The sequence below is a fragment of the Dipteris shenzhenensis genome, chromosome 10 (assembly GCF_047967505.1).
Source record: "Dipteris shenzhenensis isolate YYH24624 ecotype China chromosome 10, Dip_SZ_1.0, whole genome shotgun sequence".
Lineage (NCBI taxonomy): Eukaryota > Viridiplantae > Streptophyta > Polypodiopsida > Gleicheniales > Dipteridaceae > Dipteris > Dipteris shenzhenensis.
Window position 1 is genome coordinate 32,337,740 of NC_141605.1, and position 72,089 is coordinate 32,409,828.

The window sequence follows — 72,089 nt, forward strand, 5'->3', positions numbered from 1 at the left end:
TTCTTTGCAAAAAAGAAGAAGAAGAAAGAACCCCTTTTTATAAATTTTTTGCCTAAATTACTTCTCCCAATGAGAATCGAATGAACCATTCAAAAAGTGGGGGGCATATGTGATTGCTGTATGTGAATGCATCATTTCTTTTATAAGCTTCATTTGAATTACTTCTTCCCACAAGGGAGGGTTGTATGTGAATGCACTATTCAAAGACCTTATGTTGGAGGGGATTGTCAAAGAAATGGATGACTCAATCGACAACTAGTACAACATTAAAAAACTCGATTACCTTAGTTTGAAAAGAATAATTGCTTTTGCTAAAAGATTTACCAGATGGTACAAAATGTACAAATCCAAGAGATATATGAGGAATCATGACTTTGTAAGAATGAAAAGAACGTACCTGACTATGACTCAAAAGCATTCAAGGCTTGTACTTGTGTAAAGCATTGATAAGGAAATCTAGTAGATCTGAGATAGATGCAAATACAATGATAAGAAAAAAGGAGATGGCCATGACATTGCTAACACTCAATTTAGTTCAAGAAGAAAGCTACTAATTAGATGCAGCTTTTAATCCCCTTTTAATGCAAAAGAATAAACCCGGTGCTTGATTCATACCATTAGCTGAACAAATCACATATTGGCTAAATGAGGGTGATTGCCTCCTTCTAGCTCCTGATGAATCGCTAATTTCCATTGCCTTTGCATGGTCTGATTGACCAACCTCTTTCTATTTCATGAATGAGCTAACAAAAGCATTATTGAGAGACTCTCCATTGTGCATTGACTGGTGACACCATATAACCGAAAATAAAATGGCCAAGATGTAAGAAGATGACAAAAATGGGACCAAAAGTGACACAAGCATTAGGGGAATACAATTTCAATTACAGCAACAAAGGCATGGTGTATATATCATACTACCTTGTGTATGGGCATGCAATTACACTTACGACAAAGGAACATGGTATACACTATACTTCCTTGTGTATGGCATGAAAATAGAGATTGTACACTTTAAATGGAATTGGAACATAACTTAGGAGAATTGGAAGCTATTGAATAGTGGCTTTTTCAACATCTCTATTTTTTATGAGCATAGATAAAGAGATTATCTAAACTCTCAATCCAAGAAAAAGCCACAAAAGCAATACCATGATAAGAAGGAAATGGACTCAATTCAAGTTAAATGACATAGATCTTTTCTTTGATTTGGGGCAGAACTATTTCCCAGAAATTTCCAATGCTTATGGAAAGGACCTATCAAAATCATCAAAATGGGACATAAATAATATAGGTTAGCTAGATGAAATATCAAGGAAATGGTTCCCAACATAGGCAAACTGTGGCAAATTAAAGCCTTACTCTGCTAGACCAAGATAGGATATCTAAGCATAGTAGTATTTGAATGGTATCACTTCCTTGCTTTACTTGTGTCATCCACTATTGTCACCTAGTGTAAAGAGAACTACACGTGTGTCATCCACTACTGTCACCTAGTGTAAAGAGAACTACATGTTTTGAGTGTGGAATCCTTGTGTATGCATAGGATATGAAAGTAATAGAATTATTCAAGTATTTGCTAGTTCTGTGCCAACCATTGGTATTTGGAGGGTATTTGCCATAGTATGAGGCAATATTATCATATTGTGTCAAGACTCAACCATCATGGTTAACAGTTGTGCAAAGTTCCCATTTCTAGCATCATGGCATGGAGCTCTCCAAATGGTTTAAGGTTTTCATGATATTTTGCGAGATAGAGTGGAGAAGAAGGAAAGGATGAGAGGAAGGCAATTGAATTCCGCCTTGGAGCCGTATGGGCCCAAGTGCTTGTAAGAATGAGAGAGAGAGAGAGAGAGAGAGAGAGAGAGGAAATAAATAATAGGGTTGGCCCTCCCTTCAAAAGGTGGAATGTATAAAAGGCAAAAGTGGAGAGAGAGAGTGGAGAAGAGAGAGAGAGAGAGAGAGAGAGAGAGAGAGAGAGAGAGAGGAGATGATAGCGCAAGTGAGTGCTCCTAGTAGTGACGTGTATTCATCATGTCCCACATATTATATAGGTGAGACCTTTGCTAAGTTTAGGGTTGTGTATAGATAGCTCTAGGCTATGTATAGCTCCAACACCCCCACTCATACCAATGTCCCTAACTCCGATGGAAAAAAACTTGGTTAGTACAAGGGAAAAACTGGAGCTCCTATATATGTCTACGAAAAACGTTATACAAAAAAGGATTCTTACATAGGTGGCCATTGGCCAATTCTTGACTGCTACAAAGACATAAACAAAATCAGCCTTGGAAGATATACTTACTACAGAGCTGCAAGCATGATTGTGCAAGTGACATGTTTTTCTTTCTGTGCTAAAGCACTTATGCAATCCTGTATAAAATCCCAACTCATATCATCATTCACAGTCTGTATAGATATTTTGATCCTTGGTCCAAGTTGCAGAAGCTTTTGCTAAATTTGCAATTGTCTCAGTAATGTTTGGGATTCCAAGTCATACATTGTTACTTTAACTTGCTCCCTCAGGGACTCTTCATATAGGCAACCTTGCCTCTGGTCTCATGTGAGTGAGTGACCTCTATTATCTTTACTGAATCTACTTTAGGTTTCCTGGATGAAGGTATAAGCAGTATATTTGTCATTTTAAGATCATCCCAATCCTCTACATTAAGGATCTTGTCATATCTCCACCTGACCCTTACAAGTGTTTGGATATCTTTTCTCATTATAGTCACCTTGTGCTACTACTAGCATTGTGTCTTGGAAAAACTCTATAAGCCAACCTTCATCAGCTTCTTGGAGATCATGCACTGCAGTCCTTTGCCACCTAAAGTCCAAGTTCCATTTGTTGCATATTGCCCTCACAAGCCTCTGGAATGGTGCCATGGGTACTACATACCCAATGGCTTTCTGGGCCTTCCTGAGCTCCATCAAGATAGATATACCTTGGATGACTCTTTTCTTCCTGTTCCTTGCTGTTGATAATATGCATAGGGTTGCCCTTCTTTGAGGATTTTGATCTTGATGTAGCTGTGGTAGCCCTTGCAATGTCAGGTCCCTTATCTTTCTTCTTGGTTGTTGCTTTTATTCTTGCCATACTCTATTGTTGTCTTTTCCTAAACATAAATCCAAACATACTAAAGAAATAAGCCAAGAAAACATATGTGAATCAAACAAATTTGCTTGAAAACGCAATTTGGAGTAACAGATTTGAAGAAACTGATGAAATTGCATTTTAGATCAAATTTGTGTGCAACGTACTCTAACAAATAGGTTTGATGTAGCATCCTCTGAATTTTGATGTAGAGTATACTCTTGAGTTGTGCTAAAAAGAAACGAATGATATAATGTCTTTGAGAAAAAGCTAGATTAAAGATTGCAATAAGGGAATCTGCACTGTACACAAGGGCAATTGCAGGATACTAGAAGAGTCACTTGCATTGGCGATGTACTTACACTATGCTGATGGTTCAGTTGAGGAGGCAAAGGATAGTGATGAGGAAGAGGAAATAGTAAAAAAGTCTAAAATACAAGATGCGGAAGAGAGTATCAACCCAAAAGAGGAGGAGCTTGCAGTTGCAGCATTGGATCTAGTGGCTCTAAAAAATGAGACACTAAGAGATGCCGTTCTAGTGGATAACTTTGAGGCTGAAAGCTCCGACCTCATTATGCCCATTCTTCCCTCTTTCAACATTGAAGGCAAACGGTATGTCCTGTTGTATGACATACAGTGCCTCTTCAATTTGAGAGAGGATAATTGCCCTTATTGCTCAGTCTTACAGGGTCGACAAGGAAGTTAAGATTGATGACGATCCTTTGTCAGAGCTAGAGGACAAGTTCAATCCTTCAGAAGAATTGTCCATATGTTTTGAGCAAGCCAAAATGTATGAAGATATGGATGAGACAATCTTCTAGGAAATGCAGCCTCACAATAAGCTTAGATATAAGTTAGAGCTCGGAGGAGAAGGAGGAGATGTGTATCTCCAAGAGCTGGTTACTTTTTGACATATAATGCCTGGGCACTAGATTGTGGTGTTAAGAATCCCCTCACCTTGGAGGGTTATGGAAAGCATAAGCTCATATGGAATTGAGGGCCTCCTTTGGTGGCCCTTCTCGACAAAGCAGATGAAGAACAAACTGTGACGAAACAACTCTTGCACAAGTTGAGAAAAGTTCCATTGCTTCTCAGCTGAAGAAAAAAAAGGTCTCCAATCAAAGTTACAAGAAGGATTCCAAGCAAAGTTGGCAAACTGTTGGAGAAATAGCCTGTACCATTGTATATTTTACAAGATGGAAGTAGAGTTGAATTGTGAGAATAGATCATTTAAGAATGTCTTAGTTATGTTTATGTGTATTTGTGACAAAAACACTGTACATTTTGAAATAGAAATATATGTATTACATTTCAAATATTTCAATGGTTGCATACAATGACACACAATAAGGGCTATCTTCTTATGCATGAAAGAGCCAAGTCATTGTTCATTCCAAATATTTTTCTGTTACATTAAATGACAACTATTAAGGAAAAAGATTTAGCACTTAGCTTCTATCTACCCACTTATGGTTTACAAATATCTTTGAGTGCCTCCATTGAGCATGTCTCTCTACTGCATTTGAGTTCTTCAAAATCTGCCTCCTTCTTTCCTTTTGAGCCAATATGAAAGCTAGCTTAACCTGTGATATATTGACTTTCTTCTTGGCTTGAAGCCTTTGTAGTATGCGTCGATGGAACCACTAAAAGACTTCTTTCAAATAATATCTTTCTGTTTTCCTGCAAAATGTTGTGTATGTCTAAAGAATGCATTCCATGCCATGTAGTGTGATTTCTCCATTCCTTGTGTGGACCAAATTGCAGGGCATCCATATTTTTTTACAAAGAAAGGAAGTTGATTGCAGATTATATGTTGTTTTGATACATAGGCAAGTGGGCAATAGAAAGACATAAAAATAAAATTGTTTTCTTTAAAAAAATTCATGCACAAAACAAGATATTGTTCTTACCATGTAGTGAGTTATGTTACATGTTGTCCAAGCCTCTTTCATTGCCTTTCCAAAACTCTTTACCGCTTCTTCAAATGCTTGTTGATCATTCTTGCTCCAGGTAACTTGGTAACAAAAAAGAAAAAGCTTGTCTAAGCATTTCCACACTTCTGCCTTGACATCTCTTGCCAATCCATCTGCTTGATGATCTTTGACAACATTGTGTACTTTTCTCCACAAGTTATACTTTATCCTTGATACATATGTTGTTTTACTGCCATTTATTTTTCTTTTCTCTAGATGAAACAAAAATCTTCTAGACTTTACTCCACCAATAGATGGCTTGATAGGGACATCTTTTCCATTTGTAGATTTTTTTAAATCCTTTGTACTATGTACATCTCCTCCGTGGAGACCAATTTCTGATAGCATTGATTCTAGTGATTGTAGTGTCCCTTTTCTTCTACTCTCGCGGTGTAGTTTCCATGCAAACCCAATATATAGGAAAAGTAGTTTCTCAATGGTCCTACAGAATGTATGCAGTGTACAAATGTGAACATTGCATAGTGGGATCTCAATAACTGCTTTAAATTTTTTATCTACTTTATCTCTGTTGGGTCCTCTTTTCCACCATTTAGAATCTAAGACATGTGCTGGCTCATTGTCGTACAAGCAAGGAGACTTTGAGTTATTACCCCCTTTGCTTATATTAAACATAAACTTTAGTGTCTTTAGGTCACCTACCATATGCTATTCAATTTGAAAATCACCCTTCCCTGGAACATGAAGATGATGTCCTTGAACTTCACTCTTTAAATCTTCACCTATCATTTGAAACCACAGGTTTGCAAGACATGTTATATAAAATTTATAACATCTTGAGCAAAGAGCAATTTGAAAGCCGATAGTTTACATACCTCAAATGAGCCCAACCACCATACGTGCTTTTTCGATTGGACACTAAAGTACTTCAAGCTAGATTTTGTGATCGATTAATCAAGTGCTTGATTCATCAAAGTGATAGAAAATCTCTCTATCTTTTTTTCCTTGACATTTTCACACTCATCTAGCTTCACAAAAAACTTCAAAACTCCTTTACATTCTTCAAATGTGATACTGTAGAACTCAACCATTAGTCTCTGCAGTTGTTCAAGATCTACAAAAATATTATTCCAAGCATTATATGTAGTGCTTCCCTTTTCAATTTCATATATACTTTCGATATGAAAGTACTTTCCAATGAACTTATCAATTTCTCGGTTGAGAAGACCTTGTTCCTTCCACACTTGTGTTGGTATTGGTAACAACACACGTTTTATCCGTTGATCTTTTAATGTAGATGACACTTCTTTAAAAATTGAAGCATATCCTTTTTTGCTCACTCCGCTCACATCAAGAGGCTCTTGAATTTTAGTGACATCAGCTCTACTTTCCGATACAAAGGCTTCAAGGACTTCATGTTTTACCTTCTTAAAATTTTTTCCCTCGATCATGCTCTTTGCAACAACAGTGGAGACTAAACCCTTTATTTGTTTGATAGGAATTAAATTAGGATCAACGTTCTCTTTCTGAGGTCTCAAAATTTCCTTGCAACAAGTACACTTTGCAATATCACAGATTTACTTGCAAGAAAGACACACATATACAAATACAATGGCTAAACAAGATGTGCTCTTACCTTGCTTTCTATATTCAGCACTTGCATCCTCCAGTGCAGCTTTCAACTCTGCAATGTTTCGAATTCTCTTGCTTTGTTGTCTGTCTCCAAGAACCGTTCTCTTCATTCTTGGTCTTCATAGCTCATTCTTTATCTTTGAATGCTCTTCGATTTCCCTTTGCAGCTGCTCTTTTAAGTGTGAACCTATCAACATTTCTTGCACCTTCTCCATTATTTCTTGGACATACAATGTCGTTCATTTCTGCAGTTGAATGTTGAGTCGAAATGTATCCATATAATCCATTGTTCCCATCACCCACAAACCTCAATAGTGTTGTCGGATTGGAAAATGGAGGGTTCATATTTCTCAATGTTCCTTTCGCTCTTCTCAGTTATTTAAAAGGACTTTTTTATTCCTCCCTAGATTGACACACTTGTAGTCCTGAACTGACATATCTCCGTATTTTATTGCTGTCTCCACATTTTATAGGAGAGATAAAAGAGAAAATAGAGATTTTCTTACAGGGCCCCAAAATGAGCTTCCTTTTTTCCTAATGCATCCTGCACAACCATCTTGAACTTATCAGAGTCTAGATATTTCTTGTTCAACTTGAAGGGAATGCCCAAGGATCTACCAAATGGAAAGGGGAGTGAAATTTTCCAAACCACGGGAAAATGATTTGAGATAGCAGAATGCACTAAATATTCTCCCTTCCATAGGGCTCGCATCCACCACCCTTCCCTAGTAACAAAGACTATCTGACTGAGCTGATCTAAAATCCTCACCTTTGTGACAGTTGGTCCATGAGAAACCTTCCAGCCCCTAAGATCTAGCTCTATACAGTCGATTAAACCATGATTAATGGAAAGTTCATTCCAATTCTCAGAGCTTAAGGCTGAGGAACACTTAGACATATGCGATCTATCAGCTTCCAATTCTGTGAAGTTCCAGTCACCAGCAATCAATCATCTATTACCCGAAATTAGAGCATTAAGCTGACTCTTGCACGAATTCCCATCCATCTTGGAATTTGGGGCATACACACTTGCAACACAAAACTCAAAGTTCAACCACTAACTTTGCAACATTATACCAACCCATCTGATCCCAAAAAATTTCATGATGACTAAAGTGACTTCTAGCCACAATGGGCGACACCCCCTTTCCCTCGAAAGGGAGCATTTACTAGATAGTCAACCCCAAATTTTACAGCATAAACCAAAGAGCATCTGATTTGCCACACTTAACCTCTTGTAAGAGGATAACTTCCATATTGGCTTTTTTGAAGATCGACAAATAGGCTCTTTGCTTTAAAAAACTGTAGCATCCCTAGAAATTCCATGACATCACTGATACAGAAGTTAGATTCTGTAAGCGTCCAAAGTTCATTGTCTTAGATATTGGAAAGGGCATTGTAAGCATCATAGAGTAGATTGAACTAGTTTTCCTTCTCGAGAACTGAGCCTCTGGTCACCTCCTTGAATTGTTTAGCCATCGATCTATTCCCTTGAATATGCCTATTCTAGTTTACAACAACAAGCGGCATTTTACCTTGTCTCCTCTCATACTAGAGCCTTTTTCACGCACTGGCATCAGGCTTATCCTCATCCCCTTCAATTGGCTCCTTTTGAACCCTGCATAGTGACACCATCTGAAGAGGTCTTCTGTACCATGTTTTTGTTAACAACCATATGATCATGAGAAATATTCGAAATGTCCACCTTTGAAGATGAGGGCTGATTGCTTGACATACCTTTGGGTTCTTACAAGGAAGTGCCCTCAACCTGACAAGGCTCAGGAGAAAACTTTGTGAGAAACCTCGTTAACCCTGCCCTTCTTGAAAACCACTTGCTTTCATCCTTCCTCTCGTGTAGAGACTCTTGCACCAGGTCTTTGTCCATGTCTTTATCACTACGCACAATTGACAACCTTGAAGATGTTGATTCCCTAGTTTCATAGACCAGCTCTTCCTGAGCAGCACAACATTCTCATCAGATTCAACCACCATCTTGGTACCATGAGTGAGGCGGGTATTGGATGAACGCCTAGGACAATTCCTAGTGAAATGAGAGGTGCTTAGACACAAGAAGCATGCGTCGGGGAAAGGTCCAAAATGGACTTGCAAAGAAAATACCACACCATCATTGATTTCCACATCCACAAAATCAAGAGCTTCAATACTCCGATCCCATAAGATCCAGGCCCGCCTAAGACCAAATTTCAAAGGCGGGGCACCAATAGTACATGACCCAAGGAGGAAGCAATTTGTTCAACTGAGCCCATAAACATGACTGGCAGGTTTGGAAAATCGATCCAAATTGGGCACTCATGAAAGAGGAACTCGTCCACATTGAATGAGGGACTCCATGGAATAACCAATACAGTTGTGCCAGTGAAGACAAAGGTTCTACCAACCACTTCGTTTTGCAATTGCTCAAAGGAAAACCTGATAAGGAAGAATCCCTTCCCCACAGATCTGGTTGAATATCCCAGTGGTGGAATGTCGCATTCAAAGTAAAGTTCCTCCAACTCTCGAAAATATGGAATATGCCAAGTAAAGAAGAAATACATGACCCCTTTAGATAGGCGAACAAGCTCAAGTTTAACTGCATCCAAACGAACTTGCACACAACACTGTGTCTCTCTAAACCAAACGGGCAACTTGCTTAGACCTTCTGCTAGCCTTAGCAAGAAGCAAAGTCTTTGCCTCTTCATCATCAAGAGTCAAGAATCCTCCTATCAAATTTCTCTTCGACAACACATCATCGAACGAGGGTAACTCCTGACCTCCAAATTCGAACGAGACACTTGCTTGGACCTCTCGCTCTTCTTGATCTTTTGGTTCAGGCACTTCACCTTTCCTGTCATTCATCTATGAAGCCTCATCTAGACACACCGAGGTGTCATTAGCACATGCGGATGCTTAGCCCACAAGTGTGAAGGCTGTTCATAGCCTGCACCAACACAGGTCCCTCGAACACACTCCCCGAACTAAACCCCAAACCCTATCTTCTTCATAGATCACATAGGTCGCCTAAGCTTCCCTTCCTTCAAGCTACTTCATCCTCTCATCGTCCTTCACTAGTGCATGTGTTAATTCCTAACTTTGATTGCTCTAACGATGTGTTGAGTCCCTCTTGGAAAAGCATAAATATAGATGTCATCAACAATGCAATGAAATAATGCAATCTAACATTTAAACTTACTATGTCATCAACAATGCAATGAAATAATGCAATCTAACATTAAAACTTACATTTATTCAACCAAAACATTCATGCTTATAGCATGTAGTTGAAGTTATATGTAAAGTACACTAGCCAATAGGGCATGAATAGATTTGTTATATGGATTTATAAACATAATTCAAATTACTTCCTTTTTACACTAGATAAGACTTGGCATCTGGTACATTATTATAGCATATATAATGGCTTGCCTCATCTCATTATCTATCCCAGAGGGTGGAGATAAATGTGAAGGAAAGCCCAATAGATTGATGCCCATCCTAATATGAAAATAATTTACCTCAATCTGATATTGAAATGCTTTTTAAATGCTAATTCCTTTGGTTGACAATCAATTAAAGATTTGGTTGATATATGATAGAATGTATTAGAAGTTGTCCCAAGACAAAATTCAAAGAATCTAGAACAGTGCTCAACTCGACATGAAATTACGACCTCCATATTTTTTGTTTAAGGGTTCTAATTTTATGAGAATATAATATTTAGATCTTGATCCAATCATATTGTCATACAATGTAATATGTGGGGACATTTAGTTGTAGTGACTAGAAGCAAGCTTATAAAAACCAAATTTACATGCTAAATGTTGATATTCTAACATGATAGAAAATGATAATCTCTCTTAGTAATTATTTTACTAATTTTTTGGAAGCTTATATAACCAACATAGGGCCACTTTATTCCTAAACATAAGCTTAGTTCATACCGTAATCTTTTTCTCTCTTAAGGAGAGGTTTGGGGGAGGATGATTGGAGAATTATCCATCATTAGATTAGAATGGACAATCATGGACCATTGGATGAATGTTTTTGGGAAACGTTTTGTTTTTGGGAAAAGTTGCAAAATTGGTAGTTAACATGCAGTTTCCATGCAAATTTGGCGTTTGGCATCTTTTTCCTGAAGGAGACGTATCAATGGATGTCACGCTCAGTGAGCTAGCATACACAAGAACGAAGTGCACCGTGGCTTGCACAGTAGTCTCTTTTATTTAAAATTTTCATGGTTTGAGAATGTTTTGGAGTACAAGCTACATCGAAGATCCATTAATAAAATAACAATAACTAGCTTCTTAGTTATAATAAAAATACTACAAAGTAGTTTCTTATCCTTTATAGTGCATAGATCAACCCTTCATGGGTAAAAATGTTGAAGTTTTTCCTGGCCACCCTTACGTATAGAGTACAATACACGATTTAATCCTGCATTTTAAAACCTAATATTCTCTTCAAGATAGGTGTATACATTTTACAACTAATGATTGCTCCCACATTTTCCAAGGAAACTTCAAAGAACATACTTTATTATTGAGACTTTGTTAAAGATAGATTAATTTTGTGTAAGTCATTCATAATGATCACCAAAGTAGATTAGATAATGGGGTTGTACCATGCATTTATTTAGTACTTGTTCTAGTTATTGAGGATCTTGTATGGTGCATACAATTTCTATTTTACAAACATTGGAGTAGAATTTACTTATAGATTGGAGAGATTTTAAGATATAAAATTTATTTGAAAGTTCAACCTCCTACAATGATATAAAAGTTTGAGCTATAGGTTTGATATGTAATGGGAATTGCACAAAAAACTATGTGGAATCTTTTAAAATTGAAGAAAGAGGAGATTTTATGATTTGTACTGTTACCTTAAGTTGAGAGTCCACATTCACTGAATCTTGTGCAATCTATTGAAAATGAATTTCTACTATGGGCACAAATACACTTTACAAGTGGAGGCTCGATTACGTTGATTAGGACCACACTCCTCCAATTGACCCACAAGATGACTTGGTGTTAATAGTTGATTGATGTGTTTAAATATTTGATTGATATGTTTACCTATATGATGTGGTGGGAATTCTTTTGGCCAATAGATTGGTGGTCCTTTTGTATTGCTTGAGGTCACTTTTTTGTTATAGTAGCAATGGTACCACCCATGGGCAAGGTTGTGTGCATCTTTGGGTGTTTGCACCTCCTTAAGACTTTTCTCTAAGAGGGCCTTTTGATAAAATGAAAAAGCTAGGCATGCTCAACAAACTAAATGGCCTACAAGAAAGAAGACAAGATGCAAGTGAAAGCCTTGTATGATGCAACATATTTTATGTATTAATCCTCCTCGATAAGCCTTTTTGTGCACAATTCTATAATTGCTAATGACAAAAATAGATCATTAAGCTGTCTACAAGCAATAATCATAATCCTTGTGTTATCCAATTGATTACATCTAATTGTGTGGGAAAAGAACCTATTGCAATGGACATACAAAGGCAAATCATTATTATATGTGTTCAAAGCCTTGGTTGTGAAAGTAGCCATGTAGTACTTAATAAGGTAGTCAGTCATACCCTTAGCTTCTCTAGCACATAGTTGCTTTGATGCCATTGTGAATTATGCTTTATGATAAGATTCTATTATAGTATTCCTAAACTCCCAAATTTAGTGGGGGCAGAACCAACAGGGGCTTATTAAAGAAGGCCATTTTTTGACAATCAATTGTTCTCTTTGAAAGGGAATTGTTTTTTAAATTATACCAGCAATACCTTTAGATCCATACCTTTATAATGAGATCCAAATAATTTACAAAGTATATAGTCATGCAATGGTTGCAACTGCACATGCTTAAGGAGAATGCATAATTGTAATCATTATGGTTACTTGCAACTTTAACATTCCCAAGCATGCTCGTGATGATGCATGTGGAGTTGCAATATCAAAATTAGATCAATAATTAGAGTTGACAGAGTCGATTTGATAGGGCATCCATGATAAGATAGATGAAAAGGCATTCACAAAGATGATGTCTCAGTCATGTCAACACGAATAATAACGAATGGCCACATAAAGGACCCATTTTAGGGATTATGTGGGGTGCTACCTTTAAGATGATATAATCAAGTGTACTTTTGGCGTGCAACTCTCTTCAATACTTGACAATACAACAACCTATAGGTTGCTTTAAAAAGTGAATGGAGTACCTATATAGTGGAGGTGCTTTGACCATAAGTTGGAAGTTACACCACATGATCACATAGTTCTAGGATGATCTTATCATAATGCTTTTACTATTGGTTGATTGAGAGTTTACAAATTTGAAATAGGCACTTTGAAGGGTGGGAGGGGTGTGAAAGAGGCAGGATGAAGGATAGGTGACGAATTGGAAAACATATACGCCTTGAGAAACTCAACTTTTTGGGATATAATTGGATTGTGAAGTTCCACTAAGATTCTCTTTTTGTATTCTTTTACTCGCCCACCTAAATTACATTAGAATGGTTTTCTACTTGTGTTTTGGGACAATCTAAAGAAATGGAGGTTGTAACATAACCTTAGAGTCCTAAACTCTTTTGTTTGTCCACATCGAGCTCTAAGAGGTTCCTCAATGTATTTTGCTTAATTATATGAACTTTTGGTTTTAAAAAGCAACTTCTTACTTTTAAGATGTTGAAACTGGTATAGAGAGCCAATTCTACGTGGTTCCTCAGTGTATTCGGCTTAATTATATGAAATTTTAGTTTGAAAAAACAACTTTTTTACCTCTAAGATCCGTAAACCGGTTACCCACAAAAGTATTATCGGTTACCCACAAAAGTATTATCATGTTGGAGAAAATGTTGGCTCTTCCGGAGTATAAAAATTTTAATAACCAGGCATGCCTCATACCAAAATCATTATAGTATGTGCAATGATTAGTGTAAGATTAAAGGGGCTCGCGAAAATATGGCCGAGGACCCAACGTTCAATCAAATGAATCTATAGAGGCCTGTAAATTGTAAGGTGACAGGTCGATTAGTGGATAGGGTTGCGGATATGAGCAGATTTGTATTATATTTATTTATCAAATCAGCAGACGTGTACGTGACGGGGGCCCAGGTGTCGGCAGGAAGCTGACAGGGAAGGGCCACCTAATACACTGATTGCAAGGCCCTCCTGAATTCCGACCAATGGGGGGACGCCACGTAAGCACGCGAGGGTAGTGAGCGGCTCACGCGCGCGGGCGCCCACGTGCTGGGACCCAATTAGGTGACGTAGGTAGGGCCCACGGGTTGAGGTGGAGGGCGGGGATTGGGGGAGAGGGGGAGGGGCGCATGGGGACGGTGGGGCCCGGGATGGGAGGGGGCTAATGATGGCCTCGGGGGGGTCGCGGGAGATCTGGACCGTTGGAGAGGGTTGGGGATCGGACGGCAAAGGAGGGGCCTTTGCGGGGTAGCGAAATGGAGATGAAATGAACGGAAATGAGTTGAAATGAAGGGAAATGAAGTTAGGATGGTAGTACAAGAGCTGTAGAGATGAGGTTTCTATATCAACACAAGGCCACAAGTAATCTTTCTTCTGCTTCGAGCTCCGTGGCTATGGCGTGAAAGCTCATCTCATCTTGTTGCTGCTTTGCTTGGCTCAGTGTCTGCAGTTCTCCTTCTAGTTTGCTACCTCCTGCTGCTACTAACTACCTTGCTCCTCCTCCTTCAACCTCCTCCTTCAACCTCCCTCGCTATGGCTTGAGCTGTAATCTGTGTATGGCATGCACGAACGTCTGCTTTCTACCTCCCTCGATCACTCTTTGAGATCATTCTTTGTTGCAAAGCTCGTCCCAGGCCTCCCCTTGAGATCACCTCTCTCTAGCTATGGTGTAACCCAAACTTCTCGTTGCCTTACTCGCCTCTCTACCCTCCCCTTCCCTCAACTCTATTCCCTCCTCCTCTCTTAGATCTCTAGCCCTTTGGCTTCCCTCTGCATTGGGCTCTCTCCCTCCGCTTCCCACCCCCCTTACCCTCCCCCGAAGCCCTCTGCTTTCCTGCTTGCTTGCCTTCGGGCATCCCTACGCCTTACATGTTCGTATTGGGTCAAGAGGGTCTGCCTGGCCCCCGCGCCATCTTGGCCGGTGCGGTTCCCCTCCGTGCCGCCTGCTGGCGCAAGCTTTATTGCCTGCCGTTTGTTGTGTTCAAGACGTTGAAAATGCATCACCTTCAGGGGTAAATCTGTCCAGAAAGTAGCTGTGTAACCTTTCGATGGTCAAAGTGCTTGGTTGGAATCATTCTGGAAATGACTTGATATGGGAGGATTATCGGAAGATTCCCACGGTTATGATGCCTTGCCATAGAGGTAAGAGTACGCGGGCGTGAGGATCGGTTCGTTTCATGTGGCCATCGGGTGGATAATCCAACCGAACTACTTGAAACTGTCACTTGTGCTTATACGTTTGTAATCGACGAGCTCCCTTATCAGGCGTATTCTCGAAGTATGATGACAAAGCTAGCTTCTGTGCGCTCCGAAGGTATAGAAAGGCTCTCAAATAGTCTGGGTAATATGGCAAGAGATTACTGGCTACCGGCAGGATCCGTCAAGATGGATGCATTCTTTGCATCGGATCCCCCTCCGAAGACTGACTGGGATGATCTGAATGAGTTGATGGAGGAAGATATATGGGGGGAGGACTTGAGGCCAGGAGAATCAAAGGAGGTCCCGGTGCACCAATCGTTTAAGGAGAACATGGACCCCTTCGACCCTAGAAGGCCGTCTAGCGACAATCGTCGGTCTAGACTGAGTGTTGAATTGGACTCCGCATCTGGACGAGCTCGAGCAGCTGGCCGATTCTCAACTTTGTCGTCCACTCAGAACGGAGGCCCCGGTCAGGCAGTGAGGAGAGATGGCACGGCAGGCAATCTGCCAACAGGCGCTTCCAAGATGAACATACCGCAGCCGTATGGAAGCAACAGCTCTGATTACAGCAGGCAGCAGCGTGAGTTCATGCAGCAGTCGGCACCGGTGAAGGTACCATACTGGGCTAAACTGGAGGAGGAAGAGGAAGATGAAGATGAAGATGGGGAGGTAAGACTACCTCCGCATGAGCTAGTAGCTCGAGAGTATGCAAAGAGCCAGGCAACGACGTTCTCAGTGTTCGAGGGAGCGGGCAGGACGCTGAAAGGTATGGATCTACGCAGGGTGCGCAACGCAGTGTGGAGCCAAACTGGTTTCATAGATTAAGCTGCAGGTTGTTTGTGAGAGAAGAGTGAAGTTCAATATATCTGTCCATGGTGAAAGGATAGGATAGCGAGTTAGAAAGCCAGTCAGTCAGGCATGTAACTACAGACGTGGCTTCTATTACTCCTAGTTGTTTCTTGTTTCTTAGTTCTCACTTACTACGCTTTTTTGGTACGTACTAGGCGGCTCTTATGTGTAGTTCTTCATCCTGAATCAAATCCTGCCCAACCCTGGCGGTGCCGGATCTCCCAGCTTCCGTTGTGATGGTTGATAGCAGCTCTGTATGCGACTTTACGCAGTAATGCATAAGTGTATGTATATCACACTGAGGGCATAGTCCCAGTTTTTTGAAATGCCAGTGCGTTGTTTTGTATTTCAATGATATGCGTTTTAAGAAGTCGAGATTTGGAGAAACGTCTCTGATTTGTTGAAGTGGGTTACGACGTGTACGATGGTTTCTCTTTGGTTGTTGGACTAGTTCCTTGTAATATCAGATAATGTTGACGAAGACTAAAGTAAAAGTTTCTGGGTTCAATTAGACATAGGCTTACTGTTGAGCCGATCGAGCCCATAGATCGTCCAATGCGATCTTGGACTTTTAGGGACTGATCCTAATATCTTTCAGGCAGGATCATGACTCGGGTTTGTCTCCTGATGATAGTCGCTGCAAACTTGTTTTGTGTAATCGGAAGTAGCCAGTTGGTCTTCATAAGGTCATTAAGTTTGAAGAGATGCATACCCACTGAAGGAAGAATTCATTATGCCAAGTATCCGATGTCTATCGATCAGCGAACCTGATTTTCAATCTTAAATGCTATTGAAATAAAAAAGAAATCAAGTGCAGTCCTGAAGTATGTACCCCTGCTAGCTGAAGTTCACACTCTACATATTTATATTATCGATCGTGCAATTGTTATATTTTTCCGATCCTAGTTAAGCTCTTCGTTGAATATCTAGAGAAGATGATTTGCTGGCCCTTCCCCACCTCTAGGAAAGGCCCTCTCTTTCCCAATAACTTAGTGTTAGGTTTATCTAAGGTACTTGTGATGGTACTTAATATCACCATGAAGGGGTTGAGCTCATATAGTTGTAAAGGAATTCTCAATAGTGAGGATGGCTAGGCAATGCCATTGTCGAAGCCCTACCGTAGGGTTAAAGCACTTTAATCTAATTTGGATTAAAGGCGAATATGTCCCCCCTTGAATAAAGTCATATTCCCCCTTGAATAAAAGTATTCCCCCTTGAATAAAAGTTCAAAATAAATCCAATGTTTGCATCGGCAAATTCTTCTTGAGAAGTGCTCGAGTGAATACGTTCAAGCGCTTGTTTGTGAATCTTGCTTTAGGGCCTTAGCGTATGGATGGGACTTGGATATGAGTTTATTCGTCATCATTAAATACTGCTATCCTATACCAAAGTGCTCTAGCATGGGTTTAGGATGGGAATAGCCACCTTTGCTCTAGGACCTTGTCTTGAAGTCCTTGGAACTAGAAGGAGGAGGTCCTTTTTTAGAGATTGGAAAGCATTGACGAATGACATGTGTCCTCATAAACACATGAAAGGATGCCATGTGTTTTTTCCCACCTAACCCATCTTTACTTCTTTTGAGGAATGGCCTGTGGTAGTGTGAGAATTTCATAGAAATATATGGATTGGACCACGACCACTTTTCCCATTCCCATCCTCTTTCCTCGTATAATTGTGTTTTTCTTATGGGTGGGTAGGTGTGGGGGGGGGGGGGGGGGAGGGGCACATTTTATTACTTCATCCTCATACACACATAAGGATATTTCCATCGATATTGTCCACTTTTGTGCTAGCTAGGAAGAAACACATATAATTTCCTCATTTTCAATACTCGGGTCACTTTTGAGGAAGACACTAAACTAAACATTGGCTAGACAATACTTCTATGCGTACATTAAACTCTATATGCTTTCCATGTGTATCACTAATACTTATTATTTAAGGACTTATCATTTTGACATATAATTAATGTAGTTGTTTTGGTAGGATTCACAAGATAAGGAGGGTCGGACAGGTTCCATATAGTTTGGGTAAATATCTTTATGGATTTCAAAGTGACTCACAAGTATTGTTTATAAACACGGGTATTCTCACGATGGTTGTCAACCATGTATGTAATCTTCTCGGTCTACATTGGCTAGGTTAGCATGCTACCTACTTTCATATCTTGCTAGAATTCAAGTAATGTGCAATATCTTCTCTTTTTTTTGTTGGTGTGTGATGTGTGGCAAGTAACATTCAAATAATCCTATCTTCTATGTAGATAGGGATGTACTTTGAGGATACCCAAAGCACCCAAGATTGATATGGGATTCGCTCATTTGGCATGTTGTCAAGTAGTACCTTTTGTTCTCTTTTGTACATTGCTCTTGCTTTTTGTTGGAGATTCTTTGTACTTTGTTCTTAGACTATAGTAAAGGAACTATGGAAGGAACAAGTGGTGAAAGTTGATTTAGGTACATGATCCTTATTTTGTTATTGCCATTTTTGGATATAACGATTGTAAGCACAAAACTTTTCATGACCACTGTAGTTATGAATATTAATCCCTAGGTGAATACAATCTAGAAGATTATGTGTTCTCTTATAGGTCTTCAAGCTCTCACAAAAGGGAAACTACATAGGTTGACTTACAATAGGTAGAAAAACTCATATGTAGCAGCTCCCCCTTTTGGGATGAAATTGCATAAACTGTCATGTATTCGTAGTTGGCCTAGTGGGTTTGTCTCTTTGAGTACAGAGTCACTTAATTACAATAGATCTAACCTTTGATGTAAAATCAAATGAAGCAATGATGGAGGGATAAGGAGAAGGCACTTAGGAATACTACTTCATTTTGAATTGGTCATCTTCATCAATGTGAATTTATGGTTTTGAATGTTTTCATAGTTGCCTAGTGGGTTTGTCTCTTTAAGTATGGAGAGTCAATTAATTGCCATAGACATCAGTGTTAATGTAAGATCAAATGAAGCAATGGTGGAGGGATAAGGGGAAGGCACTTAGGGACATTGTTATCATTTGGAATTGATCATCTTCATCAATGTGATTTTATGGTTTTGAATGTACACACACATGTATGCACAGGCAGACACATGCAGGCACATGAGTGTAGGCATGCGCACACACAACGGATGCACCCACGGGTGCAACGTGCGCATATGAGCACACACATGCACATGTGCACACAATTTCATCAATTCAACTTCTTTGTTGATAACATCAATTTTATGAAACTTTTTTAATGATTTATTGTGTGATTTTGAGATTTGCACATATTTGTTGTTGCATTGTGTGCACTCACATGCATGTCACACAAAGTTTCATCAAACTTCTTTGTAACGGTTAGCATAAATTTCATCAAATTCTTTGTACCTATTTGCATTACTGCTTGTGTGACTTTGGGATTTTCACTTCTTTGCTCTTGGATTGTCACTTCGTTCCTATAATAACGTTCCTGTTCATGTGGCATTTTATTTGTAATAGTGGATGGACTATATCTGCTAATTCATTGTAGTGGCTAGTTTTCTCTAAAGGTTTTTTGGTGTGATCATATGTTTAGGTCTACACACGCACACGCACACAAACACACACACACACATACACACACACACACGCACATAAAACTTCATCAAACTTCACACATATAAGTGCATCGAAATTCCTTGCTAGTAACGTCAATTTCATTAAACCTCCTAATTTTTTAGCATCATTCCTTCTTTTGTGACTTTTGGATTTTCACATCATTGTTCTTTCATTGTGCTACAATTGTCAATCAGGTCCCATAATTTCTATAATGTCCTTAGGCACTTTAATGTAAGAGTTGATGGTGTACAACCCCTAGCTTTGGAACTATTTATGGATTCATTATCCAAGTTATTTGCTTCTATAAATTTCTTTATTGTTTGTTGATATATCTAGGCCTACAATTGTGCACATCTAGCACTAGGAGAATTGAACACAATTTTGTTTTGGTATAATTGCATCTATGCGTTTGTGAGTGTGCGTGCATGCGTGCGCCCACGGGTATGTGTCCTAAAAAAAGAAAAAACGTGTGCACATATGCATGTGCGCTCACGTGGATGTGTCTTCAAAAAAGAAAAAACTACGTGTGCACATGCATACACACATGCGTGTGTGCATGCATGCATGTGTGTGTGGGCACATCTGCATGGAGCGTGCATGTGTGTGTGTGTGTGTGTGTGTGTGTGTGTGAGAGAGAGAGAGAGAGAGAGAGAGAGAGAGAGAGAGATGCATGTGCATGAACATGCACATGTGTGCATGCATGTGTGTGTGTGCACACGCGCGCGCATGTGGGCATGCACAGGGAGGGGAGTGATGTGGATGGGTGAGTAGAGGCATGCACATGAATCCATGTGTGTATGCACATGAATGCATGTGTGTATGCATGCATGCATTTATATATGAAATTTCTTTTGATTGATAAGAATATATAAAGCCTAGATTGTCTTAAACAAAGGCTACTTTTTTTTTTGCACAAGGGAATTTTCAATTGAGCGTAAAATTCTTATCGCAAGGTGTGAGTAGCATTGCACTAAAGTCCCCTTAGAAATGCAAAAATAGCATCACTCTTTATGAAGGGGTACTGTCATAGCCTGTTGAAGACAAGATCAAGACGAAACAATTTGTTTCTAGGTCTTACCCTGGCCATATGGAATTTATGTAAGGGCTAAAGCTCTCTTGGAAGTAAGCATTACTCTTTAACAAGGAAGATTTCTAGTCATTTCTTTAGAAAAGATGTTGCATGAATCTATGTTGTGGTAGGAGCATGTGTCTTTTTATAAGTTTACATCCTTATTGCATAGAGATGTCCTCATGATGGCAGTAAAATAGGTTGGATGAAGACTTCCATCAATCATGGGTTGTTAATCGCTAAGGCTAGTTTCCAAGTCTAGTGTTTTGAACACTAAGGCTAGTTTCCAGGTCTAGTGTTTTGAAACATTTAAAACCACATAATCTTCCTCAAACCATAAACCCAATGTCATACCTTGTCACTCATGAAAACTTGGGGTGAAACCTATGCAATATGGTGCAAACATCAATTGCACCAATCCCACCATCCAATAACGACCCAAATATTTTCACCTCACTAAGCCAACCAAACATCGAAGAAAACTAACTAAATATGCCTTCAAAGGAAAAATTAAACTTCTATAAAAAAGTGATGGGCAAGCCCTACAAACATTGGAAGAACAAAACTAGCAGGGTACTAAAGTTGAGAAAGCAATGTAGATGAACCTCAAGAGAAAGAGTAAAGCCAAAAGCCAATTATAAACATGACTCTAAATTCTCTTCACCTCTCTAATTTGAAAGTCATGAGCTTAAATTGTGGCTCACATTAGTAGGAAATGAGGACTGACTAAGATTTATTAACTTTCCCATACTCTTTAAAAAAAAGGGAATCATTGTAGCTAGCAGTTAATTAGTTTAAGGAAGGTATGAGTGGGTTTGTGAGGGGTTTATGTTTGGGAGTTCCCCCTCCCGGTTATGCAATACAAGTCAGCTTGTTTTTTTTATAAAAAAAAGGAAGGTATGAGCGGTTAACAAGGGAATATAAATGGATGAGTAATTTAAGCATAAAGAGGGGTGAGCGATGAGGGGGACACTCTCTCTCTCTCTCCCTCTCTCCCCCTAGGGATTATTAACATAGACATTTAATGTTGAAATTTGCAAGAAGTGGTTGAGATTTTTATTTTATGCAAGTTCATTAAGACAAATGAACAACTTCTATACTTTAAGCATGTGAATTTTGGATTCACGTCTTCCTTATTTTAGAGATTGCATTTACATATAATAATTTATAATAAGCTGCATATACTGAGTATTTTGTCCGTTGAGTTGTTTTTAGCATGCAAATTCTCATTTTGTCCTTACTAACGAGACTGAAAATGTCTATGCAAGATTATGATTTTCGAGGCATTTTATGTGTGAATTCCCAGCCGTTGAGCCTGTCAACCAAATCTATCAAACTGGACCGTAGCAGACTGTAGTAGAGAGCGCCGAGCGGCAATGCTTCAAAAGCGACAGAGCGAAGAATCAAAGCAAGAAATCAAACATTTTCTGTGTTGTTTTTTTGAGAGATTGTGAGCAAGGCTTCTTTTCGCTGCTGCTTGCGTTTCGCATCAACTTCCAGGCACAGTTTAAATGCGCACTGCAGGGAATCCAAGCTTGAAAGATTTCTGTGAGGTCGACTGACACGGACTGAATGATTACGTGACTCTCCGGCAAAGCGTTGCGCACCACACAACGAAAAGAAAGCTCAGAAAAAGAGTCATTGATTCTTATCTGCGGCTCTGAATCCTCCGTTGCCTGTCACGCTCGTCTTAGGGTGCATACCACAGTACTTTCTGTGAACCCATTGCCTTTGTCCGACAACTAATTTACGTCTTTTGCCTTTCCTTTACTCTCTCTCTCTCCCGTCTGAAGCCTTGACAACTTGACAAGTTACAACTAGGCATAGATTCCTCCATCTGAGCCTGACAAAATATGCTCGCGGTGTAAGCAAAGAGCCAAAGACTAGTGTGAGAACTAAAGCAAAAGCTAGGATTGCCCATCATCATGCGTCTGCATTAGCCGCCACGACCCTCCGTTAAAAGAGAGCAGGAGGAACTGAGGCAACTCCGATTTGGCCTGCACTCTTCATATCTCACTCATTGTGTGAGGCGACGACCCTTCAAAATTCCAGATTTCTTTCGAGGGCACCAAAAATGCATTGAATGCAGAGTTCGCCGCGGGTGACGCTACTGAGTGTCAACTTTTAGAGAGTCTTCAGACTTCCAGAATCCACACCCTCCAAAACTCTGGAAAATGGAAACTCGAGAAAATTGCCATTTAAGCTATAGTTTAACGTAGCCTCGGCCCTGGAGCTGTTCGCTGTGCAGCTTCAAGCGACAGATTTTGTCAGGGAGACCATGGAAATCTATATGGAATGCCACATAATAGCAAATGATTATGGAGTGCAACCCATTAATGCTCCGCTCTTAATTTTGCCAACACATCCTCACACACACGCACACAAAATTCTAAAAATCTAATGTAATCTACGCTGACCTAACCTTGGCTAAACGACGCTTAAACCTAATCGCTACTGCTTAACGGCGGCACACCTTCTTGCCCTTCAGAGTGGAACATCCAAATAGATGCACATAGATAGCCCACACCAAACACACAGCAATAACGAGAGAGAGAGAGAGAGAGAGAGAGAGAGAGAGAGAGAGAGAGAGCAATATATCTATACTTATACTTACCAACATGTATGTAGGAAATAGAATTGACTTGTAGTAGGAAAATAACAACTATAGATGATTTGCAAAAAGCGAGGAGTTTGCAGAGAGTGAAGGACATAATTGAACTATGAGAAAATCAAAGGTAAAATTAAACCAAGGTTGCCAAAAAAGAAAAAAGAAGAAAAATGTCGATCCATCGAATTAAGCCTCTCCATGAATACCCAGAGCCAAAGGGCTTCACATAAACCAGGCAGAAACGTAGTTCAACAAGAGGGAAACTCTAGAAATTGATGTCTCTCTCACAGATTAAAGGAGAGATGAGTGTAAAGTAGGAGTTCTGCCTCAAACTGATAAATTGATCATCAAACAACTGCAACCACTACGAAATATAAAACTGTACTAGGGTAATTTAGGACTCAAAACGAACCTCATAAGAAATGGATTAGCAAAATGAATGAAGAACTAACAAGGCCTTAAGAGGGTGGTCCCCATCACCCCCATATGAGTCCCAAAAAGTGCATCTTCGTAGAATTTTGATGTTCCCAAAAAGCATACCTCCCTCTCTCACTTGGAGGGGCCCCCTACTTTGAAAAGGTGCCCTTCTTACACTGCAAGGTGTTCCCCCAAAATGTAGCTTGTGGGTACCACCACTTCTCCCAAAAATTTAATTTTTTTCAAAAGTTCCAAAAATGGTCTGAAATCCTTCCAAAATTTCCCCCAAACCACACCTACATACCCAAATTATTTTGCAACCACGCAATGAGTTTCAAACCCCTAAATCCTAATTCTTCTCACCATAATCACTTTTCCACCCTTAAATCAGCAATTTTTTCTCATCATTATGAATCTCAAATCCCGAACCTTCACTACCAGGAATCCTACCCTACCCTATGCTAATCTCAAATCTTAGCTCCTTTGACTTCCTATATTTTTGAAATCCTCTTAAGGCTCCATTGCATGATTGCACCAAACTTTAAGATAAAAAAAGCACCTTGCACATTGAAGTTGCACCTGAGTATGCTATGAATCCAATGCGGTGGCCACAAGATTATTAACAAAGAAAAAATAAATCAACTATGACAACAAGGAGTATGACATGTTGATCTATGAAGTGTTGGTGGACTCTATCCAATGGATCCTTTGATAAATACTCCTCCTATGTTTGAAAATTATCATGTTTACTTCAATACGTAGAAGATGGCCTTCAAGGCTTACTTGATTATTGCAAACACATTGGTCATACAGATGCTAAACCCAATTTGCCAAGATTAACTTATATTTAAAAACGTACAAATATAATGCACATTCTACGTGAACAGCTAACCCAAGAACAAATAGCAAGTTTGGCTCTCAACAAAAAACTTGCAGATTCTAAATTGAGATAAAAAAATATGTTGATGTGAGAAAAAGATCACAAGAGGCAATTACAAGATTACTGAAAAGACAAAATTGTTAAAATAGACTTGGTCCCTCCAACAACAACTTTCTACATTGACTATGAAATTAGAGAATATAAAAAGAATCCCTCCCAGTTACAAGAATAGCATCAAGGCTGTGCAACCAATGGAAAGCTTGGCATATGGTGGTGGAGCAAGGAAGTGTAGGGTGCAAGCTACATGATATTTATCTTTTGACTATTTTGTAGTTTTGATGTTTTTCAAATAATCATATCTATAATTGTGTATTTTTCTAATCTCGTCCATGCTTTTTGTAAGAATTTATGATGGAGGTTTTAGAAGAGAAGCATCCGATAAACTTTATGTAGTAAGGAGTGTAGTTAAAAAGAGAGAATTCATTTCCATTCTTAGGGATCCACATCGGCATGCATTGTGACATGCAATTTTGTCAAAGGTTGCAGGTAATTTAGGGAACATTGTAGACCCAACAAAAGCTTTCCATGCATGTGATGTTGCTCTCACTAGTAGACAAGGGTACTACTATGTATTCAATGTTTTGTAAATGCACTTCATGGTCAAGGTGTAAACTATCCATTGTTACCGAGACCCGTATATGTTAAAAATGCAAGAAAGCAACCAAATTTTGCTATCAAAGATATGCTAGGTGGATTTTTACACATTAAGAGAGCATGAAGTTGGAAGGCACAAACAAGGTGAAAGACCAAGCACCAAAAAGAAAGGTGGACAAGCTACCAAGGGGGCAAAGCAAAGACCAAGCACCTTTGAGTATCGGAGATTGACAACGTTTTTTTGGATGTACACAATCCACATGCTTTATCAACTCTTCAATATTGCCAAAAAATGTGGAGATCCCTATGGACATGATGGACAGGAAGGCTTGACAGAAGGAGGAGAGATTGGCTGGGCGATTAGGAGTCTGAAAGCATTCCAAGAAAACTCTAGAAAAAGGGTTTGAGGTGTGGCCGGTCAAGCATATGAAGAGGGTAAGATAGAGAGCAAAGGGGTAAGATAGAGAGCAGCATGCAACCTATTGTGGAGGTTCTCTGTAGTGTGTGTTTGGAGGAATTGTTTGTTGCTTGCTTAGATTGCACAGCTGCTAAGGATGCGGGGGGTGCGTTGTGTGCTTTTATTCGTTACTAACCTACTAGTGGAGCCAAGTAGCACTAGAAGCATAAGGTGTCAAATGAATATTTATGTTTGACAGCTACGAAGGCCAAATTTGGTGCATCGAATACTTAAACTTCAATAGTATCATCATCTTTGGTGAAGCAGTATCACGAAGACGCTTTTTTATTGTGCCAAAATTTTGTGTACAGAGGAGATCATAGAAGGACAGTAAATAAACCTACATTTGTGAACAATCCAACCCGCGTATGCCTATTCTCTCTCTCCGTTGTTATTAAGGGTCAGATATATTTAAAGCAAGCATGTGTTGTGCATCTCGTTGAATGTTTGTAGAGAATGGTGTCTGTTTTTAATCGAAACTTGTAGTAGCTTCAGGAGGGCTCGCATGGCACGTGATTGCATTTGCAAGAGAAACACATATCATTTAAAGTTTCCAGAACCCTGTTGTCCATTTTTTTCCCACACCGGTAGCAAGGACAGTAGGCTTTGGCCAAAAAACTCTACCATAGCACATGCTCCCACTCGCTCCTAGAAATACTTCTCTTGCGAAAAGCAATCTGGAGACATAGCTGCAAGGCCCATAATATGAAATGCTTAAAGCATTAGCCCAGACTTCACTGAATTTCGTCAATCTAAGTGCCACTTTTTGGCCAACCAACATAGTATCCATATCATTGGTTTTGTCTCGATGCTTTTTTTGCCACACAATTCAACGACCAGGCCAAAGTGCTCCATTGGACTTCCTCCCTATGTTGCATGCATTTCATTATTGCTTTCTGAAATGATGAAGTGCAAACACAACATGTTAGTTATGTAGTTGCTCGTCTACACAATGGTTTGTATTGTCTACTACTCTTGCAGCACAATTCTAGAATTTGTAAAAGTAGTCCATGGACAAATACTTGAATACATGGTTCTTTATTCCCTAACCCTCCTTATCCATGAGACTATCATTTCATCGAACAATCTAAACCTCTCAGTCCATGCAAAGACCTAACTTGAGTTCCCCACACTTCTATGCAACGACTTGGATCATGCTCCCTAAAAAAAAAGATAGCATGGACAAGAGCAATAAATGAAATGCCACCGCCTCACCTAACCATATCTCCCTTGGGTAAAGCACTTGTCCCACAAATGATCTGAAGGCACCCAACTCCAATGCACTTCCCGTGATAAAGATAGGGCCTTATTAGAGATTGTTGATTATCGATTCGCCTTTGAAAGCAAAGTTCTATCAAAGTATGGGACATTTAGGGCACGAGATGCTCCATATGCTACATACATGCATGTTAACTTGATAGAAAGTGAGATTGCTTGCTAGACAATCACCCTACATGTGCCGCATGCATACGTATTCCAACTACGTGACATTCTTGAAGTGGATAGTTTCTATAGGATTGAAGGACCAACCATTACGAAGAGAAGCCTTGGTGAAGGCGGCACATCCCTAGTGTCATTGCATGTGAATGCCACCACTAGCATATTGAAAGGTGAGCTACTTGAGGGAGCCCTCTCTTTTGTTCCAGAGATAAGCATCATCAAGTATGTATTGTGGATGTCGCAGCAAATGGAGTTGGGAAATGCATCTTTCACCTGAGTCATGAGGACAATCGCTTTTGTTGTGGTCAAAGTCGACCTTGGTGGGATCAAATTATAGAAGTTAATGGTCGCAATGCCGAGTACCTATTTAACAGTAAGTTAGTAGCCCCAATCTTTAACAATAGCCAAATCTCATTATCCTGACTAGAACTCACATCTCCCTCCCATGGGCATTGTAGCTCTCTTTTATCAATGATTGCAGGAAACACTTGCATGCATAGTGCAAGATTTCAGTGATTTGGGCATTGTCATGTACGTGGTGAAGAATATCTCTTAATCTAGGGTATGATCAAAAGGTGGTACTCGAATATGCTTTACTTCATCATCTACTTTTCTTGGAAAGAAGCAATCTGTATGTTTAATCCTTTCAATTTTCTTGTGCATAGGTACATGGAGTCCTTCAATTCACTGATTTCAATGGCCCCCTAGTGGAGTACTAGTGTGCTATATGTGCAAGCTCTCACATGAGCTGTGACCTTGCACGCCCTTTCTGCTACACATGTGGTAGCCCACAAACTATTGTATGCATTCCCTCACTAAAAGGCCATGTTGTGCTTCAGGATGGTTCAAACGTTGATGTCATGCTCTGTGGCAGTCACACAGAGGAGACCCTTGGTTTGCACTCCACAATCATGGACTATCACAACCATAGCGTGGTAGCTACTCATAACCTGTTAATGGACCATCTGTTAGATATCAATGCTCCACTCTCGTGTAACTACGCGAGAACTAGCTAACTCTACTTGTAAGCCCCCCATATGAGGAGAAGGCATTTGAGTAGCTCGGTTATCCGGTAGGTCCTGGTTTGGATACCAGATGGAGACCATGTGTGGCTTGATGGCTGGATGGCTTCAGATAGAGTTGGCACACCGCCAACTAGGCTACATGCAAGTGTGGGAAGGCATCCCTTGACTGACCGCACTGAGGGTAGATGAAGCATTTCCCGAGGTAGCCCACTCTCGAGTTGCGGGGCCCGTTTAGAGCCTCAGATGATCCCGGATGGCTTTGAGCCGAATGGAAACCATAGGTGAGTTGCTTTGTTTTGCGCACCGGTTCTATCGTATGGTCAGTGGCTTATTTTGAGACCGACCCCTAGTCGACCATTTTGGGTAGACTGGGTCGGTCACCCAATTGAGCCTAACCGACTATGACTGGTGGCTATATAAGAGCAAGCTTGTGAAGCCCATTTTATCACTAGCTATAGCAACCCTGATTCCTTAGCATCCAGCCTCCGTCTTCTACTGTTTCCAGCATACCATCGAAGCTTCTTTCATAGGAGCGCATGGTTGGGAGGCAGTGCCATCTATTGTATTAGTTCTATAGTAATCAAATTTTTGATTCTCCATACTATCTTGTTTTCTCTCTTGCATACGAGATCCTATTATCTATTGAGCACAGACGTATTATTTTCTTACATGGTATCAGAGCCTGGACTCTAGCAAGAAGATTTGGTAGTGTGTTTTCTATTTGCGAGCAGATTGTGAGCGATGGCCCAGCCCGCAAGACTGCAAATCCCACTGTTCGGCGAAAGCAGAAAGTTGGACGGCTCTAACTATCCACTCTGGAAGTTCAAGATAAAGACCATCCTAAGCGCATATGAGCTTTGGGACACTGCTACTGGGGTGGACGTGAGGCCGGTTGCGAGACCGGATCCAGCCAATGCAGGACAATAGATAGTACCAACTACGGATGAGATTCTCACGTGGACAAGAAGAAATGCAGATGCACTGTGTTCTATTGTCTGCAATGTTGATGATTCTATCGTGGCCTTAATTCAACATGTCACCACAACAGAGGAGGCGTGGATGGTCTTGAAAAATCAGTATGAGACCATGAATCAGATGCAGATTTAGAATCTGGAGACTCAACTTGCGAACGAAATGAAGTCTGAGTCTAAAGTGGTAGAGAAGTTCATCACTAGGGTGAAGAATCTGCGTGATCAGATGACTGCGATTGGCATCACCATCATCAACGAGAATCTAGCACGAAGGTACATACGGATTCTCCCACCAAAGTACGACGGTCTTGTTACGGCGTTGAATATGCTAAATAGAAATCTGCCCCTCAACTTTGAGGATTTCAGCGCGATGCTTCTAGAGGAGGAGATGCATCAAAAGATGATGACTGGAGAAGATTCGGCTTTCTGGACTGGATCAAAGAAAGGTAAGGGTAAGGACTATGGTAATCCAGCTTCTTCTGATGATAAAAAGAGAAAGAAGAAGATCAAGTGCTTCTATTGCAACAAGGTAGGGCACAAGCAGAATGAGTACCGAAAGAAGATTGCAGATGAGAAGAATAGAGTAAAGAAAGAGTGCAGCAACAACATGCAGGCAGTAGTAGTAGAGCTATTCATCGTAATTGAGGAGATTTGCACGGAGGCAGTTCATGTACCTGCGAACGAACCGTGGATCATTGACAGTGGTGCATCACGCCACATGACCAGTCGGAAGGATTGGTATACCTCTCTACAGTCGGTAGGGAATGACATCCTGGTAGCAGTCGGCAATGATGCAAAATGTCCAGCAAAAGGAAAAGGTACGATTGCTCTCAAGTCAGATGGAGTTGTAAAATAGTTGTCCGATGTTCTTTATGTGCCAGATATCAAGAGGAACTTGTTGTCCGTTTTCGCGATCACGGATCGGGACCTCAAAGTTCAATTCGATAAGAATGGTGCACATATTTTGGATCTTCAAGGGAAGGTCATTGGTAAAGCTACACGGCGTAACAACATTTATGAACTCTTAGCTTTCAGTGCTCGAGTGGATGTGAAGAACACTAAGCTGTGGCATGAGAGATTTGGTCATCTAAACCTTAGTACTTTGAAGGAGATGCATAAAAGTGGAATGATTGCAGACCTACCAGAAATTTCTAATCTGCATGATGTATGTGAAGCTTGCATGATGGGCAAGCAACATCGGTAGCCCTTTCCTAAAGAGGCCAGTAGGGCAAAGGCTCCTCTAGAGCTCGTACACATGGACCTCTGCGAAAAGATGGACGGAAGCTTTGGGTGGTTCCTACTTCATGACACTGATCGACGACTACAGTAGAAGGATATGGATATACTTCCTGAAGACTAAAGACGAGGCTTTTAGTAGTTTCAAGGAATGGCATGTAATGGTCGAGAAAGAAACGGGGAGGAAGGTGAAGAAGTTGAGATCAGACAGAGATGGAGAGTTCACATCAATTGAATTCGAAAGTTACCGCAAAAGTCATGGAATCAAGAGGCAGAAACCCTCGCCACATACATCACAGCAAAATGGAGTAGTAGAATGCAAGATGCACGTCATCTGCGAAATGGTGGGCTGGAGTATGATGAAAGGGAAAGATTTGCCAAAGACTTTCTTGGCTGAAGCATGTAACACTGTAGTTTACATCCTGAATTGTAGCTACACGAAGGCTGTGAATGGGATGACTCCACTGCAAGCCTTTTCTAGTAAGAAGTCTTCAGCTGCACATTTCAGAGTTTTTGGATGTGATTGTTTTGTGCATGTACCTGATTCGAATCGAAGAGCCAGAAGTGTATTTTCTTGGGCTACAGTGAAGAGGCGAAGGGTTACCATCTCTATAACCCTATTACCAAGAAGGTAATTGTAAGTCGCGATGTGGTCTTCTAAGAACAACTGCATCAATTAGAGGAGGATGCTTCCTTCCCAGACAACCAGGACCAGGATATCCATCTAGTACCACCACCAACAGCAGACCGAACTCCCCCAATGGTGCTTGGTAGGATTCAAGACAAAGAAGATGAAGAAGAGCCTGCAACACCACAATGGCAACGGCCATTCCCGAAGTGGGCAAAGTAGCCTTTGGACGGTAGAGAACCTCCAGCCATTGAGGAGGAACCATCCAAACATTGCTGGTCCAAGAGATTAGAGGAGCAAAGAAGGGCGCATGAACACTTGGTCGACTATGCTTTGATGACAGAAGTGATCCGTGCTGATGAACCCAAGTGTCTTGAAGAGGCACAGGGTGATGATATGTGGATGGAGGCTATGCAGTCAGAGTATGGCTCCGTAATGAAGAACATGTTGAGATATCAAGCTCTATCCCCGACATATCTCCTGGATGACTATCATTTATGTCACCGTCTATGTTAGTTGTACTCGTGGTGTAGTTAGACTACCACGTATGTTTTGGTTTGGGTTCACATATGAACCACGTATTCTAGGTTTTGACATATAGGGTATTTCCCTCTTCTATTGTATGTTGTTGTGTGCAAAAGTGAAGAAAGGCTTCACCCTCCAACCTTGTGTCCTCTCTCTTTTGTGTGTTGTGAAGAAAGCTGAACTTGAGTCTCCTATCTCTCTCCCTCTTTCTTTACATGGTATCAGAGCCTTGTTCGTGGTAAGGAGCTCAAGAAAGCTAGCCAAGTTTCTGGTGTCCTGGTAAGAGGACCAGTGTAGCTTTCCTATTTCGAGTTTGGGAGCAAATCTCTGCAGGTAGCACAGCCAAAAGTGCAGGAGTGCACTGCTTCAGATTGAGAGGCCCATCGCGGTGCGGCGAGAGCGCAGTATATGCTGCGGGTCAGGGCGAAGCCCTTGGTGACTTTATTTTTCTGATTTGAGGCCGTTTCGGGGCCCGTTTTGAAGGCGGAAGTTCTTCGCAGGCACTCAGAAAAAGGCCCTGTTTTTGCTGTGCGACCACCGCAAGGCTAGTCGGTGGAAAGGTGCCACAGAAATTGCATCGTATGCCTATGTGCAGAGATATTGGGAGTTGCAGATTCATGCCTGTTGCCTGTTGATGCAAAATTGTCACGAGGAAGTGACGGTGTGGTGAAATACCACTTTCGTCAGTGTTGCAGATCTGCCCCTGTGAGGCTTTTCGCAGAAGTTTTGCTATTTGCCCTTGTGAGGCATTTGCTGTGTTTACAGGTTGCTGTTGCAATTCGTGATTTGTAAAATGTCTGAGAATCTGTCTACCATTGTCAGTGAGAAGCTTGACAAGAACAACTTCCAAGCATGGAAGTTCAGGATGACAAACTTCCTTATGGGAAAGGGAGTTTGGGATTACATCAGTGGTGAAACTGCAGAACCAGTTTTGGGTACTGCTCCCACTCCTGCTGAATTGAAGGCCTTTAAGGAATGGCATGAAAAAGCCAGAAAATGCTTGTATTGGCTATCTGTTAGCATTTCAGATTCTATGATTGTGCATATACAGGATCTAGAGACGCCTAAGGAAGCATGGGATACATTGGTGAAGCTGTATAGCACAAATACCAAAGCACGAAAGATGCAGCTAAAGCAGGAGTTGCACAATGTGCAAAGGAAAAATCTGAATATAAATGAGTATTCCTTGAAGGTGAAAGGCCTTGCAGATTCTCTTGCCTCCATTGGAGCACCTGTTGATGATGAGGACTTAGTGTCCGTGACCTTGAATGGTCTTGGGAAAGATTATGCACAATTTCGGACATCCATTGGAGTCCGTGAAACATTTCCTGATTTTCAGGAACTTATTGCTCTCTTGCTGAGTGAAGAGCAAAGGAATGGTGGTTCAGCCACCTCAACTTCTCAAGAGACTGCTTTCTACTCGAATACAGGTAGAGGCAGGGGTAGAGGAAGAGGCCGTTCTGGTGGCCGTGCAGGAAATCAGAACCAACAGCAACGATCAGTGACAGGATACTGTTTCTCACTTGGATCTGGAGTTGTGTCATGGGTCAGCAAGAAGCAACCCATAGTTGCTCTTTCTTCTATTGAGGCTGAGTACAAATCTGCATGCTTTGCTTCTTGCGAGGTAGTGTGGTTGAGGAGGATTTTTGGGGACATGGGTATATGAAAATGACTATGTCTACAAGTCTATAACCGAAAAAAAAACAATGCAACCAAATCAACATGGAATTTCTATCAAAATAATTGCTTGGAGAAATATTTGTTACCAAAACCGCTCCTTAATTGGCTCCTAAGAGTGCTCCAAATCAAGAGGAATATATAGAGGATGGTGTAGGCACCTCCCCTATATCAGTGGCAATCATCAGTGGGATTGGCCTAAATCAAAGGAACCTCCCATGTGGGGGCCTTTGGCTTACATCGTCACTTAGGTCACACACTAGACACCTCATGGCAGTAGGTGTGCTTACACACACACACACACACACATGTGAATCCCCTAGATGTACACATGCACCTTAGAGCAAGCCCTTGACCATACTTATCCCAACATACCCCCCCTCAAGGGTTTGCCTCTTGCAATGTCAAGGATACATCTAGTCTCATAGTTTCTCATGCCACCTCATGGTGGTCAAGGATAAATCTATGTCTAGGATCTCATGCTAGCAAAGGTGCCCAAGGGTCAAGGTTTACAAAACTGGGATAGACCAAACACATATTACATGGCCTACATCATATGGTGACCAGAGGTGATTTAAAAAAGACAAAACACATGAGATTCTTTTTGGAGTACTACTCCAGGCAAAGAACCTCAAAAGGCAAAGTCCTTGTCTTCTACCACAAAGTTGGATACTTCATTTGTTGATGGAGTTCTCTCTTCAACTAGATTTGTCATAGTCCTCTTTTTCTCATTGCAAAACTTTTCAGAGTGATTATTCTTGCCACAATAAGTGCAAGGGTTGATTTTATAACAATCCTTCTTAAGATTATTTTTTATTCCACAGTGATTACAAGCCTTGTACCTGCTCTCTTTGAAAACTTCATTACAAGTGCTTATGTGTGCATTTTGCCCATTCTTGAAGTGTTCTTTCTTTTCTCTTCTTGTAAGGCACTGATGATGCCTTCTAATGTGGGTTGAGGAAGATTCTTCAAAGTAGAAGCCACATAGTCAAAGTCTTGAGGCATGCTCTTTAAAAGTACTGCCATAGCATCATCCTTAGTGATAGGAGAATTAATTGAGGCTAGTTGTGTCATAAGACTCCTCATAATGTTGACATGAGTAGCAAGGGATGTGCATAGTTTCTCAGCAAAAACCTACGAGCAAAAAAGTCTGAGCGATAGTTTTTGACACCAACCATGCTTGTATATTTCTCAAATGAATATACAATTCTTTCTTAATTTCTCATTTATGGAACCATATACTTACTTACTTTTCATTATAACCCTCATTTTAGAGAACATCATCTATATATGAACAAATAGTGAACACTTTAGAACCTCCTATAAATGCCTCCCTACCATACTGTCTTTTGAGTATTATGGTAATTCAGTCAATTTAAAATACTTTCTGTAATCTTTAGCAATCCCATATTTGAAGCTCTCATATAACAATGTATACCATATTCCTTGGATGAGTAGGAAAAAGATATTAGAAACCTCAAACTTGAAGCCATTATAATAGATCATAAATTAGTCTCTAATACATTATCAAATATGGGAAGGCAAGGTAGGGATTTTAAAATATTCCCAATTCTCTAAACCTAAGTATTTTTAAGGACATGTGGTCTCTATTGAACTCCTTCATACCATAATATGAATTAGGGAGAAGTTATAACTCTCATATACATCTTGAAATTTTTAAATTTTCTCTTTTATAACTATAAAAAGTATAATTTTAAGCCTACCATTGCATAAATCATTAAAATTTGAACATTTTTCCTCTTTATAGCTCCTCAATCTGAGCTAAGAAGCAAAAGTTATGACCCCTTCTGCGTAGGCTCTCCAAGGGTATTTCGTCGACGGAATAGGGTTGGGGCAAGCTCTTCAAACCATATTCCTTTGGCAAAATACACTTAGAGGGTCTATTAAAAAGGTACTATTTATTTTTCTTAGGTCATCCCGAGGAACCGTAAAGAGGATATTTGCTCAAAATTTCATGATCCAAGCAATGGTGAAAGGAAAAGAAAGGATTTTTTAAAGTCATAAAATAAGTCACCACTTAGACATTATATATGTATATTATATAAAGGTATATTTATATCTATATCTATTTATCAATGTTTCATATTTACTTACATATTCCTTGAAATAATTTGGAAATTTTTGCTCCCCAAAAATGACTTGAGCCTATATATTTTAACCCCTCCCACCTTTTTTTTGCTCGTCACTCGGGGGTTTTTGCTCGAAAAATGGAAACCCTTGAGTAGCAACATTATCTCCCTCCATTTCAAGTTCAAAGAACTTAATTTTCAGATTTAATTTGGAAGTATAAGAGCTAGCACCAAACAATATGTCTAACTTATGCCATGCTTCAAAACGGGATTCCATATCTGAAATGTGGTGTACATAATCATCTCCCAAAACTAATGCAATTATTGCATAGGATTTCTCTATCCTTTTTGCATCTGCAGGTGTGGAAGTAGAGGTAGTGGCCTTTCCTTTACCTTTGGTTGTAGTTTTATTCATCTTCCTGAGAGGTTTGAGTTCCTGCCTTGACTTAGTCCCATAAATTTTATTTCATAAGCATAAAATTTATCTTCATCTGCCAAGTATGGAAGCCTTGGCCATTGAACTTGTCAATTGTATAAGTAGCCATGAGAGGGTCTTACCTTTTTCAAGCAATGTCTACTCTCTTACAAAATGACTAATCTGTTGAGATATCGAGCTCCACTTGTGATATGCCAAGGTGACCGTTGTGCATTTATGTCACCGACTTGTTAGCTGCAGATATGGTTGGTACACCACCCATGAATAATAGCTGGATGATAGCTATCTTTATGTACTCTAGTTAGTGTCTCAGTTAGTATGCCACCTTAGTTAGCTGAGTTTGGTTTGAGACCCACATATAGCGTTTACCTATTATTTTGTACTTAAGTTTTTTTGGCTTTCACAACTAAGAAGAGAAAAACTGTTTTCAGCCTCCACTTTTGTGCATATTCCCCCATTGTGTATGTGAGAAAGCTACAAGTGAGACTCCTTCCTTCTCTCCCACTCTTCACATGGTATCAAAGCTCGGTTCATGGTAAGGAGCTCAAGAAAGCAAACCAAGTTTGTGGTGTCCTAATAAGAGGATCAATGTTGCTTTCCTTTTTTTTCGAGTTTGGGAGCAAATCTCTGCAAGTAGCACAGTGCAAGAGTGCACGGGACACCCTTCGCAGTGTGGTGAGAGGGTATTAGATGTTACAGGGCCATTTCGGGGCCCGTTTTGGTGGCAAAAGTTTTCCATAGGTACTCAGGAAAGTGCCCTATTTTTGTTGTGCGACCACTGTTCTGCAGGTTAGTGAAAAGTTATAATAGAAATACATCGTATGCCTATGCGTAGAGATATTCGGAGTGACAAAATCATTCTTATTGCCAGTTGATGCATAATCGTCACTAGGAAGTGACTGTGTGGTCAAGTACCATTCTCGTTAGTTTTGCAGATTTGCCCTTGTGAGGTAGAAGTTGTGTTTTTTTGTAGTGACAGAATATTTTGCAGTGTTCTATAATGGCGTCTGATGCTCTTTCATAGATTGTCACCAAAAAGCTTGACAAGAACAACTTCCAAGCATGGAAGTTTAGAATGACGAATTTCCTTAAGGGAAAAGGCTATTGGGAGTTCATTACTGGAGCTAAATAAGAACCAGTTATTCCTAATGTTCCCAATCAACAGGAGTTGCAGGCATTTAAAGACTGGCATGAGAGAGCTAGAAAAGTTATGTACTGCCTGTCTATCAGTGTTTTAGATTCTATGATTGTGCATATTCAGAATGCAAGCATGTCGAAGGAGGTGTGGGATACTTTGACAAAAATGTATAGCACAAATACACAAGCCAGGAAAATGTAGCTCAAGCAGGAGTTGCATAATGTGCAGAGAGAAAATATGAGCATCAATGACTACCACATGAAGGTGAAGAAGATTGTAGATGCACTTGCTTCTATTGGGTCGCCAGTGGAAGATGGTGATTTAGTTTCTGTGACCTTGAATGCTTTAGGAAAGGATTATGCACAATTTCGGACATCCATTGCCATCCGTGAGAATTTTCTTGATTTTGAGGAGTTGATTGCTCTTATAATGTCTGAAGAGCAGAGAAATGATGGTGCATCTTCTTTCTGAGGAACTTCAAACGAAGCTATCTTCTACTCAAATGCTAGAAGAGGTAGAGGCACAGGTAGAGCAGGCCAATTTGGAGGCCATGGTAAAAATCAGAATATGCAGCAAATTCAAGAAAACCAGTCCTATGGAGGAGGACGTGGTAGCTTTAGAGGCAGGGGGAGCCAAAGAGGTCGTGGTGGATGGCAGAGAGGCCAAAATGCAAACAACAATGTTGAATGCTACTACTATGGTAAAATGGGTCATATGGTTAAAGACTGCTATAAAAAGCAGAATGACATCATGACTGGAAAATTGCATCAAGGCAATTATGCATCCTCTAGTAGACAGGGTGATGACAGAAATGAGCATCTGTTTATGGTGTAGCACATGACCAATTTTGTGACAAGTGCAGAAGAAAGCAATGATGTGTGGTATGTTGACTCAGGTACATCAAACCACATGATAGGTCATGTAGAATGGATGCAAAAATGAAAATACCAGGATTTGTGGAGACTAGTGATGATACTGCACATCCTATTGTGCAGATTGGTAAAATTCCTTTGTCCCGAATATCACCAAGAACTTGGTTTCTATTGGTCAAATGGTTGAGCAGGGCTTGCAGGTCCGATTTAATCCTCATGGATGCTTTGTTGAAGATATGAAAAATAAAGGTTGCTTGATATCAAAAGGGAAGAAGAAGGTCAGGATGTTTACGTTGGATGTGGACATGCCTGAATTGAGTGTAGCAATGTTTGCACATGGGACTGGTGTTGTTGTAGATATTGATATCTAGCATAAACACATTGGTCATGTTAATGTATAGCAACTTAAATTAATGCAGGCCCAAAATATTGTTGCAGAATTGCCTAAGTTCAAGGTTGCAGAAATGCATAAGGTATGTGAAGCCTGTCAATTTGGAAAACAGGCAAGGAAACCATTTCCTAGACATGTTCAAGAGAGTAAGAGGCCATTGGAATTAATCCACTCTGATGTGTGGACTACTAAAGCTACATCTATTAGAGGCTGTCATTATTTTGTCACTTTTATTGATGACTACAACAGAAAAGTTTGGGTGTATTTTATGAAAAAGAAAAGTGAAGTGTTTGGGCATTTCAAAGCTTTTAAAGTTATGGTTGAAAAAGAAACAGGCTTGCAAATAAAATGCCTAAGGTCAGATGGAGGGGGAGAGTACCTCTCAAATGAGTTTGAAAGTTTCCTGCAGGAGCATGGCATAAAGCAACAATATTCATGTAGTCATACCCCACATCAACAGGAATATTGGATAGTTATCTCATGCCATGCTCAACGAAAAAGACCTACCATATTACTATTGGGCTGAAGCAGTTGCTACAGTAGTCTACATAATGAACAGGACTCCCACTGCAACAATACATGGCATGATGCCAGAGGAGAGGTATACTGGTAGGAAACCAGATATTTCTCATTTGAATGTTTTTTGTTGCATTGCATGATGTTCATGTGCTAGATGAGTTGAGATCCAAAAGCTGAGAAGTGCATCTTTATTGGTTATTCTCTACAGCAGAAACGGTATAGATGCTATAACCCTTCTACTCGTAAGTTTACAGTGAGCAGAGATGTTTTTTATGAGATGAGTAGCTGGTATAAACCAGTAAATGTGATTGATGATGTAGATGCACAAAATGGTAATGCTACACATAATTCATAGCAGTAATCACAAAATATTAGTGGACCTATAGTGTCCTCTAGCAGTGGTTCACATACTTTGCCATGGCCAGGCAGATTGAAATCAAGAGGATCTCCTCAAAGCAATGTAGATAGTGGTATGCAAGTATCACGAAAAGGAAAAGAGAAAGTAGATCAGCCCATCATTGATGTGAATGCAGGTCACTCTTATGTGGATGGTGAATCTAGTGGCTCAGATTAGAGCCTTGATGATGAGTTGGGTATTCCTTCTATTGTTACACCTAGAGTAAGGAAGACAAGGGCTGTTGTGAGAGCACCTGGTAGTGAGCCTATTTTGCACAAGTCTACCAGAGCTAGGTATCCTATGGATAGGCTAAAATATGATGGATTTACAACCATTCACTATGCCTATGTGGTCAAAGTGATACATGAATTAGATGTTAGAATCCAAGAGCATGTGCCTAGCGTGCCCCCCGCCAAGACCGCTAGCACCTCACGGAAGTGCACAACCTTCATGGCCACTACGGAGGCTCTGGCATGTGTGTATGGCAGGTCCCCACCCCTGCCATAAGGCACCCTTGCCTAGCCAGCCCTCCAACCTCCACAAAAGGCAAGCTTGGGGGAATTGAAGATAGGAGGGGCAACTTGGACTATTTATGTCCCTTCATCTTCCACACACCTTTGTATGTGGGATAATTCAACCCTTTCTCCTTCTTCTTATCCCCTTTGTCCATGAGAGATTTGCACCTCCAACACCCCCCTCCAATCGATCATGGAGAGAGGTGGCCGGGGATCACAGACCCGGGCTCTGATACCATGTTAGAATCCAAGAGCATGTGCCTAGCGTGCCCCCCGCCAAGACCGCTAGCACCTCACGGAAGTGCACAACCTTCATGGCCACTACGGAGGCTCTGGCATGTGTGTATGGCAGGTCCCCACCCCTGCCATAAGGCACCCTTGCCTAGCCAGCCCTCCAACCTCCACAAAAGGCAAGCTTGGGGGAATTGAAGATAGGAGGGGCAACTTGGACTATTTATGTCCCTTCATCTTCCACACACCTTTGTATGTGGGATAATTCAACCCTTTCTCCTTCTTCTTATCCCCTTTGTCCATGAGAGATTTGCACCTCCAACATTAGAACCCACTTCTTTTGAGCAAGCCATGGGAAAAAAAAAATGGGAGAAAGCCATGGATGAAGAAATGGATGCCTTGGAAGCAAATGCTACGTGGGAATTGGTGCCTTTGCCTAAAGACAAGAATACAATTGGCTGCAAGTGGGTTTATAAGGTGAAGCACAATGCAGATGGTTCTGTGAATAGATACAAGGCAACATTATTTATCAAGGGGTATGCACGGACATATGGCATTAATTATGAAGAAAGATTCAGTCCAATTGCAAGGATGGCAACCGTAAGAGCAATCATTGCTAGGTGCATTATCACTATGTGCGGGAGAAGGTTCTAGTAGGTCTTATTGATGTAGTTTATGTTAGCACAGAGGATCAGGTAGCTGACATATTCATGAATGCATTGGGTGCAGAGAAGCTGCACAAGTTCAAAGACATGCTTGGTGTGCAGGAATTGGGATTGAGCTTGAGGGAGAGTGTTGAGATATCAAGCTCCAACTCATGATATGCCAGGGTGACTGTTGTGCATTTATGTCACCGAATTGTTAGCCACAAATGCGGTTGGTACACTGCCCATGAATAATAGTTGGATGACAGCTATCTTTATGTACTCTAGTTAGTGGCTCAGTTAGTATGCCACCTTAGTTAGTTGAGTTGGGTTTGAGACCCAATATAGGGTTCACCTATTCTTTTGTACTTAGAGTTCTTTTGGCTTTCACAACTAAGAAGAGGAAAACTATTTTTAGCCTCCACCTTTGTGTATATTCCCCCATTGTGTATGTGAGAAAGCTGCAAGTGGGACTCCTTCCTTCTCTTCCACTCTCTTCACATAATCTTGTTGAACAAAGAAATCTCCCTCACCATACAAATGTAGATTGCTAGAGATAAATTTAGAAAAGTCTAATTATTTAGCATATTCATACCCAGTTGGCTTCTCCCAAAGTTTCTTGGCTGGGGTCTTCTTCACACTATGAACTTTGTCCTTTTTGTAGTCTTCTTCAAGTGCTTAGCATTGGAAGAACCTTCAAAGCTTGGCATTTTGAAAAGATATCAGTCCCAACTAAATTTCAAACTGAAATTTCATTCTTTGATCTGTACTTTAGCATTACTTCAATCCTCAAACATCATTCTAGCATTTACTCCAGCATCAAATTTCCAAAACTATCAAAAATGCTTTGAGGAAGACTAGCTCAATTTGGAGGGCATAATGCACACAAATGGAAAAGAGTTTGAGGGGGATTTTTGTGCAAACTAAAGCTTGAATACCCTAGTAGATTCAACATAGAGCATAGGCCAAATAGTGTGCCTTCTTGTCTAGGAGAGCTGCGCCTTCCCTTGATTTATCCTTGCTCCAGTGTGCATTGGCCTTTAAAATTCACCAACAGCAAGCTCTAAACATGGACCAACTTGTGCTAGAAGGTCTCTAGTAATAGATGAGCAGATAGGTAGAATTGTGCATTTTTTAATCAAACGTTTCTTGGATCAGTGTAGATGTTATAGTCCATCTCTAGGGGAATGCTCTGAGCCAGAGTTGCATCCCATAGGGTAGAGTCTTCATCTAGGAGGGCTTGGCAAAAGACACAAGGGATGAGGAGAATAGGGCTAAGCCATTTTTGAAGAGGAAGGAAGAAGAAAGCTCAAAAGGAGGTGGTGGTGAAGATGATGATGTGGCACTACCAAAATGAGTTCTCCAAATCCTACCAATCTGATACCAAATGTAGAAGAGTGTGGAGTAGAAGAGATGCTTCATGGCACAAAGAGAGAGAGCTCAATTGAGGCAAAATCCATGTATTAGAATGAAGGAATGTCCTCCATTATATAGAAAGAGAGGATGGTGTAGGCACCTCCCCTATATCACTGACAATCAACCCCTACATCAGTGGGACTGGCCTAAATCAAAGGAACCTCCCATGTGGCGGCCTTTGGCTTACATCATCACTTAGGTCACACACTAGACACCTCATAGCACTAGGTGTGCTTCTACAATACACACACACACATGTCACTCCCCTAGATGCACACATGTACCTAAGAGCACACCCTTGACCATACTTATCCCAACATGGTCCACTTCATAGCCTAAACATAACAAAGCATTTGGGTTAGTAGTACTGGATGTTCCAGGTAGGGGTTGTTCATACTTTATAGGGACATTCCTTAAGGAGATGAGGTCCTTGGAACTTATAACAAGCTATGGGATGATTGGATGTTTCATTCTAAGGACACTCTCTTGTTCATTGTGGGTCTTGTATGAAGATAGTGGGAGAGAGGGAAGGAGTCTCACTTGCGGCTTTCTCACATACACAATGGGGCACACTGGGGGACTACACACATAGGTGGAGGCTGAAAATAGTTTTCCTCTTCATAGTTGTGAAAGCCAAAAGAACTCTAGTACAAACAAATAGAACAACCCTATATGTGGGTCTCAAACGAAACTCAACTAACTAAGGTGGCATACTAACTGAGCCATAAACTAGAGTAGATAAGGATAGCTGTCATCCAGCTATTATTCGTGGGCGGTGTACCAACCGCATCTGCAGCTAACAAGTCGGTGACATAAATGCACAACGGTCACCTTGGCATATTGCGAGTGGAGCTCGATATCTCAACACTCTCCCTCGAGCTCAATCCCAATCCTTGCATACCAAGCAGGTCCCTGAACTTGCGCAGCTTCTCTGTGCCCAATGCCTTTCTGAATATGTCAGCTACCTGATCCTCTGTGCTGACATAAACTAGATCAATAAGACCTAGTAAAGTCTTCTCCCACACATAGTGATAATGCACCTCAATGTGCTTTGTTCTAGCATGATAGACTGGGTTATTTGCCAAGTGTATATTGCTCATGTTGTCACAATAAATGACAACTGGCCCATCTGTAGACTGATGCATATCATAAAGTAGCTTATGCAACCAAGCTACCTCACATGCAGCCATTGCTGCACCCCTGTACTCAGCCTCTGTGCTCAACAAGGCAACTGTAGGCTGTTTCTTGCTACTCCAGGTGACTGTAGCACTCCCAAAAGAGAACACATATCCGCTGGTAGATCGTCTATCAGAAATACTACCAGCCCAATTAGCATCAGTGTATCCATGCAACTGTATCTGAACCCCAGCCTCATAAAATAGTCCATACTGCAACGTGGGCTTCACATACCTAAGTATGCGTCTAGCCGCATCCAAATGCGGTTTCCTTGGAGCCTGCATAAACTGACTTACCAATCCAACAGCATAGCTTAAATTTGGCTTGGTAATAGTCATATAAATCAAACTTCCTACTATGTGTCTGTTCATAGTAGGGTCCTCCAGAAGCTCACATGCATCTGTGCTCAACTTCACATTTTGCTCCAAAGGAATTGAAATAGGCTTACAGCCTGTCATCCCATATTTGGATAGCATGTCCAATCCATACTGCCTCTTCAAGAGCTGTATCCCACTTGGTGATCTAATTACCTCAATGCCCAAGAAATAACGTAGCTCTCCCAAATCCTTCATCTCCAATAGCATTTTCACATGAAGGATATCTTCATCACTATCACCTGTGATGATCAAATCATCAACATAAATGACAAGCAGCATAATCCCTTTCTCTGTTTTTCTCACATAGAGTGAGAAATCTGCCTTGGAAATTTGAAAGCCAATAGTGACAAGATAGTGTCCTATCTTATCAGACCATGCTCTAGGTGTTGCTTCAAGCCATACAAGGCTTTCTTCAACCTGCAAACAAACTCAGGATGTATAGCATGAACATAACTTGCTGGCTGCTCCATAAAGACCTCTTCTTGCAAATCACCATGCAAGAAGGCATTCTTTACATCCATCTGATGTAAAGACCATCCCTTTGATGCAACCATAGCAATGACTGCTCTTACAGTTGCCATCCTTGCAACCGGACTGAATGTTTCTTCATAATCAATGCCATATGTCTGTGCATACCCCTTGACAACTAATCTTGCCTTGTATCTATTCACAGAACCATCTACATTGTGCTTGATCTTATAAACCAACTTACAACCAATTGCATTCCTATTTTTAGGCAAAGGCACCAATTCCCATGTAGCATTGGCTTCCAAGGCATCCATTTCTTCATCCATGGCTTTCTCCCATTTTTCATTTCCCATGGCTTGCTCAAAAGAAGTGGGTTCTGGTCCTTGTATCACTTTGACCATATAGGCATAGTGAATGGCTATAAATCCATCATATTTCAGCCTATCCACAGGATACCTAGCTCTGGTAGAACTACGCAAAATAGGCTCACTTCCAGGTGCTCTCAAAACATCCCTAGTCTTCCTTACTCCAGGTGTAACAACAGAAGGAATACCCAACTCATCATCAATGCTCTGTTCTGAGCCACTGGATTCACCATCCACATAAGAGTGACCTGCATTCACATCAAACATGGGCTGATCTACCTTCTCTTTTCCTTTTCGTGATACCTACATACCACTATCTACATTGCTTTGAGGAGATTCTCCTGATCTCAATCTACCTGTCCATGGTGAGGTATGTGAACCACTGCTAGAGGACACTGTAGGTCCACTAATATTTTGTGATTGTTGCTGTGAATTCTATGCAGCATTACCATTTTGTGCATCTACATCAATCATCACATTTACTGGTTTATACCAGCTGCTCATCTCATTAAAAACAACATCTCTACTCACTGTAAACTTACGAGTAGAAGGGTTATAGCATCTATACCCTTTCTGCTATAGAGAATAACCAATAAAGATGCACTTCTTAGCTTTTGGATCCAACTTGGACCTCAACTCATCTGGCACATGAATATAGGCAATGCAACCAAAAATTTTCAAATGAGAAATGTCTGGTTTCCTACCAGTATACATCTTCTTTGGCGTCATGCCATGTATTACTGCAGTGGGAGTCCTTTTCATTATGTAAACTGTTGTAGCAACTGCTTCAGCCCAATAATAATCTGGTAGATCTTTTTCATTTAGCATGGCCCGAGATACCTCTCCAATATGCCTGTTTTTCCTTTCTGCAAGTCCATTTTGCTGTGGGGTATGACTGCATGAATATTACTGCTTTATGCCATGCTCCTGCAGGAACTTTGCAATCTCATTTGAGAGGTACTCTCCCCCTCCATCTGACCTTAGGCATTTTATTTGCAGGCCTGTTTCTTTTTCAACCATAGCTTTAAAAGCTTTGAAGTCCCCAAACACTTCACTTTTCTTTTTCATAAAATACACCCAAACTTTTCTGCTGAAGTCATCAATAAAAATGACAAAATAGTGACAGCCTCCAATAGATGCTGCTTTAGTAGTCCACACATCAGAGTGGATTAATTCCAATGGATTTTTACTCTCTTGAACATACCTAGGAAATGGTTTCCTTGCCTGTTTTCCAAATTGACAGGCTTCACAAACCTTATGCATTTCTGCAACCTTGAATTTAGGCAATCCTGCAACAATATTTTGGGCTTGCATTGATTTAAGTCACTGTATATTAACATGACCAATGCGTTTATGCTAGATATCAATATCTGCAACTACACCGGTCCCATGTGCAAACATTGTTGCACTCAATTCAGGCATGTCCGCATCCAACGTAAACATCCTGCCCTTCTTCTTTCCTTTTGCTATCAAGCAATCTCTGGATACAGAATATGAGATTGCTTTGATGCTTGGATTATAGCTGGAAACATTGCGTGGGCAAAGCCACTATATGCCTGAAGTGTTGGAAATTGATGTATGGCTCAAGTGCTAGAATGTGCAAATCATGGCCAAAATCAAGACCCCTTAGAGATTCCATGAGGGCTATCCTTTTACTACTACACATGTCACCTTTAGTCGAGGGCAGAACCATTCGTCATCATAGGCAACAGGTTCATGGGACCCCATCCCATGATCCAAGGCATTATTCAAAGACAAAGTATTTCTTACCATTCCCAAATCGAGTTTGCCAATTCCTAATCTGATTGATTTCATTTATTGGACTTGCAATGCTTGCAAAGTCCTTGCTTAAGCTTGAATGAGCCTCTTGATTTTGGGGGTATAATGGCCAAAAATGGCTTAACAAGCCCAAAATCAAGAGGCTCATTCAAGCTTAAGAAAGGGCTTTGTAGGTCTTGTTTTTGGGTGGCAAAAGCACGAAAAATGACAGTGCATAAACGTGCTGCCATTCTTATGCTTCCCCCCTCCAAAAACAAGACCCCCAAGCTATTCATTGGAGACACTAAAATGAGGGGAAGGATGACGTGAGGAGTAGAAGAGCTGGCCAATGAGGGGAGGGACGGACTTGGAATTGCCAACAACAAGCATGATGCAAGGAGGTGAGAAGGCAAAGAAGCAAGGAGGTGAGGAGGTGAGGAAGTAAGGAGGCGAGGAGCCAAGAGGCAGTCTTGAAGGGCACAAGAGGGTGGAGGTGGCCAAAAGAGTAAGCAGGAAAGGGAGGGATGGAGATTGCTTGTAGGAAATGCTTGGATTAATGCTACAAATGCCATTTTTTTGTGTGTGTCTTGCAGCATGAAATTTTTATGGCATATTTCTTTTAAAAAATACAACATTGTTGTGATTAATTGCGCTACAAATAGCACCATGGATTAGTACAACAATATACATCACAAATGGATGCATACACTCATATACATCACTGAAGGATGCATACACTTATACTCACATCAATTTCCAATATTGTATTAGATGGACCCTTAGCATACATGTGTGCATAGAAGACCATTTCCTACATTGATCCCTGATTTCATAGTTAAATTATTCCCTTTCTCACATTCTAACATGTGAAGATTTGATGTACATGCATTATGGGCACATTATATTGCAGTATATGACTAACTTTTTTATGAATTCATGATACTTGTATATGGTCAAAGAAGGTATATTATCATTTTTGAATGACAACATTACTCTATGCTCCACTTTATCCTATATTAGAAACTATGATCACTAGATATTACATAAATGTATTGCTCCATTATATCCTATACTAGAAACTATTCTGACCCAAATACATAATGCCAATTGAGGTTACTACTTATGACAAGTGATGAAAACATTCTAATGGTATGAATGAGATCTTGTAAATTTTGGATATATAATATGGGTACTATGTTGATTGAGATATGACCCTTTTCTAAGGGAATATTTTCAACTTAATTACTAAATACATACTTACAATGGTGACCTAATTCCCATCTATATGTATAATCGAGTTTTACTTTGTGTTTAAAAAAAAGCTTTTGCATAAGGTTAAAATTCGAATAGTATTTATATTTGTTTAAGACTACCCATTGAGCTGGCTCCTATCCTTATACTGAACATGATAATGTTCATAAAGATTTTATGAATACAAATAGATAGCATTGGCTCTCTTTTTAGTGGTTGGGAATGAACCCTAAAAGTACCCTAAAACGACTATGTATTCCCTTATTTGTAGCATGGAAGTGATCATGGTAGAGTGGCATAATCCCTATTTTGCATTTTTCATAGGTTCTTTTGCTACTCATGGTTAGCGGATACACCACGGCATGGATTCGAATAGATATTTGGTTTTTTGCTTCAACTTGCTTGACTAGACTTTCCTTGATGATTGTTTGATTGTGCCTGATGAGTGGTCACTGGCTTAGTTGATGCATTAAGTGCAATGTTTTCCTTAAAGTTTTTCATACTATAGGATACGAGTTTGTTTATAGGGGTGGAAATAGAAGCTTGTTAATGCCTGGTGCATATTTTCTGTTAGATGCAGTAGGATACTAGTTACAGAGTGTCTTTGCCAATTATTTCACTTGAATCATGCTCCTCTTATGCTTGTGGTCATGTATTAAGTTTAACATAATAGTCTATAGGATACTAGATGAGCAATCAGCATAGTGGTTTAGATGCATTCATTTCTAGTTTCGATAGAACTATCATTCAGACATTGGTCATAATAGAAGTATGGAGGGCTAAAATCCTTTTTTGGCTCCCTAAGTTTTTAAAAGCATGGTATTGTCCACATTACATAGGTATTTTCACTAAGCAAAATTAATCCTTATGATGAAAATGTGTTTTTTTTCTTTTGACATGGTTCTATTTCCATGTTTTGGGATCGAATGTATGGACGATCTTTTGCAAGCATAAAGGACATGATATGTATATGTAGCACATGATCATGTTTACACATTTTCAATCATATACTCTACCTTGTGATCTATCATTATCTTGCTGTGTGGATGTTCAATCTGAGTAGTGTTTGTTTTTTTATCGCAAATTTTATGCATTGTTGTGTCTCTACCTCTCCACAACAACTCAAATGTGATAGTATGGGGATGAAAGAGAAGTTAATTGTGAGTTTCACGCATGCCTTCATTGTTGGAATATGTTTAATTTGCTTATGATCACATCAATTGTTCCAATGATATTGAGAGGAATAAGATGCTGGATGAGGTTCTCGCTCTCTTGAAACCTATTTAATCTTGCTCGCTTATTTGGGGTTGCTCGCTTTTCTCCACTCGCTTTTTGGTAATCCTTGCTATTTTGTGGCGTTGTGCACATCATTTTAGCCTCGTAAAGCCTGTTGGCTATTCTTATCATCATTTTCCACAAGCCTTGTAATACAGATCGAATTTTATTTACTTCAATTCTATCTTTAGACAGTTCAAATTTCACTTGCTACAGTTAGTGTTTTGCAGTTGATTTATAAAGTGATTTTCATGACACTCTGTGTACATTTCTTGCACCATGTCTACGACTAGCAACCTCAATCTAGAGGCATCTGCTAAGCTAGACAACTCCAATTACGGCACATGGAAATACCGAATGGAGACCATTCTTGTACTTCAGGACAAATGAGAGTATGTCGATGGATCTACACCTAGACCATTGGAGGATCCAGCCAGTAGTAGCTATACTCCACCTGTTGTCTCATAGCACTAGTAGTGGGATCTATAGCTACACAAACAGTTTTTGCACCTGTAGCATATCCTGCCATTGCCCGAGCACAAGCAAAATGGGATAGGAAAGATAAGTACGCATATCATCTGATCAAGCAAAATGTGCAAGATGTCATGCTAGGACAGCTCAACACCATCAAGACATCGAAAGAAGCATGGGATATGTTCGCAGCTCTCTATGAGTCCAAGAACACTTCCACGATTCTCACACTGAGAAACCAAATCAACCAGAGTTTCCACAATAGCAGCGAAACCGGTCATGCTTATGTACTCCAGATAAAATACTACAACAATTAACCCGCAGTAGTAGGAGAGACCATGAATCATCTTGAATGGACTAGGAGAGGGATACGAGAATCTAGTCTAGAGTATTGCCATCCAACGATAGATTTTGACACTCGAAGAGCTCCAGTCAGCAGTCTTACTTGGTGAATAACTCAGGAGTCAAGCCATTCAAGCACACAAAGGTCATTTTAATGATCAAGCATTCATAGCTTTAGATAGAAGCAGAGGTAGAGGTAGAGGAAGAGGTAGATCATTCCGATGAAGTGGTAATCATCAGTAATAACAAGGTCATCATCAGCAAAGTCAGAATCAACATCAGCATCATCCTCAACAACATTAGCATCACCAAAGAGGAAATCATTCCAACCGAGGAAGATTCCAAGGATGAGGGAATGCATCCACCAACGTGTGAAACATCCAATGCAACTACTGTCAGAAGTTTGGAAACTATGAAAGTTATTGCTGCAAAAATCAATACGACTAAGGCAGTCAATCCAACAATAATTGAGGGAATTTCTGCGATAGAGGAAATCATTATGGTGGACATTCTAGTCACAGTAATCATTTTGCAAATGAACATGGGAATATGTTTCTTGCAAATGAGGAAATGCAACAAACTGATACAATGTACCTAGACACTGACTTCAATCCAAAAAAGGATTTGAGCTATCAAGTCAACCAAGTAGATCAAGATCCTTGGTATATCAACAGCAGTGCATCATGTCACATAAAAAATCATCAGGAATGGTTCACAGAGATGAAACCATTAGAAGGTCAAAAGAATGTCATCTACACAACAGATAATACACTGAATCCAATTCAAGGGACAGGTGTTATCCCTATGAACAATTTCACTAGCACAAAAGGATTAGTGAAAGATGTACTCTACATTCCAAAGCTCAGCAAGAACCTTTTTTTAGTAGGTCAAATGACAGAACACAGTTATTGAGTCATCTTCGACGGAGATGAATGCATTATCAGATATAAATCTAAAAGATGTCAACTAGTAGCAAAAGGTGTGAAGGAAGGACACTTGTACAAAATGGTAGCTACAGTATCAGATAAGCATGCCATGTCAGCTCAACCGCAACCGATGCCACTATCCACAAAATGGCATAAGAGATATGGTGATGTTAGTTTCAAGTACTTGTTAGATCCCAGGAATCAAAATATGGCAATCGGGATTCCTAAGCTACAGTTTCTTGGAAAAGTTTGTGAAGCATGTTGGTTCGGCAAACAAAAGTGAACCAACTTTGGCAGAAGTACCTCTCGAGCATGAGGTATTCTTCATTTGATACATACAAATGTATGGGGTTATGCCCAGAATACAACATTAATAATTCACTTTGCTACTTGACTTCGATCGATGACTACAATAGATATTGTTGGGTCTACTTTCTGAAAGAGAAATCTGAAGTGTTTTCTAGATTTCAAGAATTGAAAGCCATGGTAGAAAACCAGATAGGCAGAAAGATCAAAGTCATGAGATCAGATAGAGGAGGTGAATACATGTCTTTAGCATTCATGAACTTTTGCAGAAGTCATGGCATTCGAAGACACTTCACATGTGTAGATACTCCTCAACAGAATGCAAGAGCTAAAGGGAAGAATGGTACTTGAGTAGATAGTGCTAGAGCAATGCTTAGTGAGAAGCATCTTCTAAATCAGTATTGAATAGAAGCAATAGCCACTGCAAACTATTTGCTTAATCAGCTTCCTACTAATCCGATTTAGGGTATGACACCTTATGAAGCATTCACTGGACATAAGCCACACATTGGGCATCTCCACATATTTGGTTGCATATCATATGCCCACATACATGATGATCATCGTAGGAAATTGGATGCGAAGTCACACAAATGCATCATGATTGGCTACAGTGAAGAAAGCAAAGCATACAGATTGTATGATCCCATCAACTGCAAGGTCATTATCTCTAGAGATGTAATCTTTGATGAGGAATCAGAATGGAAAACCTCAAACAGACAAGAGATAGACGTACCGATTACTCAGTCATCTACAGAAATGGTTGGCGATGAAGAAGAGCAAGAATTGCCAGCAACACCCCAAGGAGAGCCACAGCAGCTCACAAGATCTACTAGGAAAGGCAAACCTCCATCCAGATTGACATATGCTCAGAAAGGAAAAGCAATTTAGGTCGAAACCACCAACTACGCTCTTATGACTACCATCATGGTTACAAAAGAGCTAGTGTACTTTGAAGATGTAGTAGACGAGCCAGAATGGCAAACTGCTATGAATGAAGAAATGGATGCTTTCTATAAGAATAATACTTGGGAATTATGTGACCTTCCACTAGGAAATAAGGCCATAGCAAACAAATGGGTATACAAGTGAAGTACAATCCAGATGGCAATATTCAAAGATACAAAGCTAGACTAGTTGCAAAAGGATTTGCACAGCAATATGGTCAGGACTATGATGAGACTTATGCTCCACTAGCAAAGATGGATTCCATATGGTTCTTGATATCACTAGCAACACTTAGCAGATGGAATGTGTATTAGATCGATGTCAAGAATGCATTTCTCAATGGTTATCTAGATAAGGAAGTCTACATGCAACAACCAGCGAGTTATGTTGAACCAAAAAAGGAGAATAAGGTTTACCATCTCAAGAAAAGCCTCTACGGCTTAAAGCAAGCACCTAGAAGTTGGTACATCAGAATTGACAAGTATTTTGCTGATCTGGGATACATGAAGTCCAATGCAGATCATACTTTCTACTACAAAGTTCAAGGGGAAGACATTACTATTGCACTTTTGTATGTAGATGATCTGATTGTGACAAGAAGCCATGATAGCTTCATCTAAAAACTAAAACAAGACTTATCTGCAGATTTCAACATGAAAGATCTTGGACTTATGCACTATTGTCTTGGAATTGAGTATTCATGAGTCAACTCAAGTATGTTGATAGTCTCTTGAAGAAGTTTCATATGGCAGATTGCAAGATTGCAGCCACTCCCATGGAACAGAGTTTGAAACTTACTAAAGATTCAAAAAATCCTATAGTCAATGACAGGTACTACAGGAAGCTCATCAGGTCTCTTATATATCTGACTATCACTCGGCCATATATTTGTTATGCAATAAGGTCACTTGCATAGTTTATGGTGGCAAATCCAAAATAGTCTCACTGGAATGTAGCCAAAAGAGTCTTGAGATACATCAGAGCTACAAGATAGTTTGGAATAGAATACAGAGGAAGTCATCCACGATAGATCATGCGACCAAGAGATCGACATAGGGATATGCATTTTCCCTTGGTTAAGGTGTTATATCATGGTTGTCAAACAACTATAGGTGCATGTGAAGCTATATGGCTCAGAAGACTATTGTAAAAAATAGACTACTTTGATGAGTCAAAGCCAACAACAATATACTGTGATAATCAATCGGCTCAAGCATTGGAGAATCTAGTTATATATCACTCCAGGACAAAGCACATTGATTTCAGAGAGCACTTCATCAAAGAAAGAGTGTTACTTGGTGACGTCACACTACAGCATTATGATAGCAAAGAGAATGTTGCAAGCATATTTACCAAACCACTCGATAATGGCTATCTGCTTTTCCAAAGTATACTGGGTAGTCTTTGTTGTGTTTGCCAGGTTGACATAACACACTCCCTACTGCATAACTGGAACCGTCAGTATGTACATGAAAGTCTATGTACCAATTTGGTGCCATTAAAACAAGGGCTGTGATCAATCGGCTTCAAATGCTTGTTCGCATTCATCTATCCAGATGAAGTTGACTAGGAGCTTATATAGGGGCCTTGCAATCATGGCATACCTTAGTATGAATCTTCTATAGTATCTGGCATGTCCCATGAAGACATGAATTCCCTTGGCATTTAGGGGGGAAGTTCCACGATGATTTTTATTTTGTCCATGTTAGTTGTGCAATCCCATGTCGAGAGACTATGTGTCCCAAGACTACTCCATGAGTGACCAAGAATGGGCATTTTAGAAGATTGAAAGAGATTCCATACTCCCTACATTTTTAAAGGACTTATTCAAGGCATTTCAAGTGATCCTATTTTCCTAAGTGTACGCACAAGTTGTCGAGGAAGACTTATAGGAACTTGTTGAGAAATTCCTTGAAGGCGGTGTACATTACCCTTTGAAAAGTAGATGGGGCATTGCATAAGCCGAATGGCATGATTTTGTATGCAAAAATGGCCCATTCTACGGTAATCACTATCTTTGCCTGATCTTGAGGTGCAATTTGTACTTGGTTGTACCCGTTGAACCCATCCAAGAAGCTATACACTACAGATCCTGCTACCCTTTCTAAAATTATTTCAGTCAATGGTAGGGGATAATGATCTCTGATTGTTGCTGCATTGACATTCTTGAGATTCACACATATTCTGAGCTTCTTGTTTTTCTTAGGAACAATCACAATTGCTGACACCCAATCAGTATGCTCGATCTCATAAATGAAACCAGCATCCGGTAATGTTTCTAGTTCTTCATAGACATGGGTGCCATACTTGGGATTTGTCCTGTAAGGTCCAGATACCTTTGGTTTGGATCCTTCCCTTATTGGTATGGTATGTACTATAAGTTCTGGGGAAATCCCTTTCATTTCTTTGTAGGACCAAGCCATGCAATCTCTATATTCCATTAGCAATTCTTTCAATTCATTTTCTTCTTCTAGAGTGAGCTATTCACTGATGTACACAGCCTTTTCTTCTTCACCGTCCAAGGCAAGATTTAGTTTCCTTGTCTTGGTTGGTCCTTCATAAACTGGGGTATCCTCAATATTCTATGTTGCGTTGAGCTTTTATTCCCTGATTGACCTAGGCATTACTATTGTTGCTTCTCTTCTAGTGCTATTGGACTTTGTGCTGGAGGGTCGATCTTGGGGTATTTAATGGCCATGAGTGCTTGTAGGATTGCCAAGTCATTGTCAAATACTTGGCCTTCCAAGGTTGCATTATCAGCTTTTGTTTCCATATCCCACTCTATGTCAACACCGTAGCCTTCTATTATGGACTCTTCAGGGTCACTGTCCCATTCGACGCCTGTCATCATGAAGACTGGCATTTCCACTACTTCTGATTCATCATCCCTATTTCTTCTTGTTGGATCATTTGGGCATCCACATCGGGCAACATTAGATGTGTTGTTTTACAATTATCTATTGTAGCCAATGTTTGTATCCAACTATTGATGTCACTTTGTGTATCCCCCTCTATGGGCTTTAGTGCATTGGTAGGTACAGGGGATGCATGACTGGTGGTTGTAGTGGAAGAAGTGTCTTCAACATTTCGAGGAATAGTGGGTTTGATTTCCCCTGTTCCCAGATTTATCTTGACAATGGTTTCTCTATTTTGGATAGTGATCCTATGGGTGCCCCAATCATGGAGTACCGATGCTTCTCGAAGCCATGGTCTTCCCAACCATATCTGGTATGCTGTGGCACCCTTGGGAAGATCCAAGATAGTAAAATGGAGCATGAATCTTGCTCCATCAATTTTTGTTGACACATTGTCAATGATACCCAATGGCTTCATTTTCGTGTGGTTAGCTAGGCGGATGTTAAATGTGGCCTTCTACATTGGAGGTAGTCCCCATTCTTCATATAGCTCTCTTGCCAAAATGTTTACGCCGTCTACTATTGCCGGGTATTGACCGAAGGCTTTATGCTCCAGCGGGATGGTTACATCTTTTATCTCATCCCAAGCACCAAATTTTATTGAAATTACCTTTTCCTCTTCTTCAAGTGGGGGGAAGTATTGTGAAGATTCGATCCATCCCTTGAAACTCTCCCACATTGTAGGGCAATTTCTTAGTAAGGTCCCAATTGGCATTATGACTGGGTATCTTATCAAGCTTGCTAGTGCGGCGCCATCCAATTGGGGATGTTTTGCATGTTGCTCTATTACCCATTGGAAGTTGTTGGGATCAATCACTATGTCAATGCTGGGTGCTGATGCTACTCTGACCTCTACTATTGCCATCCTGTCTGCCTCAATTTTTTCTTGTTCTTGTTGTACCCATTGCTTCAAGGCTTGGTAACGCATTTTGTCAGTTTTAGCATTAGGGTATGCTTCCATGGCTCCTTGGGTGGCACTTTCCATGGATGTGTTGTGGGATTGGCATGGATTGTTTTGCCAGAGGGCTCTTGCTTTTTGAGCGAAAAGGAGTTTTGCCGTGCCGCTTCTTTTTGTTGTCTTGTTATGATCAACATTGGCTGTGATGCCACACTTTTTATTACCACACTATGATTTTACACACTTGTCATTCCTAGTGGTACATCAAGTTTTACTTCCGTGGTTCGTTGAGGCTTTGTTTTTATTGGGCAATCATGCAATCATGCCCAACTCCACATTCTGTGCACACAGGTTGGAATGAAATGGGGTTACCCTTGTGTGGGCATTCTGCTATGCTACGGTTTTCTCCATAACCAAAACACTTAATGGGTGTTCAATATGTGGTGGGCCTTACTTGATTAGCATACACCAGGATGAGTCTCTCAGCACCATCCATGTAGTACATAGGGTATTCTCTTTCATACTCATAGTGAGGTTCTAGATCTTCAGGTTGGAGTTGTTGCACCAGAACTACTAGAGCAAGATTGGGAGCCTGTGGATATTGCAGAGGATTGGGATTCCTCATTAGTTGAGGCACTTGTGTTCTCACCGGGAGTGGGTTGAGATGTGGCACTTGTGCATTAGGTACCAATGTCGATTGTCTGTACACTGGGATTGGCGGCTATTGGTATTGTTGGGGCTGGGGTTGTGGTACCCTCATATTGTAGAAATAAGTATTTACATCATGTCCTACAACATTGCAAATGGGACACCATAACTGTGGGGGCTGAGCACTTCTGGTGGGTTTAATTTGTTCCTAAAGATTGGGCATTCATTGGTTGTATGGTTGGCCATACAGTGTGGGCACCAAATATTTTCTCTCCGTGGGTACTATGGTGGCTGAGAGACACGCAGTTTTTCTCAATGGCTTGCATCATTTCATCTTTCACTCTTAGGGCCATCGCTTCCACTCTGTCCTTGGTGGTGTGATCTTTGTGGGAAGTGCCTCCCTTCTTTAAAGATCTCTTGTCACATTGACTTGATTTATAGCCATCACTGTCGTTGTCAGAATTGGTCATGTCGTCCTCAATGTCAATTGTAGCTTCATGAACATCGCTAAAATGTGCATAGTTGTGCTGACTTTTTTCATGTCCTTGTGAATGGATTTTTTAAGGCTAGAGATGAACCATGCTATGAGGTACTTGTCCTCTGAACGGGGATCACACTTTGCTATTAATCTTTTCATTCTTCCCAAGTATGTTTTGACCTTTTCTTTCTTGCGCATATCTATATTGCCTGGGTCATCTTGTAGCCTTTTTGTTTGGAATCTTCTTTTGAACTAGTCAGATAGTAGTGCCCATGTGGCTCTTTCCTCTACGAGAAGGTCAAGGTACCATTTCGAAGACTCATCAATTATGGCCATCGGGAACCAAGCGGCTTTGGTTTCATTTGACTAGTTGCCTCCAACATAGCATGTTGTGTCGAATAGTTGAAGGAACCTGGTGGGGTCCCCTCGTAGGTCTAGTTGTCACAACCATTCGCTTCCTCAAAAATGGTTATATTGTCTTCATTTTTAAAAAGATGAAGATGGTGACACAAGTTGTTCATTGTACTTTAGCATTTCCAATTTACCAAAGTGTCATCTACCATTGTTATTGTTGTTGTGATTGCATTGTTCTTTGAGGTGTTCTAAAGGATTTTGATCATTGTTACTTATTGCTTCTCCAATTGTTTTGTCCTCCATGATGCTTGTCGATGGTGAGAGGTTGAATTCTTGAAGAGCATCGAGGGTTGAAGAAATCTCACGAAAGTATGCAAGTGCTAGGATTTGAGGTGCATACACAATGCTTAAGTGTATCATTTAAGTGAGTTCCTTTGACTTTAAAATTCGCAATTGATTTCGATAGTACGTAGCCTAATAATGGCAAAAAATATGCAATCGATGAGTCGAAATCAGTGCCTACATAATGGCGACTACCGAGATTGAAAATGATGGTGAAAAACCTTACAATTTATCATTTGAGATTGTATGTTGTGTGAATGGAGCTTGGCATCAGCTGGGTGTGATTTGGTCTTCAAACAGCAATGAGATGGGCTCCCAAAGAAGAAGTAAAAATTGTTAAGGGGGTTAGAGATGCGTTAGTGTCATAGGGATTGTCATGTTAAAAATGTGTCTAGGATTGGTCCAGGTGAGTGGGAAAATGTGCCGGTGCAGATGGATTGTCAATCGGAGGTCATGGTGGAATCTTATAAGCGAAATAGTATGAAAAAGGGGCCCACACGGGGGTGCAAATTAATGAGTGTTATAGATGCCTAAATGGTGTGGCATTTTCTGGAAAAAGTTTCATAGTTCAATGGCTCTGTGTGTGAATTTGTGGTTCAATATGGGTCCCAAATAAGCAAGTTATGGACCCTCAAAGTTAGGGAAATTTAGGGGCCCTTTGGTCTTTATGTGTCGAAGTATGAATGGACTTTAAATCTAACTGAGGGGAAGTAATTGACTCAACTCAGTTGACCTAACTTACCCAATCCAATTAATGTAACTAGTAGTTAGCCACTAACCTAACTAATGGGGTTAGCCACAATTAGTGCCTTTACTCTAACCAGATCAGCTAAGCTCAGTTAGTTGAACTAACTCGATTAGTCTACTAACTTAATTGTAGTTATTACCTATGCTAAATTAACCTAAAGTAAGTCTAACTTAAGCTAGGTTAGAACTAACCTAAGGTTAGTTTAGGATTAAGTTAGGTTTTTTTTTGTAAAAATTAAAAAAAATTTTACTGAGAGGCGGGGGACGGCGACTAAGATTTTTTTTTTTGGGGGGGGGATATAGTGGAGGGCCTTAAGGCCCTTGGTCCATGTAGGTTGGCAGGCACTATACGCTGGATGCCTATATGCAACCAAGGTCAAGGCCCTTGGGGGCTTGCCTTAGGTAATGATAGGGAGAGAGGAGGGGGGGAGGGGGGGGAGGAGAGGAGAGAGGGGGAGGGGGGGGGATGGGGGGTGGAGGTGGAGATGGAGGTAGAGATGGGGGGGAAGATTGGGAGGGGAGGGAGAGAGAGAGAGAGAGAGAGAGAGAGAGAGAGAGAGAGAGAGAGAGAGAGAGAGAGAGAGAGAGAGAGAGAGAGAGAGAGAGAGAGAGGAGGGGGGGGGGGAATGGCAGGTGGAGGTGATGGAGATGGGGGGGGAAAGGGAAGGGGGTGGTGGAGATGGGGGGTTGTAGGGTTGGGGGTGATGGGGGGTGGAGATTGAGATTGGGGGGGGGGAAAGGAAGGGGGGTGGTGGAGATGGGGGTGGGAGTGGAGGGGGGAGAGGGAATGGGGGGTGGCGGTGGGGATGGGGGGGGAAGAGGGAAGGGTGGTGGTGGTGGAGGGGGGTTTGTGGGGGTGGAGGGGGGGAGGAAAAGGGAAAAAAAGGGGGGTGGTTGTGGAGGTGGAGGGGGAAAAGGGGAGATGGTGTGTAGAGAGAGGTAGAGAAATGGTGATGGTGGAGGAGAGGGGGGGTTGGAGGTGGAGGAGGAAAAGGGGAGATGGGGGTTGAGAGAGGTAGAGAGATGGTGGAGTGAAGGGTGATGGAGATGGGGGGTGGGGGAGATGGGGGTTAGAGAGAGGTAGAGAGATGGGGGGTGGAGGAGATGGGGGATAGAGAGAGGTAGAGAGATGGAGAGATGGGGGGGTGGAGGAGATGGGGGATGGAGGTGGAGGGGGCAAATGGGGAGACAGGGTGTAGAGAGATGGTGGAGTGGAGGGTGATGGAGGTGTAGAGAGAGGTAGAGAGATGGTGGAGTGAAGGGTGATGGAGATGGGGTGGAGGAGATGGGGGGTGGAGGTGGAGGGGGAAAATGGGAGATGGGGTATAGAGAGAGGTAGAGAGATAGTGAAGGGGAAAAGGATGGTTACCTTGAGTGGGTGAGATGGGGAATGGATGAAAAAAGTGGAGGTGGTGGGGAGGAAGATGATGGGAGGTGGAGATGGAGATGGAAGGGGGGGTGACAGAAAAAGTGGTAGTGGTGGTGGTGGTGGAAATGGTGGACAAAAGTTGGTGGACTGAAAATAGAGATAGATGGAAAATATGGAGGCTTAACGGAATTTGGAGAAGGAAGTGGCTAGCAAAAGTGTGGGGAAAGAAATGAGGGGGGTTGGTGTTGCTTTTATAGGATGTGGGGGGATTAAGGGTTAATTTTCGGTGTTTAGTATATTAATGTGATTTTGTAAGTCAACATTATCCTTTTGCATAATTTGGAAGCATTTTTTCATTCTTTTGCCTTGAGGGATGTATCTTAAATGGTTTTTCGAATGGGGTTCTTTTTTACACATGCAAGCACGTGCTTTGCTTTCGCTTTAGGTGCACTAACCTCCTCGACAGCGGTGCCAAAAGTTATCTCTGTTTATCCCATGTGCAAGTTTCGAGGGTGTTGGTCACCTACAGTCATGTCATTGCTCATTGTAGCATAGGTGTTCACAAGTGTAGCATAGGTCCTCAGGTCGTGTTCTGATGAGAGGTGTAGGCTAAGGTGTGGAAAGCAAATCTCATGCATGCGTGAATGAGAAAGAGAGCTTGATCATAACGATTGGTGGAGGCTCTCACCTCCACAAGAGTTCAAGGGTTCAGAAGGGGGTTTCAGGTTTCGAAGGGGGACAGGGTTGAGAGAGCTAACTACTAGGAGTTCCAAGGTTCAGAGGGGGTTGTAGGGTTAAGGAGGAGTCCAAGGTTGAGGAGTGGAGAGCTAGTCTCCTTCCCAGATTCGAGGGGTAAGGTTTGAGGAGGAGGGACAAGGAAGGAGGAGGGAGGAGGAGAAGGAGGAGGAGGAGGAGGAGGGAGAAAGAGGAGGGAGGAAGGAGGAGGAAGGAGGAGGAGGGGGGAGTAAGAGGAGGAAGGAGGAGGAGGAGGGAGGAGGGAGGAAGGAGGAGGAAGGAGGAGGAGGGAGGAGGGATGGAGGAGGAAGGAGGAGGAGGAAGGAGGAGGAGGAGAATGGAGGAGGAGGAGGAGGAGGAGGGAGAAACAGGGGAGGAGGAGGAGGAGGAGGGAGAAAGGAGGAGGAAGGAGAAGGAGATGAAAGGAGGAGGAGATGGAGAGAAGGATGAGGGAGGAGGAGGAGGGAGGAAGGAGGAGAAAGGAGGAGGACGAGGGAGTACAAGGGTAAGGGCATGCTAGAACATGATAGTGTAAGAGAGCATGGACGCAATGGAGATCAATCGCATGAACACAATAGTGAGCTTGAACACTGAACCCCAAAGAGTGGGAGCTTCATTCCATTGAGATATATTTATACATTTTGGTCTCTACACAATCCGTAGGTACCTCTGTGGTGGGATCTCTTTTGTAGGAGACCTTTTGGACAGGAGTCTCTCCACTTTTGGGGGGGGGCTTTTGGATCTCTACACAAAGTGGGGGACCTTTTGGGTCTCTACACAAAGTGGAGGGACTTTTTGGGTCTCTACACTTAGTGGAGGGACCTCAGAAAGTGTAGGCTTTTAGTCTTTCTCTCTCTAGATTTAGTATTTTTCTCTCTAGATCCTGATTGTGCAAGTATGATTGGATATTTTTTAGAGAGGATTTTGGCTATCCTCATCCTTTAAGATTTATCATACCATCTTTTAGGCTCAAGATATTACAAGCAGAGCTTTGTCTCTACTCTACACACACAATGTTCTCATAGTTGTCCTAGACTGCACTTCTTGCCCTTGTTGCCATTGGGTTAACATTTACTGAAGTGTTTGATATGATGACATAGGATCTTGCCAAGCAATGGCAATAGCGCATCAATTGTCTACGACACATCCTCATGCTCGACTAACAAAGGGCCATCTTGTGTTGGGACAAAGAGCTAGATCTCAATGCTAGAAGCATGTCCATGGTGCCACCATAGTAGAACTTGTAGGTCACTAGACCTAGCCATCAATAGTTTGAGTGTGATGAAAGTGCCCCAATTGATAATGCACAAGTGGCTGACAACCAGATTGTGGCTAGAGTTCTCCAATAGAGAAAGGTGCTCATAATGATTGAGTCATCCTGTCTAAATGCCCTCACACTTCTCAGCAACCTGACCCACAATGATTGAGTCATCCTATCTAAATGCCCTTGCACTTCTCAGCAACCTAACCTAAGTCATGCCAACATACAGTGCTCTTGAAGGAGCAAATACAAGTGCTCCAACATAATTAGAACGTGTCCAAGTTTGAGCTCTAGGAAGCTTGCCTACATTTTGATCAGGAAATTAAAACTTAAAGACAACAAGAAAAGGATTTGTAACTCCAACAACAACTCTGAGTTGTGCAACAATGGGTGAAATCACAAACACGCTCTTCATAAAGAGCAAGAAAAACACAAAGGTTAAGGTTGAAATTGCCACCTCAACCCTACAGTGTACTCTGGGGCTACTCTACTCCCTAAGGAAAACCATCCTCCTCAAGGAAGCTACTCAAGAAGACCCCTGCACACTCAACCAAATGGCCAACAAGTTGTATACAATATCTATCTAAATCTAAATGCTAGCCAATGTGTGAGAATGGTTAATGTATTAGCCCATAAAAAGACTATGTGCATCTAGATCTCCAAATATGCCATGCAAAAATGCTCACCAAATCTCCCAAGAAGTGTCCACCGAGGCATGTGTAGGTTTGTAAGGCAAGTAGGAACACCATCTAGTGAGCATGGCTCTTGAAAGAGAGATCCAAGCCATTGAACCCCACGTCATGAAGAAAGGAAAGAAACAAAAGTGCTTAGACGTTGACAAGCTTTTCTTCTCACCCCTTGGTTGACCAATTTGCTCAGTGTTTGGTTCTCAACATGTGCACAATGCTTGGATATAGATAGTGCTTGGATGTGGAAGATGCCCTCTCTTTCCCTTGGCAGACATAAGTGATGGAGAGGAGGTCTTATCGGAGAGCAACAAAGAAAGGGAGAACACCAAAAATGGTGGGTGCTAACTCACCCAGATCAAGGTAAGATCTTATTATGTATGTATGGTACAAAGGGCTATAGATTGAGCCATTAGCCTTTACCCAAACAACCTCCCACTTAAAGGCCAATGCACCTTTAAGGGAGAAGATGGGCATCCTAATGTCATCCGACACCCATCAACACTTTGCAATGTGTAAACCACTCTGAGGAAAGACTCTTTGTAAGAAGATCTATAGGGTTCTCATCTGTGTGAACCTTGACAAGCTGGATGTGCTTATCCTCAATCACCTCTCTAATGAAGTGATATTTCACATCAATATGCTTTGTCTTCGCATGGAAGACATGATCCTGTGCCAACTGGATGGCACTCTGACTATCACAGTGTGAAATTGGAACCTCTCTTGCAATGCTCAAGTCTCTCACTAGATGAGTAAGCCATATAGCTTCCTTGCATGCCTTAGTGGCTGCAACATACTCTGCCTCAGTGGTAGACAAAGCCATACATGGCTATAAATGAGAGACCCAGGAAATTGCACGTCCAGTGAATGAGAAAACATATCATGGTGTCTACATTCCTTGCAAAATCAACATCTGCATATCCAACAATAGATGTGTCCTTCCTCCCAAAGAAAATGCACATGTTCTTTGTACCATTCAAGTATCTCATGATACCTTTCACTACCTCCCAATGCTTCTTGCTAGGATTTGCCATATACCTGCTAACAGCTCCCACTGCAAAAGCAATATCTGGACATGTAGCAACCATGGCATACATCAAACTTCCTACTGTGGATGCATAAGGTATATTTGCCATTTTAGCTTGCTCCTCATTTGACTTAGGGCTATCTGCTTCGCTAAGTTTTACATATGGAGGAAACGGGGTACTTATGGACTTCCCCCTCTCCATATTGAAATGCTCAAGTATCTTGCTAATGTACTCTTTCTATGACAAATGAAGGAGTTTCTTGTTCCTATCCTAAACAATCCTCATGCCAAGTATGTGATTGGCATCACTCAAATCCTTCATGTCAAAGGTCTCATGCAACCTTTTCTTCAAGGCATCCACATCCAAAATAGATTTCCCAGCAATAAGCATGTCATCAACATATAAAATCAAAATAAGAAGGCTGCCATCTGATGCCTTCTTCGTGTAGAGGCAATAATCTGTCTCACTCCATGTGTACCCTTGGGATCGCATAAATGCATCAAACTTATGGTACCATTCCCTAGGAGCCTGCTTCAGCCCATAAAGACTTTTTTGAAGCTTGTATACCATCTGTTCTTTGCCCTGCACAACAAACCCCTCTGGCTACTGCATATAGATGTCCTCGTGAATATCTCCATGTAGAAAAGTTTTTTTTACATCCATTTGGACAAGCTCCATGTCCTCTCTGGCAACCAATGTAGGCACTGTATGAAGGGTAGTCATCTTCACCACTAGGGAAAAGATCTCATCAAAGTCAATACCCTTCTACTTAAAACCCTTGGCTATCAACCTTACCTTATACTTAGGCAATGCATTTGCTAAAGACATCTTTAGCTTGTAAACCCATTTGCATGGTAATGCATGCTTTCCTTTGGGAAAATAAACCAAATCCCAAGTAGCATTCTTCATTAAAGAATCCATCTCTAACTGCATAGCCTTCTCCCACTTATGCTTATCATCCCTAGACATAGCATCCTCAAAGCATGAAGGCTCACCACAATCTATCAACATGACATAATCTAGAGACACAATATATCTCTGTGGAGGTCATGAGACTCTAGTGGAACATCTCAACACTTGCTCACCATGAGCATCTTGCTGTCCCAACTGATTTTCCTACATAACCTGAGGTTGTCCACCTAGATGTGGCTCTCCCACCTCATGATCTATGGGCTTTCCATGCCCTGCATCATGTGGAACAGGCTGTGCATGCCTCTATATGGTGGCTATCCATCCTCCTAAAATACCACTCTGCTTATCTCAACCGTCTTCTCTGGCTTCTTGTGCATCTTGTCCTCATTAAAGATAATATCATGGTTGTGTACTATCTTCTTGGCCTCTAGATCCCACAATCAGTATCCCATCTCACCTAAATCACCATATCTAAGAAAAATGCATTTCCTTGACTTTGGATCAAGTTTGCTGCATTTTTCCTCAAGAATATGAACATAAGCTTCATAGCCAAATACATGAAGATGCCCATAAGATGGTGGCTTTGTTGAGATATCGAGCTCCACTCGTGATATGCCAGGGTGACCGTTGTGCATTTATGTCACCGACTTGTTAGCTGCAGATGTAGATGGTACACTGCCCATGAATAATAGCTAGATGATAGCTATCCTTATGTACTCTAGTTCGTGGTTCAGTTAATATGCCACCTTAGTTAGCTGAGTTTGGTTTGAGACCCACATAAATGGTTCTCCTATTTCTTTGTACTAGAGTTCTTTTGGCTTACACAACTAAGAAGAGGAAAATATTTTCAGCCTCCACCTTTGTGTGTATTCCCCCATTGTGTATGTGAGAAAGCCACAAGTGAGAGTCCTTGCTTCTCTCCCACTATCTTCACATGGTATCAGAGCCTGGTTCGTGATAAGGAGCTCAAGAAAGAAAACCAAGTTCGTGGTGTCCTGGTAAAAGGACCAGTGTTGCTTTCCTTTTTCAAGTTTGGGAGCAAATCTCTGCAGGTAGCATAGCCCGAAGTGCAAGAGTGCACTGTCTCAGATTGAGACGCTCTTCATGGTGTGGCGATAGGAGAGTATATGCTACGAGACAAGGCGAATCCCTTGGTGACTTTATTTTTCTGATTCGAGGCCATTTCAGGGCCCCCTTTGGAGGTGGAAGTTCTCTGCAAGCACTGAGAAAAAGGCCCTGTTTTTGCTGTGCGACCACTTCTCTGCATATGCATGTGCGCAGAGATACTGGGAGCTACAGAATCATCCTTATTGCCTATTGATGCAAAACCATCACTAGGAAGTGACTGTGTGGTCAAATACCACTTTCATCAGTTTTGCAGATTTGCCCGTGTGAGGCAGAAGCCGTGGTTTTTGCAGTGACAGAATATTTTGTAGTGTTTTTAATGGCATCTGATTCTCTTTCATAGATTGTCACTGAAAAGCTTGACAAGAACAACTTCCAAGCATGGAAGTTTATAATGATGAATTTCCTTATGGGAAAAGGCTATTGGGAGTTCATTACAGGAAATGAAGAAGAACTAGTTCTTCCTAATGTTCCCAATCAACAGGAAATGCAGGCATTTAAAGGATGGCATGAGAGAGCCAAAAAAATTATGTACTGGCTGTCTATCAATATTTCATATTCTATGATTGTGCATATTCAGGATGCAAGTATGCCAAAGGAGGCATCGGATACTTTGGCAAAAATGTACAACACAAATATGCAAGCCAGGAAAATGCAGCTCAAGCAAGAGTTGCACAATGTGCAGAGAGAAAATATGAGCATCAATGACTACCACATGAAGGTGAAGAAAATTGCAGATGCACTTGACTCCATTGGGTCGCCAATGGAAGATGATGATTTGGTTTCTGTGACCTTGAATGGTCTAGGAAAGGATTATGCACAGTTTCGGACATCCATTGCCGTCCGTGAAAAATTTCTTGATTTTGAGGAGTTGTTTGCTCTTCTAATTTCTGAAGAGCAGAGAAATGGTGGTGCATCTTCTTCAAGAGGAAGATCAAAAGAAACTGTCTTCTACTCAAATGCTAGAAGAGGTTGAGACAGAGGTAGAGGAGGCCGATCCGGAGGCCGTGGTAGAAATCAGAATATGCAGCAAACTCAAGAAGACCAGTCCTATGGAGGAGAACGTGGTAACTCTAGAGGCAAGCGGAGCCAAAGAGGCCATTGTGGATGGCAGAGAGGTCAAAATGCAAATAGCAATGTTGAATACTACTATTGTGGTAAAATGGTTCATATGGCTAAAGACTACTACAAAAAGCAGAATGACATTATGAATGGAAAATTACAGCAAGGCAATTATGCCTCCTCTAGTAGACAGGGTGATGACAGAAATAAGCATTTGTTTATGGTGCCACACATGACTAATTCTATGACAAGTGCAGAAGAAAGCAATGATGTGTGGTATGTTGACTCAGGTGCATCAAACCACATGACATGTCATTCAGAATGGATGCAGGATGCAAGGAAAATGGAAAAACCAGGATTTGTGGAGACTGGTGATGATATTGCACATCCTATTGTGCAGATTGGTAAAATTCCTTTGTCTATGCAGGATGGGAAAAAGAAATACCTGTCTGATGTATTTCATGTCCTGAATATCACTAAGAACCTGGTTTTTGTTGGTCAAATGGTTGATCAGGGCTTATAGGTCAAATTTAATCCTCATGGATGCTTTGTTCAGCATATGAAAAATAACGGTTGCTTGATAGCCAAAGGAAAGAAGAAGGGCAGGATGTTTACGTTGGATGCGAACATGCCTGAATTGAGTGCAGCAATGTTTGCACATGGGACTGGTGTAGTTGCAGATATTGATATCTGGCATAAACGCATTGGTCATGTTAATGTACAGTGACTTAAATCAATGCAGGCCCAAAATATTATTGCAGGATTGCCTAGATTCAAGGTTGCAAAAATGCATAAGATATGTGAATCCTGTCAATTTGGAAAACAGGCAAGGAAACCATTTCCTAGGCATGTTCAAGAGAGTAAGAAGCCATTGGAATTAATCTACTCTGATGTGTGGACTACTAAAACTACATCTATTGGAGGCTGTCATTATTTTGTCACTTTTATTAATGACTATAGCAGAAAAGTTTGGGTGTATTTTATGAAAAAGAAAAGTAAAGTCTTTGGGCATTTCAAAGCTTTTAAAGCTATGGTTGAAAAAGAAACAGGCCATCAAATAAAATGCCTAAGGTCAGATGGAGGGGGAGAGTACCTCTCAAATGAGTTTGCAAGGTTCCTGTAGGAGCATGGCATAAAGCAGCAATATTCATGCAGTCATACCCCATAGCAAAATGGACTTGCAGAAAGGAAAAACAGGCATATTGGAGAGGTTTCTCGGGCCATGCTAAATGAAAAAGACCTACCAGATTATTATTGGGCTGAAGTAGTTGCTACAGGAGTTTACATAATGAACAGGACTCCCACTGCAGCAATACATGGCATGACGCCAAAGGAGATGTATACTGGTAGGAAACCAGATATTTCTCATTTGAAAATTTTTGGTTGCATTGCCTATGTTCATGTGCCAGATGAGTTGAGGTCCAAGTTGGATCCAAAAGCTGAGAAGTGCATCTTTATTGGTTATTCTCTATAGTAGAAAGCGCATAAATGCTATAACCCTTCTACTCATAAGTTTACAGTGAGCAGAGATGTTGTTTTTTATGAGATGAGCAGCTGGAATAGACTAGTAAATGTGATGATTGATGTAGATGAACAAAATGGTAATGGTGCACAGAATTCACAGCAACAATCACAAAATATTAGTGGACCTATAGTGTCCTCTAGCTTTGGTTCACATACTTCGCCATGGACAGGCAGATTGAGATCAGGAGAATCTCCTCAAAGCAATGTAGATAGTGGTATGCAGGTATCACGAAAAGGAAAAGAGAAGGTAGATCAGCCCATGGTTGATGTAAATGCAGGTCACTCTTATGTGGATGGTGAATCCAGTGGCTCAGAATAGAGCCTTGATGATGAGTTGGGTATTCCTTCTATTGTTACACCTAGAGTAAGGAAGACAAGGGATGTTGTGAGAGCACCTGGTAATGAGCCTATTTTGCACAAGTCTACTAGAGCTAGGTATCCTATGGATAGGCTAAAATATGATGGATTTACAACCATTCACTAGGCCTATATGGTCAAAGTGATACATGAACCAGAACCCACTTCTTTTGAGCAAGCCATGGGAAAAGAAAAATGGGAGAAAACCATGGATGAAGAAATGGATGCCTTGGAAGCAAATGCTACATGGGAATTGGTGCCTTTGCCTAAAGACAAGAATGCAATTGGCTGTAAGTGGGTTTATAAGGTGAAGCACAATGTAGATGGTTTTGTGAACAGGTAAGGTACAAGGCAAGATTAGTTGTCAAGGCGTATGCATAGACATATGGCATTGATTATGAGGAAACATTCACTCCGGTTGCAAGGATGGCAACCGTAAGAGCAGTCATTACTATGGCTGCATCAAAGGGATGATCTTTACATCAGATGGATGTAAAGAATGCCTTCTTGCATGGTGATTTGCAAGAAGAGGTCTTTATGGAGCAGCCACCAGGTTATGTTCATGCTATTCATCTTGAGTTTGTTTGCAGGTTGAAGAAAGCCTTGTATGGCTTAAAGCATGGACCTAGAGCGTGGTCTGACAAGATAGGACAGTATCTTGTCACGATTGGCTTTCAGATTTCCAAGGCAGATTTCTCACTTTATGTGAGAAAAACAGAGAAAGGTATTATGCTGCTTGTCATTTATGTTGATGATTTGATCATCATAGGTGATAGTGATGAAGATATCCTTCATGTGAAAATGCTATTGCAGCAGAAGTTTGAGATGAAGGATTTGGGAGAGCTGCGTTATTTCTTGGGCATTGAGGTGATTAGATCACCAAGTGGGATACGGCTCTTGCAAAGGCAGTATGGATTGGACATGCTGTCCAAATATGGGATGACAGGCTGTAAGCCTATTTTAGTTCCTTTGGAGCAGAATGTGAAGCTGAGCACAAATGAAGGTGAGCTTCTGGAAGACCCTACTATGTACAAACGCATAGTAGGAAGTTTGATTTATATGACTATAACCAAGCTAGATTTGAGCTATGCTGTTGGATTGGTAAGTTAGTTTATGCAGGCTCCAAGGAAACTGCATTTGGATGTGGCTAGATGCATACTCAGGTATGTGAAGTCCACATTGCAGTATGGACTATTTTATGAGGCTGGGGTTCAGATACAGTTGCATGGGTACACTGATGCTGATTGGGCTGGTAGTATTTCTGATAGACGATCTACCAGTGGATATGTGCTCTTTTGGGAGTGCTACAGTCACTTGGAGCAGCAAGAAATAGCCTATAGTTGCCTTGTCAAGCATAGAGGCTAAGTATAGGGGTGTAGCAATGGCTGCATGTGAGGTAGCTTGGTTGCATAAGCTACTTTATGATATGCGTCAATCTACAGATGAGCCAGTTGTCATTTATTATGACAACATGAGCAATATACACTTGGCAAATAACCCAATCTATCATGCTCGAACAAAGCACATTGAGGTGCATTATCACTATGTGTGGGAGAAGGTTTTACTAGGTCTTATTAATCTAGTTTATGTCAGCACAGAGGATCAGGTAGCTGACATATTCACGAAGGCATTGGGCGCAAACATGCTGCACAAGTTTAGAGACCTACTTGGTGTGCAAGAATGGGGATTGAGCTCAAGGGGGAGTGTTGAGATATCGAGCTCCACTCGTGATATGCCAGGGTGACTGTTGTGCATTTATGTCACCGACTTGTTAGCCGCAGATGCGGTTGGTACACCGCCCATGAATAATAGCTGGATGACAGCTATCCTTATGTACTACTCTAGTTCGTGGCTCAGTTAGTATGCCACCTTAGTTAGCTGAGTTTGGTTTGAGACCCACATATAGGGTTCTCCTATTTCTTTGTACTAGAGTTCTTTTGGCTTACACAACTAAGAAGAGGAAAATTGTTTTCAGCCTCCACCTTTGTGTGTATTCCCCCATTGTGTATGTGAGAAAGCCGCAAGTGAGACTCCTTCCTTCTTTGCCACTATCTTCATAGGCTTGCCTCACCAAACCTCTTCTAGCACTTTTCCATCTAGTGCCTTGCTAGGTAATCTATTGATAAGATGTACTACTATCTTGAAAGACTCAGTCCAAAAACCATGAGGTAGACCGGCATTAGAAAGCATGCTTATATTCCTTTCTTGAATAGTTCTATTCATCTTCTCAGCAACCCCATTCTAAGAAGGATTCTTTGGAGTAGTCAACTCCTGCTTGATGCCACGTAGCTCATAAAAATTCTTAAATGCATGAGAGGTATACTCTCCTCCATTATCAGTGTGCAAGCATGTGAACTTGTTGCCTGACTGATTTTTAGCAAATGCTAAGAACTTTTGAAATGCATCAAAGACATCACTTTTCTTCTGAAGAGGATAGACCCACACTTTTCGTGTAGCATCATCAATGAAAGTAGCAAAGTAAGAAGCACCACCCAATGAGACAGTAGGCATAGGTTCACACACATCACTGTGAACCAACTCCAATGGTTCAAGCCTCTTCTTGCCCAAAGATTTTTTATGTGAAGACCGTGTTTGCTTCCTATACATGCAATGCTCACACAAACTAAAATCTGAAAAATTAAACACGGGAGCATACTGCAAACCAAAAAGTATCTTCATTCTTGCCATGCTCATGTGTCCCAACCGACAATGCCACAAAGAGACGGATGGCTACTCAGTCACATTGATTACATTATCTCTTATGCCTGACACATGCACTAAGTACAACGTTCCATGCTTGGAACCTCTAGCAATCATAGGTGACCCTTTGCTAATTTTCCATGTATTGTTGCCAAAAAACACATGATAGCCATCATCATCAAGCTGTCCCATACTTATCAAGCTCTTTTTCAGATTTAGAACATGCCTAACATTCTTGAGTACAAATGTAGAACCATTAGGAAGAGACAAGTGGATATCTCCCACTCCAACAATGTCACATGGATAATCATTACCAAGTCTCATGGTTATTTCCTTATTGCATCATAAATGGTAAACCACTCCCTAAGTGAAGTGACTCCTGAGTCTAGTATCCAATTTTGTGAAAATGCATCATCACTAGTCACAAGAAAAGCATGCTCAAACATAGAGGCATAAAGAATGTCACCCTCATCACTATTGTTGCTTATGGCATTCACTTCCTCTATATTAACCGTGGATTCCTCTTCCTTCTTGGGCTACATATTAGCTTTGCCTTTGCCTTTATCGTTCTTCCATTTGTAGCAATCCTTTTTGAAATGGCCTTTCTTCCCACAATAGAAGCATTCCAAATCCTTTTTGGCATGGGATTTTCTCTAGATTTGCTTCTAGACTTGTTTGTATTTTTGTTCGGTATTTTTCCTTGGTATATGACCTCCTTCTCACATTGAGAGTAGCTGAACTTTTAGTTCTAGCATTGTTCTTTCTATTTACCTCCTCAATGAGAAGGCCACTCTCAACATCACTACTTGCCAGGCCTCCTGCATGGGCTGAATTGCTTATAGTAGTCCTAAACTTGTCCCAACTTTTAAGAAGGGTGACCAATAAGAACATTGCCTTAACAGAGTCATCAAAGGTAATTTTCTAAGCTAAAAGTTGACTGAAAATTATGTTAAACTCATTTAAATGGCTAGACATTGAAGTCCCTTCTTCCATGCAAAGATCTATGAGTTTCTTCAGCCAATACACTTGACAAGCGGCACTCTTCTTCTCATAAATATCATGCAACTTTGTCCACACACCATAGGCAACACTGTTAGATATGCTCAATGCCCCACCCTCCTAGTAACTAGCAGTGGTCCAAGGTGCTCAAGTTGTAAGGCCCCCATATGAGGAGAAGCCATGTGTGAGCCCAGGACACTGGATGGATCCTGACTTGCATGTCAAATGAGGTCTATCAATGAGACCGTTGATGGTAGAAAGGTGATTGTGTGGGAGCCTCTTATTCTTGCTAGGGCTTGGGGGATAGCTGGGGGGTCCCTGGGGGGCCAGCGGCCCCTCTCGTGGGGGTTCAAGGGCGAGAGCCCACGAGGTGATAGTATAGGGAATATTCCCTGAATATTCCATGGACGACTAGTCGGTTCCATCGACTAGGTTGACTGGTCAGCTCCATGGACTAGGTTGACTGGTCGACTCCACCGACTATGTTGATTCGACTACCGCCCTCATAGCTATAAACAGGCGACCTCCCCAATCCATTGTATTAGATCAATTAAGATCAGATCAGATCTTCTAGCTAG

General features: G+C 41.0%; 1 protein-coding gene across 1 annotated transcript; it reads left to right on the forward strand.

The window, feature by feature from the left end:
• Positions 1–14,183: 14,183 nt before the first annotated feature.
• Positions 14,184–16,236, forward strand: LOC147897705 (uncharacterized). The gene has a single exon (XM_087380373.1). It carries the CDS (start codon positions 15,123–15,125, stop codon positions 15,864–15,866), a length of 744 nt encoding a protein of 247 aa, XP_087236499.1. The 5' UTR covers positions 14,184–15,122; the 3' UTR covers positions 15,867–16,236.
• The last annotated feature ends 55,853 nt before the right edge of the window (positions 16,237–72,089 follow it).

Coding starts and splice junctions, on each gene's coding strand:
- LOC147897705 (XM_087380373.1), top strand. CDS start 15,123: ATGATGACAAAGCTAGCTTCTGTGCGCTCCGAAGGTATAGAAAGGCTC.